Genomic DNA, 72,089 nt, shown 5'->3' on the forward strand with positions numbered 1-72,089 from the left:
GAACTTGATGCCCACCAAAGAGATTGTGGGTGCCCGCTCTGCCTTATCAAGGAATTTTAGACTGTGTCGCTTCTGTCAAGTACCATGCCTGGTACAAACTCTGGAGCACATTGTGGTGGTCTGTCCAGGCTTCTTAAATTTTAGGGAATTCACTTTGACCGGTATCTAAAAGATTACTGAACCATGTCCACCGAAGAATGATGGTGTATTTTGGTTACGGGTACTCAGAACTCTCTGTCATTAGCAATCATTAGATTTTTTAATATAGTATTTCCTAAAATCTTAGAAGATGGGAATAAATTATCAATGCCTGAGAATACCATAATTATGTCATGTAAAATGATTTTAACATTAACTGGTGGACTGTAGAAACCTTCTTCAAGTGTTTGTGCTGCTCATCTTGCCGTTAGTGGACATTAAATTTATAATTAGTGCCTTTCTTAAGTCTTTAGAAGATGTGAATTAATGACTAAACGATTAACTATTTTGTAAACACGTTATGTTAATCGGTTTTAAGAATATTAAGTTGATTATAGGAAAATGTTGTCTTATAGTATAGTGGGCCTCATTACAATAATGGTGGTCTGGAAATAAGGGTGCCGGTAAGCCTAACGGGACCGGTGTTTCCAGACAGCCACATTCTGAGTCTGCCTGCCGGGGCTGTTGTACCCGACGGATCTGACCCTGCTAGGCACAGCGGCCACGGTAGGCAGACCGGTCACAGAAGCACCGTCACCGTTAACACCGGTGCCAGTGCTTCCGTGTCCCTACTCCCATAGATTCCTATTGGACTCTATGGGAGTGGGGATTAACAAAATTACGGGTGCCGGACTTCCTGGTCACCAGACTTTTAATCTCCCAGTAGCACCAGGAAGTCAGGCGTCGGTCATTTTTTGCAGGTCCGGCAGCCACTCTTCAGTAGCACCGGCAGGGTTACCGCTGGACCCGTAATGAGTAAAGTGTCATCAGAAATATTTTGTGATGAATTTTATGGATTGATCTCCTACATTTTAAGTAGTAGTATGGAAATGTATATGTTGTGTGACTATCAATTTTATGCATTTTTGTATGCTATATGTGAAAGGTTCTTTAAGAGCCAAACACATTAACAAAAAACAAAAAAAAGAATCTCGCCACTGCTGTTTTCTGCCACACTTGTATTTTCTCTTCTCACAGTGTTTCAAGGGGTGGGTCTGCAGTTTTCAATCTCGACACTGCTGTGTTCTGCCACACTTGCACTTTCTCTTCCTACAGTGTTTCCAGGAGTTGGGTCACAGTTCTGAATCTCACCACTGCCGTGCTCTGCCACACTTGAATTTTTTTCTTCCCACAGTGTTGCCAGGGGTGGGATTGCAGTTCTGAATCTCGACACTACCGTGCTCTGCCACATTTGTATTTCCTCTTCCCACTGTTTTTCCAGGGTTGGGTCTGCAGTTCAGAATATCGCCACTGTCATGCTCTGTCACACATGTATGTTCTCTTCCTAGTGTTTCCAGGAGTGGGATCGCAGTTCTGAATCTCGCCACTGCAATGTTCTGCCACACCTACATTTTCTCTCCCCGCAGTGTTTTGGCCTGCGAGACATGCATTTTCTACTTCCAGCATGTTTTTAGGGGTGGGTTTGCTTTTCTGAATCGAGTTTGTGTTGGGCTTGCGGTTCCAGGGGTGGGATTTGTGAAGGTATCACAAAGTAAGACACAGACAACAGACTCAGTTTTCTAAATAAATGGTTTATTTTTCTTAAAGGTCAGGATGGATCAAGGCCTAATCTGCCCTATGCTATGGTAGCATTTCCCTACCTAAAGAAAACTAAGGATAGTCTGTGTTCATGAGTTCTACTCAAAAGGCTGTATGTGTCCAAAACATATACTTGCGCTCACAACTAAATATATACAATGTGTAGGGATGTCAGCAACCAAATGAAACAGTGTTCCAAATAAAGCTCTGAGCTTCTTCCAGCTCCTAGCTTATTTCCAGGGTCCCCTTGCACAAGTTCAAACAGTTCCAAAAGGCCTCAGGATTCACTTCCGCAAGAGTTCAGCACAATTCACAAAGTCTCAGTGTTCACTTCCCCAAGAGGTCAGCTCCTACAGCTTCAAAACTACAATCAGTTCAAATCTCCTGGCTATCAAAACAATTCCAGTTCAACTTCTTAATCATCCAAGCTTACCAATAGTTCACATCGATTGCTGTCTTTCTCATTCACGTCAGAAACTATTATAAAATATAGCTTCTTTATCGTTGCTTTCTTTGGCTCTTTTCCAGGGGGGGTTCTCTCTCTGAACCTGTGTCATTGGTCAACACTCATTTCTGATTCTCCTTGGCAGTCTCTTGGCTTTGCCACAATGTGTATTTCACACAACTCACTCTGTGCTGTTCACTCTTTTCCACCAACTTGCTTTCACATTATTCATAAGTGCTCATCACTTGTTTTTCACTTGTGCTGTATTTAAATATGTTCATCATATATTTCCTTTAGTTCGGTACTCAATAATACTTGTTGCACTTTTTAAAGTACTGGTAACACTTTGCAGTTCATTCAGCATTCAAAAATCCATAATTTGGTCTTCCATAATAATTGCAATAGTTTTCAGTTCATTCGGCATTCAGATATGCCTGCTTCCAGCCCTGGAGCGCCCCGGTATGAGTGTTTCCTTCTTTACACTCAGCGGTATGCCGTTGCTCTTCCGGGCGTCTCTCTTCTCCTTTCTGGCTTCCTTTTGCACCACTTCCGCCTCAAGAAAGCCCCAGTGAGCAGCGCTCGCCGTCCTCGAATCTTGCTGCGAGTAGCTCCACTCTTCCTTAGAGAAGCTACCATCGGCCTGCAACAATCAGGAGACTTGAGTGTCCCACAGCTCCTGCTGTGAACACAGGGCAATGAGGACTGCAGGTTTCTCCATCCTCTCATGGCCCGCTCTGGCCCTGGCGTCTCTGTCACCCTTCTGCTCAGCATGGCATCCTCCGAGCCAGTTCCTCTTCAGCCCGCTCCACTTCAGCAAGCTGTGTCCTTCTGTTCAGGTCGGTTTCTCCTCTCTGCTGGGCAGTCTCCCATTTTATGCACCTGGGGCTTGTTAAATGGTTTCAGGTGCAAGTACTTCACCTCAGTTGACTGACCATAGTTAAACCTATTAACTGGACATGCCTGGCTATTACTATGGAACAATGGAACTACTCCATAGCCTTCTTCCTCGGCTCAGTACTCAAGTGGTGTGAATGGGAGTGTGCATAGCTCCTAGTTGTGTATTCCTCATACCAGTCTTAAAGTGAAATGGCTGTGGGACATTTGGTGTGTCAAAGAGGCAAAGACTTACAATAGCCTACATAGGCAGGGGGAAGGTGGGGTTCATTTTGACTAGGGAAAGGGGGACCCCCAACTCTCAGCCCTGCAGACCTCTCTCCCCCCAGCACTCCAGAGAATCATCTGCTATTACCCTACCTCACCCCCATATGAGGAACACTAATCCTCATCCCCCCTGCATAGACTCTCGTCTCGCTCAAACACACTACCATCCGATAACCAGACATCCAACATCCAAGCCCTCATCTCTCATTCACTAAGAACACACAAGGTCTCTGTCTTCTCCCTTCCCCTGGAAACCACCTGCCATCCCAGAGAGAAACCTCACCTACAGACACTTCTCAAACCCATCACTGGCTCCCACCTTTCACCCTCTTCCACACCACAAGCAACCCACCCGACATCCCCTCCCAACCCTTCCCCGCGTCCATCCTCAGCATCAGCCTTCTCCCTCACCCCCTTCTGCATCAAGCATCCCTCTTCCATTGGGAACCACCTCCACCCCCCCTGCAGCCACCCAGGTTCTATTCCACCGACCCAAACAAACCACTATTCAGCCAACCAAAGTGTATTCTCATCAATGCATGATCCACTGCAAAAAATGGTCACAACATCTGCGACCTAATCTCATTGGAATGGCCCGACATCCTCTTCATCACAAAACCTGATTCTCCCAAGACTTCCTCCAGACTGCACATGAAGTCTGCCCCGGTATGCAAGCCGATAGTGCAGACCAGGGCTAGTAGGCCAGGTGGTATAGCCATCCTTCACAAATCATCCCTATCCGTCTCGCAGTCGGGTGAAGAAGCCTGCAACACAGACTGTGAATCCCTCCTGGTGTCATTCTTGTTCAGCCCCCCGAACACTCACAGCTTTCCACTCATGTATCACACCCGGGGATACAGTAGAAGCTTTGCGGGATCCCTTGGCAGCAATCATGATCTACCATCCCCACCTGACAGCACATGGGGATTTCAATATCTGGTTAGATATACAACACAACTCTACTGGACAACCTTAAAACCCAGCATCTTACACAGCTAGTCTTCGGTCCTACCCACCTCTGCTGGTCACACCCTAGATGCAATCTTCAGGTCTCCAGGCCTCAGACACCCACTTGTCTGGACTGAGCACTCTACTATCCTCTTCACCCACTGCTTTGGCTACTCTTCCCCCCCTTCGGCAGCTCTGGGGCCCTCAAACCCACTCCTGTCTCTGGCAGAAAGTCACAGCATCTCCTGACCTGGCATACTCCCTGACCTCCTCCCCACTCTACTCGGGTCATATCGCCATCCCCATCTTTGATCACTGGCTCTTCGAAGCTCTCAATCCACTCACTCCATCAGATATTTTTCTAATAGATAAGGTGTCTCACCCAGATGGTTCTCCTCAGTCCTCAAAAAACAAAAATGCCAAAACCTCATCCTAGAGCGCAGATGGCAGGCAGACCATCGTCCTCCAACAGACTGGCTACACTGCCCAGCTCAGAACATACTGGCAGAGATACGCAAAGCCAAAATATCTTACTACTGGAACAGAATCACCAGCGTCCTGCACCACTCAAAGGAACTCTTTGAGATTTTGTACATGTCGCCCGGTCCTGCCACGGGTGAAACCATTTTGGTCCTCGGTGGGTGCTGCACTGTCACCCATGCTTGGGACCACACAGCAGGATACCCCGGAACTTTGGCCGCTCGCCCTGATAGACACGGGCTCAAGGGGAGAAACTTGCAGGAATGTTATCGGCCACAGCTAGGACTGTCATAGCTAAGTCCTGGGGGAAAGCCGGAGCCCCAACACCCCGGGAATGGGTGGTCTACATGACTATGTGTAACTACAGGGAGACGCAGTATGCAGCCCCCCCCCCTACACCCTCCAGAACATAGTAGGCCACTGGACTATTGGTCTCCCTTTCAAGGCGATATGATTCGTGGCCCTCTCTCTCCTCGGCAGCGGGGGCCATGCCACCTGCAGCTTAGTACTCCATACACAAGCTGTGTCCATGTTAATGGTGAGAGCAAGTCGTGCTGAATACTCTTGCGTTTTAAATCTCATTGGCCCTCATTACGACCCTGGCGGAGGACCATGGTGCAATTTGCACCATGGTCCATGGCGCAAAGCTGCCAACTCCGCCATGGGGGTTGGCGGACTTACCGCCCCATTCCGACCTTGGCGGGGCGGTAAGTCCCCAATCCCCATTTACCCTTCCCCATTCCCATTTTTGCCCCATAGGGTATAATGGGAGTGGGGAAGGCATTAATTACGCCACCGTAAATTACGGTGGCGTAATTAACAACGAGTCCCGTAGCGCCATGGATTTTTCCGCCTGCAAAAAGCAGGCGTGAAAATCACCATGGCGCTACGGGAACTCGTAGTCTGGCGGAAAGGTACGCCATGCTTTACGCCGGCGTAAACCCCTTTCCGCCAGGGTCCTAATGAGGGCCATTGTGTGTATTGCCATGGAAGTGGGTGGATGGTTGGGGCAGGATTGGGTGGGTGGGGTGAATAGAAAATGTTACTTTGAAAATTATAATGAACAAAAAATGTGTCCTGTACCCTCGTCGTGGTCTGCTAATGTCCTTGAAATGCCACTTTTCTGTTATTCTCATTCCAGCAAGTCTGAAGAGGGTAAGTGGGCTGTGGGGGGGAGAGGGGGCGGCTGGGGTACCCACGCATAATATGACTGCTGCGGGGAGAAAGTCCAATATTGGCGTCCATCTCTGCGTCTACCAGCGCCATACCACCAATTTTTTAAAAGCACGTTTCCATAACCGGATAAGTACAAATGACTAGTGCGTGGCACGGCCTGGCTTTTGCCACAAAGAGTGAGTGACACGTCCGGGCACAAAGGCAGGCTGTGCGGGCGAGGGGCTTCGTTGGCCGGCCAGCATCCGCCCTGAAGCCGCGAGAGCGGAGAGGAGGGCCGGGCAAGGGGGGTGGTATTGGGGGTGGGGCCAAAAACAGCGGCGGCAGGTGGAGCGCGGCGCCGGGGATGCCCGTGCAGCATCAGTCTATGCGGTGTCCAACAGCGCCATCTAGCGGCCGCTAGGGCGGCTGCTACAAAGTCACAGCTTTCAGTGAGGGCCTAAGGATCTTTGCGCAGTGATCATCGGTGGACGGGGAGGTGGCTCAGAGTGGCCCCATGATGTCCGCTTATGCTCCGCAGGAGCTCAGTGACCTCCTCCCCTCCTAGGGGATGCTTGATGTTCTCTCCCACCTGGTTCTCGATATGGTTTATCCATGGAGTTCGGTCATGCTCGGAATGCGTGGCTCGCGTGCTTTCAGTCTCTGTGTCAGGGTCGCTCACGCATGCTACCTCCCCTCTGCCACTCTGCCTCATAGTTCTCATCCTCGTCGCCATGGTGCCCGTCCTTTTCTTGCTCACCCCTTCTTCTTCTTTGTGTTCTTGACTGGGCTGTCCCTCCCCTTTTCCTCACTTTTACACGTGTTCTTCCCCCCTTCTCTCGCGCTCTACTTGTCCCAGGTGGCCGTGTTCACCTGTTCCGTACCTCACTCGCTCTGTCTTAGCTTTCTATCCCCTGTCTATTTTCTTCCCATCTCTCTTCCTGGCTCTTCTCTTCAATTCTTTCCCTCTGTCTGGCCATTATCTGCGCGTGTTCTCCTCCTGCCACAACTCTCTTTTTTTCTGCTCGCATCTCCCTCCAGGCCTCTAACTCTCACCCTTATTCGTGTTCTCATTCCTTCCCCCATGCCTCTCTCGCGCTGCCTCTGTCTTTCTCGGTTCCCTACACTCTCCTCCGGTCCTTCACTTCCTACTCTCTGCAGTTCTCTCATGTTTCCCCTCCTCTCTCCCTACCCCCTGTGACTTTCCCTCTTACGTTCTCCCCATCTCGCCCGCGTATCCTGTCCCTCCCAATATTCACACGTTCCTAGGGTGACTAGATTTTCAATACGAAAAACAGGGACGGGCAACGACATAAAAGAAGGAATGCCTCCCACACAGCCCCCCCCCCCAACCCTGCATTCCCCCCTCCACCCCACAGTATTTCTTTACATGTTAGAGGCCTTGCTGCCCCTTGGTTTAGCAATCATTTAATGGGTAATGGCCCAAAATGTCACCCTCATAATTGCTATGTCGGAAATGTAAGACTTTTTTTAACACCCCCTTACACCACATATATATGTGGGGGGGTGGGGGGGTATGTGATATTATATTAATATGTAGGGGTGCGCATATCTAAGCAGTGTAAAGGGGGTTAAATAAAAAGGTGGCATTTTTTGGCCAGTGCGCAGCCTTAGGCTGATACTTGGGGGTTCAAACCCCTCCTGCCATGAACAAATCTGAATGTAGTTTGTTTATTTATTTATAGTGCGCTCCAAAACCGGAGCTACCTGGGCACATTCCAAGGATGTACATGTTCTTAGTTACACAATAGGCAATATACAATTAGGCAATACAAGAATGTACAGTTGTTTTTTTTATATACAAGGCAGTCTATGTTGCAGACGTATAATTACTTTAGATACAAGTAGTGGTATACATTGAAATGGTATAAAATAAAAATGTCAAATAGTATATTGTTAATTTACATTATAATTGTTGCCTACTCTCCCTTTCCCCAAACCAGGGTTTTTCAGTTTAAAAAAATCTCGGCACATGGGAGGGAGAGACAAATTCTGGGACTGTCCTGGCAAAACCGGGACGTCTGGTCCCCCTGCACATACCTCTTACATCTGAAGTGTGCTGTGTTCTTGTGTCCCACTCTGCCCTCTGTGCACTAACTGGGACGCATTCTTGCGCTGTTCCTTTACTGCCAGGTCTGACCCTCCCCCCACGCTCTCCTCTTCCTCCGCACGTCATAAAGTCTGTCTTAATCCCCCACCCCTTGCCCGATGGCCGGGACGGAAGGTGTGCGTTCATTCCACACCACTGCGGTCGCTGCATTTAAGCCCGTTTAGCATAAGACTGCTGCAGGCTGCCCTGAGTAATTGGGGGGGGGGGGGTCCACGGTGTTTGCATGTCCCTTAAGAGATGCGAATGCTGGGTGCTTAGCGAGGGGAGGGCGAGCGATGCTGCACGCTGGGGGGAACAATGGCGGAAAGTCAAGAAGCAGTTTCTTTCACTGTGTCTTTCAGTCTTGTTAGTACAGTGGTAAAACACAGGGTTGAGGGCGAGGGGGTGCCCTGGGAAGAGGCAGGACGCCAGGTAGGGGCTTTACATTAGGGTAGTTGGGCGGGGGCTGCTGGGGGTGCAGAGCTATAGTACTTTTTGAGACATGTTGGCCTTATCCATCATGCAGTTCTCGTGCCTAGTGTCGGTCTGTAATCCTGTAATATATTCGCCCCGTGTATGCGGTTGCAGCTTCTCTGCCCGTGTGGTGCTGGCGAGCTTCCTGGTGGCACGTGCATCTCGCCCTTTCTCTCTCTCTCTCCTTCGGGTTCATTTCTCTCGCCTATTTCCCACCCCTCTTCCCCACTCCCCCCTCTCCCAGCTTTCCCAGCAGCTGCTCCTGGGGCTACAGTGTCAGAAGGCAAAAAAAAAACACACACACACAGATCTAGGAAACACCTGTTTCCAACATGAAAAAGGTGGAAAAACAGCCCACAACAGACCTCAACCCCACCTCACGTAACCCCCCCTCCCCCCACCACACCACCCTCCCGCGCATTGTAAAATACGGCCATAAAACCCGCAGTGTCGTTTTACAAAAGACTGCCTGCACTTTCGACGCGTTCGGCTTTTATCCCCGACCAAAACCTGCTCTCCTTCCAGAGTCCTTCCCCAGGACAAAAAAAAAGTTAGTCTGGGCGTGCGTCTGACTCTGCAGCTGGGAAACCGCTGGGAACCTCTGGCATTAAAGGGCTGTCGTGACTGCTGGAGCCCCAGACTTTACTCGCGGTCCACAGCTGCCAAGGGGTCGCGGTTCGCCCAAGAACGCTTTGCATTCTGGGACTTGTAGTTTAGCTCGGATGCTGTTAGATGTTAGACAAGCCCTGGCATGCAAAGCGCTAAACAAAGGCCTGGCGCGAAAAGATGTGACACTTAACGTGGGAACACATGGCAGCCATGCTCTCACTCCACTGAGTGCGGGGAAGTCCTCACTGGGCACTGAGTGTGCTTGGGCCCCAGAGTTTTGATCTGTATTTAAATCATGTTTATTGACATAGTTGCCAACATGATCCATTCTAATCTGTAGGTGCTTATCCAAGCCTGTTTTTTTCTTGGCATTCTAGGACTTGTAGTCCACATTTTATAATGGAAAAAGTTAAACTACAACTTCCAGAAGGCAAAGAGAAAAATCAGGACTGGATAAGCACCTACAGATTGGAATGGGCCATGTTATCAACTATGAATTATTGAGTGCCAACAAGGCCCAAAGACTGTACAAGACAAGTTGCGGTTATAAGTACACATAAATTGAGTTTTAGCATATACAAAGGTTAATTAAATTTAGGTGACTGTTGGGGTGATCATATGGAGGTTAAATGCCAAAAGGGGAAGTGGGGAGGGTTAATGGCAGGGGTGAGGTTGGGTGCATGCCAGCAGGGAGGCCACGTAGAAAAGAAGGGGGGGGCGGAGATTGAAGACGCAGGTGAGCTTGCCGAAAGCCCTCACTTGATTAGAGGGTCGCTGTGTTAGGAGATGGGTGGGGAGGGGTCGCTGTTTTAGGAGATGGATGGGTCGGGGTGGAGAGCATGCTAGCAGTGAAGCCTGCGGCATGTGGAGTGGGAAAGGATGGGGAGAGGGAATTCGTGAAAAGTAGAGGCATACACGCCAACACTATCCACCTGACACTAGCCCAGTCAGGGTTTCAACTTTGCATTCTGGGACTTGTAGTCGTGGGTTTATAATGGGGAAACCAGCATGCAAAGGTAAAACCTGGACTGGAGCTGTGTTTCCCGAATTGAAATGGATAATGTTGTTATATACAGGGAGGAGAACAGGCCAGTGTAGGAGGCTTGTGCAGGAGGGGGATGGGAAGCGTTGTGGCTTCAGACTTCACTCTCTGATAGCTATCAACAGGGGCCGTGGCATTAGTGACATGTAGAGCCAGGCCCGGCTTTTCATCCAACATCACTATGCATTCTGGAGCTTGCTTTTTTTTAAAATCCTATTCTAGGCTGAAGAGGACAAGTCCTGACAAGAAAAGTGCTAAAACAGCAGGAGTGGGTAAACGGGTCACACACGACACGGTGCCAGCTGGCAGTTATTCTCTGGCACCTCTCAGCTGCTGGGAATTTCTCACCGGGTTTAAACTCTGGTGGGTGCTGGACCATATGTGACAGCGTATCCCTGGCTTTTGAGCCACATAAATGACAACATATCCATTCTATTCGGCCGATTCGGGAGCAGTAGACCAACCCATGTTCCATGTTCCAGGTTTTAACTATGCATTCTGGGAATTGTAATCCTGGGTTTATAATGGGATAATCCAAGACGATAAATCCTACAATGCAAAATTACAAACATGACTGGATTAGTGTCTCATGAAATGAAGGTATAATATTTGAACGTATGTGCACAAAATAGCTGTTTTAATTCTGGGACTTGCAGCTTCTATTGTTTGCCGTTACAAGTCTGTGCTCCAAGTCTTGGCTTCCAAATACCTCACGTTGCATTGGGTCCGTTTAGTGAGTAATGGAGTTTGGAGGCCAAGACGTCGGCCATTCATAGCTGTTAAGTGGTGGCCCTACGCTTTGCATTCTGGGACGTGTAGTTTTGTTTTGCCCCGTAATGAGATTACACGGAGCCACACGACTCCCAGGCCCTGAGCTGGTCCTCAGAGTGCACCATTTAGGTGGCTGCCTTGGCTGCTGGCGCCCAGACACTTCCCCCAGCTTTGGAGGAGGTGGGGCACCCTCCCCGGGGCATTAAGTGGCTGTAGTGAGTGCGTGGGCACAACTCACAGCCCTGCGCTACTACAGACCCCTTGAAGGACACCAGCTCTGCCAGCCTGCCCCTGTGCGCTCCAACGAAGTTCACCGCACAGCAATGTAACTACGTTACCCCTTGTAAGAAAGCCTGGCAATGCTGGTGCGCCTCCGTGAATCCTGCCCTTTCTTCATAATAGAAGTGGGAGTGAGGTGTGTTCCTCCTCTCCCCCCCGCCCCACCTCTCCTCCCTCTCTCTCTCTCTCTCTCTCTCTCTCTCTCTCTCCCCCGTTCCCACACACACAGGAATCCCAATGGATGAGAGGCGAGAGGCACCGCGCCAGGACCGTGCCAGCGAGGTGTGGCCAGTATTTAAATCTCTGATATGCCGCCTGCCTGTATATAAAGTGCCGTCTGCTGCCGGGGATGGCCAGACCCACGTCCAGACATGACAAGCCGGAGGAGAGCGACGCCTGCGAGTGCGAGGAGCCCGCCGAGGAACAGGGGGACCCCGGCCCCCTTTGCGCCGCTCTAGAGGAGGAGCAGGGCTTGCCAGTGGAGTTTCCGAGCCTCTCTTTTTGAGGGTGGACCAGGAGGGCGCCCGCGTCCGCGCACACGCTTCTCGCTTGTCGGGGTTCGTGGCTTCCGTGCCATGGCTGATGTCGGGGGGCTTCTGGGGGCCCTGGATTTGGATCTGCACGGGTTCTCGTCCTCCCTCGGGAACATGGCCCTAGCCGACTCCCCCGGCTTTCTGAACGAGCGGCTGGGGCAGATCGAGGGCCGGCTGCAGCGGGGCTCCCCCACCGACTTCGCCCATCTGAGGGGCATCCTGCGGCGGCGGCTCCTCTACTGCCGGACCGGCTTCCACCTGGAGATCTTTTCCAACGGCACCGTGCACGGCACCCGGCAGGACCACAGCAGGTTCGGTAAGCGTCCCCAGGTCCGACCACTCTGGGTGTAGGGGGCGGGGGTGGCACGGGGCGAGGCACGAACGTGGATGCACCATCTACAAGTGGCACCACTCGGGGTGGCAGGTGGCATAGGCGAGGCACGAAAGTGGATGCACCTTCTACAAGTAGCACCACCCAGGGTGGCAGGTGGCATGGGCGAGGCACGAAAGTGGATGCGCCTTCTACAAGTAGCACTACCCAGGGTGGCAGGTGGCATGGGCGAGGCACAAAGTGGATGCACCTTCTACAAGTAGCACCACCCCCCAGAGCGGCAGGTGGCATGGGCGAGGCACGAAAGTGGATGCACCTTCTACAAGTAGCACCACCCAGGGAGGCAGGTGGCATGGGCGAGGCACGAACGTGGATGCACCTTCTACAAGTAGCACCACCCAGGGAGGCAGGTGGCATGGGTGAGGCACGAACGTGGATGCACCTTCTACAAGTAGCACCTCCCAGGGTAGCAGATGGCATGGGCGAGGCAATAAAAAGTGGATGCACCTTCTACAAGTAGCATCTCCCAGGGTGGCAGGTGGCGTGGGAGAGGCACAAACGTGGATGCACCATCAACAAGTAGCACCACCCAGGGTGGCAGGTGGCATGGACGAGGCACAAAAGTGGATGCACCTTCTACAAGTAGCACCACCCAGGGTGGCAGGTGGCATGGACGAGCCACAAAAGTGGGTGCACCTTCTACAAGTAGCACCACCCAGGGTGGCAGGTGGCATGGGCGAGGCACGAAAGTGGGTGCACCTTCTACAAGTAGCACCACCCAGGGTGGCAGTTGGCATGGGCGAGGCAATAAAAAGTGGATGCACCTTCTACAAGTAGCACCACCCCCCAGAGAGGCAGGTGGCATGGGCGAGGCACGAAAGTGGATGCACCTTCTACAAGTAGCACCACCCAGGGTGGCAGGTGGCATGGGCGAGGCACGAACGTGGATGCACCTTCTACAAGTAGCATCTCCCAGGGTGGCAGGTGGCATGGGAGAGGCACAAACGTGGATGCACCATCAACAAGTAGCACCACCCAGGGTGGCAGGTGGCATGGGCGAGGCAATAAAAAGTGGATGCACCTTCTACAAGTAGCACCACTCAGGGTGGCAGGTGGCATGGGCGAGGCACGAAAGTGGATGCACCTTCTACAAGTAGCACCACACAGGTGGCGAGGCATGACCACCTAAAGCCCTTTCTACCTATAGAACCACCCAACGCCCAGAGTGGCAGAGGACAATGGCGTTAGGCATGACAGAGCCCCCACCGTCTACATGCAGCAGTACCCACGGTGGCAGGGGGCATACGGGTGGAGCACGATAGTGGATGCACTTTCCACAAGCAGCACCGGCCATTCAGTGGCAGAATGATCGAGAGCCACACGTGGCACGATTCCAGAGTGGCAAGTGACACTGGCAAGAGAAAGCGGTGGACGTGTCTTCTTCGCAGCGCACCACCTTAGGGGGCCCAAGGTGGCATGCATATGGGGGATATCAGGGCAAGACATGAACGTGCCACGCCTGGGTCCGGGGGTTATGTTATGCTATGTATGTAGTTGATATGTATAAAGCGCCGCTGCCATCGTCATGGCCTCCAGGCGCTCGGGGGGGGGGGGGGGGGCAAGCTACATAGCGTGTCGCTTCATGCAGCTCCAACGTAGAGTCCAGTGTGGGAAGGTGCACAGGGGCTCACAACTCCCCCCCGCCCACACACGGGCAACAGACGCTGGTGCATGTGTCTTGTTCACAGAGCACGCACCTGGTATCCAGGTGTGGTAGGGCACAGGGGCACGTCTAGGGGGCAGGCAAGGTGGTGGGTACACCTTTCAAGAGCTCCATATGTTAGATACCCCTTCAACAAGCGCTAGATGTTGGATACACCTTCAAAGAGTTCCAGATGTTGGATACCCCTTCAGCAAGCGCTAGATGTTGGATGCACCTTCAAAGAGTTCCAGATGTTGGATGCACCTTCAAAGAGCGCTAGATGGTGGATGCACCTTCAAAGAGTTCCAGATGTTGGATGCACCTTCAAAGAGCGCTAGATGGTGGATGCACCTTCAAAGAGTGCCAGATGTTGGATACCCCTTCAAAGAGCGCTAGATGCTGGATACACCTTCAAAGAGTTCCAGATGTTGGATGCACCTTCAAAGAGCGCTAGATGGTGGATGCACCTTCAAAGAGTTCCAGATGTTGGATGCACCTTCAAACAGCGCTAGATGGTGGACACATCTTCAAAGAGTGCCAGATGTTGGATACACCTTCAAATAGGGCCATATGGGGGATACACCTTAAAAGAGAGCTAGATGGGTACACCTTCAAAGAGCGCCAGAAGGTGGATACAACTTCAAATAGCACCAGATGGAGGATACACCTAAAAAGAGCACTAGATAGATACACCTTCAAAGAGGCTAGATGGTGGATACACCTTCAAAGAGGCTAGATGGTGGATACATCTTCAAATAGCACCAGATGATGGATACACTTTCAAGTGTGGTAGATATGCCTTCCAAAATGCTAGATTGAGGGTGCATCTTCAATTTCTGAAATCAAATTCGCCATCTCGCACATCTCGGGTGTCAAGCGGTCAAGGGAAGGAACCTGCTTGGCACGGCTTGGCGGTCCAGGGCTCTCGGGTGATATGAGAAGAAGACAGGGTGGTGTGGGCACTTTCTTCCCATCACACCCCACCGGGGGTATGGGGGCGGAATCTGTCCTGTGATTACTGGGGCCTTTTGCTGGTGTTTGGTGGGCTGCGATAGAGGGCAGCTGTGTCGAACGTGCGGCGCACACGGCAAAGGATGGCCCTTAGACCAGCCAGTGGACGGACGGATGGGATGTGTGGAGGAACGGGTCTGACGTGGGGAGGGTCGGGAGGGACTGGAGGGGTGGTCGTGTTTTCTAGTTTCTCTCACCTTAGGCCAAGTTAGGGAACTGTGTGTATATAGAGCGCCAAGAAGCTGCCAAAACGGCAGAAGCCATGCTATATAGGACCCGCATTACTGCCGTCACATTCTCCCGCATGGGTGTGTATTTGCGGGAGGCACGCGGTGCAGGCATCCCACCTTTCATTCCCTAGGCGTTCACGTTCGGCACTCAACTCACTGGCGCTTTATTGCACATGGCAGGCACTCTTGAATGGGCGGGAGCCGGTCCATCTGCACAGCCCCGCTTCCCAGCCACATTCCTTGGCGTCTGCCTTTTGGCTCTGAAGTGATCGCCAAACTATGGGCAGGGTGGCACGTAGCAGGCTACCCGCTGCACGAGCTGTCCCATAGGGATCTGGAAGTAGAGCGATTAAGGGTGCCAGAGCCATGTGTTGCTAAGGCTCCTGCAAATAGGGGCTTTGGGGGGACAGGGAGCTAGGTGTTGCTAGGGGTCCTGCAAATAGGGGCTTTGGGGGTCAGGGAGCTAGGTGTTGCTAGGGGTCAGGCAAATAGGGGCTTTGGGGGACAGGGAGCTAGGTGTTGCCAAGGGTCCTGCAAATAGGGGGCTTTGAGGGACAGGGACCCAGGTGTTGCTAAGGGTCTGTAGATAGGGGCTTTGAGGGACAGGAAGCTGGTGTTGCCTATAGGGGCTTTGAGGGACAGGGAGTTGGTGTTGCTAAGGTCCCTGCAAATAGGGGCTTTGATGGATTGGGTCCCAGGTGTTGCTAAGGGTCCTGCAAATAGGGGTGTTGTGGCACCGGGGGCTAGCTGTTGCTAAGGTTCCTGCAAATATGGGATTTGAGGGACAGGGAGCTAGGTGTTGCTAAGGGGGCTGCAAATAGGGGCTTTGAGGGACAGGGAGCTGATGCTGCTAAGGGTCCTGCAAATAGGGGTTTTGAGGGACCGGAGGCTAGCTGTTGCTAAGGGTCCTGCAAATATGGGCTTTGGGGGGACAGGGATCTAGGTGTTGCTAAGGGTCCTGCAAATAGGGGGTTTTGAGGGACCGGGGGCTAGCTGTTACTAAGGGTCCTGCAAATATGGGCTTTGAGGGACAGGGAGCTAGGTGTTGCTAAGGGTCCTGCAAATAGGGGTTTTGAGGGACCAGGAGCTAACTGTTGCTAAGGGTCCTGCAAATATGGGCTTTGAGGGACATGGAGCAGGTGTTGCTAAGGGTCATGCAAATAGGGGGTTTTGAGGGACCGGAAGCTAGCTGTTGCTAAGGGTCCTGCAAATATGGGCGTTGAGGGACAGGGAGCTAGGTGTTGCCGAGGGGCCTGCAAATAGGGGCTTTGAGGGACAGGGAGCTGGTGTTGCCAAGGGTCCTGCAAATAGGGGTTTGAGGGACCGGGGGCTAGCTGTTGCTAAGGGTTCTGCAAATAGAGGTTTTGATGGAGCGGGGGCTAGCTGTTGCTAAGGGTCCTGCAAATATGGGCTTTGAGGGACAGGGGTCTAGCTGTTGCTAAGGGTCAAGCAAATATGGGCTTTGAGGGACAGGGAGCTGGGTGTTGCTAAGGGGCCTGCAAATATGGGCTTTGGGGGACAGGGATCTAGGTGTTGCTAAGGGTCCTGCAAATAGGGGGTTTTGAGGGACCGGGGGCTAGCTGTTACTAAGGGTCCTGCAAATATGGGCTTTGAGGGACAGGGAGCTAGGTGTTGCTAAGGGTCCTGCAAATATGGGCTTTGAGGGACAGGGAGCTGGGTGTTGCTAAGGAGCCTGCAAATAGGGGCTTTGCGGGACAGGGAGCTAAGTGTTGCTAAGGGGCCTGCAAATGTGGGCTTTGAGGGACAGGGAGCTGGGTGTTGCTAAGGGGCCTGCAAATAGGGGCTTTGGGGGGACAGGGAGCTGAGTGTTGCTAAGGGGCCTGCAAATAGGGGCTTTGAGGGACAGGGAGCTGGTGTTGCTATGGAGCCTGCAAATAGGGGCTTTGCGGGACGGGGAGCTGGTTTTGCTAAGAGTCCTGCAAATAGGGGCTTTGAGGGACAGGGGGCTAACTGTTGCCTATAGGGGCTTTGAGTGAACGGGAGGCAGGTGGTTCTAAGGTCCCTTTGGTAGGAGTTATTGGGGTACTGGAGCTAGGGTGGGCAGATGTATAGTACTGGACTAATGGCTGCCGAGTGAGCTGGAGCTAGGCGGTTAGTTGGCATTGGGAACTGGGGCCCTTGGGATACTGGTACTGTGATAATGTGGGCACGCCAGCCCAGTGCGAGGGTACCAGAACTAATGGTTCTGAGGATCCTTGCGCTGGGGCCACAGATGGTACTAGAATGTGTTGGTGCTTGATGTCAGGGTGCTTGCAGAACTGGAACTTGAGATTTCGTGGCCACTGGAAATGAGGGCGTTGGTGTTACTGGGGGCAATCATTCTGTTGGTACCTGCACTGGAGGTGTTCAGAGTACGAGTCTTGGGTGTTCTGAAAGTCGGGTGAATGCAAACGCGTGCTATAAGGGATCCCTATACTGGAGCACGGGGTGATGAGGGTATTCCAGCACAGGGTTCTGAAGATTCGGTACCTAGGAGTTGGTGGGCACTGAATCTAGAGTTGTTGAGAGTATTGGCACTTGATGGGGGGGTTGGGGGGCAACAGGGCTGTTGCCAGGGGTTACTGGAACTAAACTGGCCCATATACTCAATGGGTTTTGAACATATACCAGGGAGCCGCGAGGGGTGTACTCAAAGTAGGGGGCCCCAGTGTGCTGGAACTTTAGGGGTGGGGGGTGCAGCGGAGAGAGGACTGGCCGATAGGGGGATGAATGGGTGAAGAAAGGAACTAGGGGTGGGCACAAGTGGAAGGAAACCATGTGGGGTTTAACAGACTTAGAACTATTTGCTTGCTTGGTCAGACGCTTCTACACCATACTTGCCACGCAGAGGGCATAACTACTGCCAGCGGGTGCAGACCCTTGTCATGGTGCCTTTTCAAAGGTCCAATGAGTATACCAGTGCAGGTGGGCCGGGAACGTGGGGGACAATGAGCTGGTGCCCAAGAAAGTGGACATGTGATGACAGTGAGACATGCATACACATACTGAACACTTTGGCCTTGGGCCAGTATTTGCGTGCACCACAGTGAGAGGTTTTGGAAGTAGGAGAACCGAGTCTATGGAAACTAAAGTCCCTTAGAGTAACTGAACTTACAGCCCGTAGGGTTTTAGAAATAGAGGTGCTGAGGGGACTGGAACTAGAGCTGCGTGCCAGTCCTACAGATAAAGGGTGTATCATATCAGCCACTTTTACTCCCTAAAATTAGGCAAATACTCCCAGAAAATCAAAATAGGGAGTAAAAATACTCCCCATAGAAATAGGACAACAGCCTGTCCCCCTGCTTTCATCCGCCCACCTCCCTGGATATGATTGGACTAGAAGCACACGTAGTGCCACTAGAGGAAACACTACTATTATCTGCCTACCTCATCTGGAGAGGTAAACATGTATATTTTAACGTGCATGACTCCAAAACATTTTTCTTTTATAGTTTAAACCTTTTTACCCGCTTATTAAATAAGCGCATTGGAATGGGACTTACGTTTTAACTCCCTACAAAAACATTTTACTCCCAACTTCAAAAAATAGGGAGTAAAATACTCCCACTTCAAAATGTTATCTGGAGCACTGCTGCTTGGAGTTCCTGAACTTGAAGCCCGGAGGGTTTCAGAAGTAGGGGTGCAGAGGGTACAGGAACTAGAGCTGCTTGGAGTTCCTGACCTTGGAAGCCAGGAGGGTTGGAAAGTAGGTGTGATATGGGTTCAGGAACTAGAGCTGCTTGGGGTAGTTGAACTTGTAGCCCTGGGGGTTCTGGAAGTAAGGGTACAGAGGGTGTTGGAAGTAGAGCTGCTTGGAGTACTGGAACGTATATGCCCGTGGGCTCTGGATGAAGGGGTACCAATACTACTGGAACTAGAGCTGCTGGGACTACCTAGACTTGTAGCCCTGAGGGTTATGGCAGTAGGAGTGGAAAGGGTACTCGGACCCTGGCTGTTTGGGGTGCCATAGGGTTTAGGAAGTAGAGGTGCTAAGAGTACAGTAAATTGAGCTGTTTTCTCTTACCCACCCGTCACCTGTGAAGGTAGGCGAGGGGCTGATCAGCAACTAACGAGTTCAGCTGCACTGGGTGTGCTTTGATTCCAGTTGCATAGGTGCCTGTCTGGCTTTTATTTCCCTGTTCATAGTCTGGAAGTTCTATGACTGGTGCTGAACTTGGAGCGCAGAGGGTTCTGGGAGTAGAGACCCAAGAGTACTGGAACTAAAGCTTTTGGGGGGTCAGGGGGTGGGCGCTCTACATGTGTAGCTCTGCGGGTTCTGGAAGTAGAGGTGCTAAGGGTGCAGGTTCTTGGCCTGTTTGGGGCACTGGGGCCCTTGGGGGGGTTCCTGAATCTGGGGTCGTGCTGGTTCTGGAAGTAGGGGTGCTAATGGTGCAGGATCGTGAGCTGCTTGGGGTTCCCGAATCTGGGGTCCTGCTGGTTCTGGAAGTAGAGGTGCTAAGGGTGCAGGATCTTGGCCTGCTTGGGGTTCCTGAATCTGGGGTCCTGCTGGTTCTGGAAGGAGGGGTGCTAAGGGTGCAGGATCGTGAGCTGCTTGGGGTTCCCGAAGCTGGGGTCCTGCTGGTTCTGGAAGTAGGGGTGCTAAGGGTGCAGGATCGTGAGCTGCTTGGGGTTCCTGAATCTGGGGTCCTGCTGGTTCCAGAAGTAGGGGTGCTGAGGGTGCAGGATTGTGAGCTGCTTGGGGTTCCTGAATCTGGGGTCCTGCTGGTTCTGGAAGTAGGGGTTCTGAAGGATATTGGCCTGCTTGTGATTCCTAAATCTGGGATCCTGCTCGTTCTGGAAGTAGGGGTGCTAAGGGTGCAGGATCTTGAGCTGCTTGGGGTTCCTGAATCTGGGGTCCTGCTGGTTCTGGAAGTAGGGGTGCTGAGAGTGCAGGATTGTGAGCTGCTTGGGGTTCCTGAATCTGGGTCTGCTGGTTCTGGAAGTAGGGGTTCTAAGGGTGCAGGATCGTGAACTGCTTGGGGTTCCTGAATCTGGGGTCCTGCTGGTTCTGGAAGTAGGGGTGCTAAGGGGACAGGGTCTTGAGCTGCTTGGGGTTCCTGAATCTGGGGTCCTGCGGGATCTGGTAGTAGGGGTGCTAAGGGTACAGGATCGTGAGCTACTTGGGGTTCCTGAATCTGGGGTCCTGCTGCTTCTGGAAGTAGGGTGCTAAGGGTACAGGATCTTGGCCTGCTTGGGGTTCCAGAATCTGGGGTCCTGCTGGTTCTGGAAGTAGGGGTGCTAAGGGGACAGGATCGTGAGCTGCTTGGGGTTCCTGAATCTGGAGTCCAGCGGGTTCTGGAAGTAGGGTGCTAAGGGTGCAGGATCTTGGCCTGCTTGGGGTTGCTGAATCTGGGGTCCTGTTGGTTCTGGAAGTAGGGTGCTAAGGGTACAGGATCTTGGCCTGCGTGGGGTTCCTGAATCTGCGGTCCAGCGGGTTCTGGAAGTAGGAGGGCTACGGGTGCAGGATCTTGGCCTGCGTGGGGTTCCTGAATCTGGGGTCCTGCTGGTTCTGGAAGTAGGGGTGCTATGGGTGCAGGATCTTGGCCTGCGTGGGGTTCCTGAATCTGGGGTCCAGCGGGTTCTGGAAGTAGGGGGGCTACGGGTGCAGGATCTTGGCCTGCGTGGGGTTCCTGAATCTGGGGTCCTCCTGGTTCTGGAAGTAGGGGGGCTACGAATGTAGGATCTTGGCCTGCGTTGGGTTCCTGAATCTGGGGTCCTGCTGGTTCTGGAAGTAGGGGGGCTACGGATGTAGGATCTTGGCCTGCTTGGGGTTCCTGAATCTGGGGTCCAGCGGGTTCTGGAAGTAGGGGGGCTACGGGTGCAGGATCTTGGCCTGCGTGGGGTTCCTGAATCTGGGGTCCTGCTGGTTCTGGAAGTAGGGGTGCTACGGGTGCAGGATCTTGGCCTGCTTGGGATTCCTGAATCTGGGGTCCTGCTGGTTTTGGAGGAGGGGTGTTGAGGGTACAGGATCTTGGCCAGCTTGGGGTTCCTGAATCTGGGGTCCAGCGGGTTCTGGAAGTAGGGGTGCTACGGGTGCAGGATCTTGGCCTGCGTGGGGTTCCTGAATCTGGGGTCCTGCTGGTTTTGGAGGAGGGGTGCTGAGAGTCTGGGAACTTGAGGAGGCGGTGGACAGCCACTATCTCATTATGAACACACCTGGAAGGCAGAGTATCCGAGGGCCAGGTTTCATGGGGATGCACTAACACCCGCATAGAAAAGAGTAACGCTTGTACACAGAGGCTGAGGTATGAAAGCCAGCAGGCCTTGAAGGATGCGACCCAGCCTTTTTTCAGTGCTAGTGGGAGTATGGTCCTAGGATTCAGCACGTCTACAGCCCTCGGACTTCCTTCAGCAACTCGTAGTCTTGTAACGTAACAAGGCATTTGTATAGTGCCTTTCCCCATTGTTATGGCCTCAAAGCGCTCTAAGTGAACGCCCTTGGAGTACTGAAGTCCGAGGCCTTTGGAATGCGCGTTATTTTAGCAGGTACGGAGTTAGGTAGAGGTGGCTCAGTCCCTGCTAGTTAAGTGTACTTTAGTTAAAAAGTAAAAATTGAAGGAACACACGCCTAAAAGTCCCGCAAGGCATTGCTTGATAACATTAAAAACATGCATGGGTGTGCAGTCAACATGGAGGCACGTGGTCACCCTTTCCACAATGCAGGCAGTTGCTACGCATTGCCATAACTTAATGCAACTATTAAAAAAAAAAACGATAATAAAAACAAATAACAAGTTGGCCAGAAGCCTGTTGCCTGAGCAGCAGCTTTGCCGTCAAAGGCCTTCCTTTACCAAACCTTTGGTGGCAGAGGTTTGAGTGCAATTTGCTCAGATTGACAGCGCATACCACAACTCCCAGAATGCATTGATTTGTGAAACGAAGACAAGGGGTGGACAAGTAGTAGCTTTAAGTTTACCGGCGGGGTTTCAGAGTGTTTGTCCGCGCGGTAAAGGAGGCCCACGTGCACGTGAGATTGGAGAGTGTCAGGATCTCCCAGGGCTGAACCGGCAAGCAAGTAGCCACAACACACAGGGTGTCAAAAGGGTTGCACTGTCCCTGGTCGGGCTTATGGAACCACGGATAGGCCGCAGAACACAATCTTGTAGACCCAGGTTCGTGATAGAAAAGCATGCAAAGTATTGTTACTTTAAAACCTTGAGCTGGATAAAGGTGATTGTGAGTGGACTCAACATTAACGCCCATGCCGTCCATAGACTTAAATAGGCCTGTCCACTCAAACCACAGTCATCTGATTTCAAACGCCCTGGCGAACCAAAAGGTTAAGCGATGTACAATTACAACGAAATAGCAACAGTGTTTATTCATTTCGGGACTGTCGTGGGGCCTTTAGAAACTTCGCAAATCGTATAGACACTGCGGAAAATGTGTACTGTGTAAACTGAGCTGTTATTAACAAGATCAGGCTGCGCCACAGATGCGCAGCGCAAACACGAACAGCTCCGCCTAGCCCTTGGTTGGTGTTCCTCCGCGCTCCTAGCGGCCTCCTTCCCCCTCCCTATGCCGGGCAGCGCTCCCCTCCCCTCTCCTCTCCTCCAGAAACAGGTGTCTCACCTCTGCCTGGAACACGCCCTCTCCCCCCTGCTTCCCCTCAGCGGCTGCTTCAAAGCTCTCCAGCCGCCCTGCGCCGCACGCAGCACACATTACACCCTGGGAAACAGAGACCGTACCCTCCCAAACACATGCGCTCAGCCCACAGCAATGTGGCCACTTTTTTTGGGGTCCAATTTCCTAGTCCTCCAATTTAAACTACAGGTGCGCTGCCAAAGTAAATCAAAGCTGTTTTGCTCTTTGCGTTTGTTCCGGGCTGGGCTGACTTGAGCACACCTTGATCTCGGTAGGAGGTTACAGACCTTTTGGAGCATGTCTGACTTGTGACTGACAATGGCCCATCCCACCTGACTATGATTTAGCACAGAAGCCTGCAAGGCCCGTCCTCAAAAGTGAAGCCCACTCCAGGTTTTCCAGTTCCATGAGCGAGAAAGCCTCTCGTCCCATTAAAAATGTACATTTCCATATTTAAATTTCCCCATATCAGTAGAAACACATTTGGCTAATTTTCCAATTGAAATTCATTATCTTGTACAGCACCCCACCCCTCTATGTTAAATGTGCCCTTTACATGGTTAAATATGAAATGACTAGTGTGTTTAGTAGCAGTCATGTTTGGTCTGTTTCACAACGCTTCCAATGTTGACAGATGAGGCACCCACCTGAACACCAGCAAGATACACTGACCTGCCCAGGATCAGAGGGTTTGCTCATAAAGGGAACCCCGAATTAGAACTGCAGCCACTAATTGCCCACACTTTGTATAAATGGATTCTTCCTGATCACAAACTCTACCCATTACCTACGGAGTCCTGCAAGGATCCATCCTGTCCCCTGAGATCTTCAATCTTTACATAGAACCGCTTGGAACGCTCTTCTCTCCACACAACATCCACCAAGGCGCATATGACACGCAGCTCTACCTCAAGATATATTCCATCGAAGACATCCACAGGCTTAAGGCGCGCTGCACATTGATCAAGTCCTGGACGCCCAATGCTTACCTGAAGCTCAACCCCTCCAAAACTGAATTCTTACTGGTGACCAACAACACCGAACACCCAGAGATCCAACCTGGCTCAAGGGCTTCATGCCCCCAGGTGACCACCTGTGCCAAGACCCTTGGGTTCAATATCGACAGAAAACTCACGTTCAAACAGCACATAGCAAGGAAGACACAAACGGCTTGGTTAAAAAAAATCAACTTCAGATCGGTCCAAGCCTTGGTCCTCTCCCACCTGGAGGGCATTGCCACGCCCTTTTGGAGGGCTTTCCGGTGACTACCCTTGCACCCCCGAGATGTGTCCTGCATGCAGCAACAAGACTCATAAAGGAGTCTGCACATTCAACCACATCACTCAACCCTCGCTGAACTGCACTGGCTCCCGCTGCACGCCCGTATCATCTTCAAATCCTGTTGCCTCATCTACAAGGCTGTCAACCTGAAGTCCCCAAACTACCGCACCGAGAAACCCAGCATCTCCGGAGGCCTGCGATCCACCAGAAGTAAGGAAATGTGCAGACTTAAACTCTGACGGTGCAGGAAGGATAGAACCAAACACTGGCCTTCAGACTCTGGAACCTCCGCCCCATCAACATCAGACTTGCCCCATCGCTTCTACAGTTCAGCAAAGAGCCCAAGACCATCCTCTTCAAGGAATGGCAACACCTAGGTCCACACCCTGCACGCCCCACCCTGCCTGAGACGCAGCAATCTGCTCCCCACTGTCTCCTCCCCTGGTTGCTTGTAGATCCCTTGCTGCCAATTACCCACCTTTGCCTTCTCCTGTTAGATCCCCGCTCCCCTTTTCTCTGCTTCCCTCACTGTGTTCTTCCCACTATGATTGCATGTTTTCGCGACGCTCTCTCTGCGCTCAGCAAATACCATAATAATGATCACAAACTGAGCCAGAAGACGGCACTTGGTTTGATGCATTATTTGTGGATGCATTTGTCTGTGTAAGGTTCAGGTAAGGCCATTCCAGGAGTTGGGGCCCTGTTCAATAGCTGTGACCAGAAAAATGCAGAATATATATTTAGTCATTTGCATGCGTTATAGGGGTTCTGTTTTTGAGGTCAAAACATGAGTGTTCGATCCTGCCACACGAGCACCCCCCCCCTTCCCCCAAGGCAGCCTGACATAAAAATCACACCGGATCACTGGGTCATGAGGGTCCTTTGCAGGAACGGAATTCTGCATAGTAGTTGCATAGTTAATATTGAGGGGAAAAGAAACTACAAGTCCCAGAATTAAAGGTTTGGTTGGTTGGCGAAATAGCTAGGACTGGCAGACGAGAATCCGTGTGACTTAAGGACAGTTGGCAGCTACTTGTCAGCAAAGTGCTGCTCAGAAGAGATATTTAAGTTATAGTTTATATCTCTTATTCATACTGTGATTACCAGATGACATAATATATTTCTAGGCCGGACCTTTATCATTGGCTGCTTGAAACTATGACGGGAGGATAGCTCAGGGGCAACGTGCTCGCCCTGGAAGCAAGACGACACGGAACCACACAGGTTCGATCCCGGGTCTGCACTAAGTAACCAAACAGCACCTTTAATCATTGTGTCCCTCCTCATATCCAATCTCCCTCCTAGCCGTACTCCAGTACAACAGTTCCGGCTCAGAGGAGACACTTTAGCGCTATCTAAAAGCCAAAACTAAAAAATAAATGGGCGCTATCTGGCTCCTGCTTGTAGGTCGGAGCCTCCTTAGATTAACGCCGTCTACCACCTGGAGTTACTGTGGACCCCTAGACAACTGATGGCGTACACAAATGCGCACATGTGTGGCATGGCACATGCGTAGGTCATATGGCGCTCTCAGAAATGTGCATGTTACTCTTCGTTCTATTTGAAATTGTTTTTAAACTATGCAAACGTATGCAAGTCACTGGGTGTGGAATTTAGAAATACTGAGCAAATACTCATTCATTCGCTTTCTTTTGACAGTGATTATTTAGTGATCATCCAGGGGGGTACTCAAAAATAAGGAATAAGGGGTCTAATAAACAATGGGTGTAGCTTGAAGCTTGGTTTCTTGTGCACTCACTATATGCACAGCTAGCGCCCACCTCAGAAATAGCTCCTACTCCTCAGGTGATGCCCTGTCCACAGGAGCGCCTGCTCATCACCTCTCTATTTCAATCCCAGTGCGTAGGTGGTGTTGCGTTCATGGCATAGCACACCCTCACTTCTGGACTTTTACTTTGAAGTTACCCAAAATCACACATTCCAGAATGAGTGCTATTGTCATGAGCAAGCTCAGAACTGGACGTGTTGTTCCAGTGACGTGAAGTCTTCTGGTCATCCTCTACAAAATGCACTCCAGTGCTAGGGCTGCAGAGAAAGAATGTATCCCTTAGGCAGGAGCACCCTCGGCGGGGGAGCCAGCCAATCAGTAGGCTTGCAATGCGGGCTGACACTGCTAGTGTCCTTCCCCCTGCCCACCATCTCCCCCTGACCCCCACAGCCACCTGCTGCATTTGCCTTTCTTTTCCCTCCCCCATCCCACATACCGGATTGCTGCGTCGAGGGGCCGACCGTCTGCAACTGCTTTCACTGTCCCGGAACTGTTCTTTGTCAAGTTAAAGCGCACTTCTCCCAAGTAACACCCAAAAGCAGTTACAGCTGAAGTGAAATGCGTTTGGCCGTACCTACACGTACACGCCTGGATGACTTCTCAGCCCGGGTGGACGGTAGCTGGCTTCATCTTAGCCAGGGAGAGAGGGCGGAGGCCCTGATAACAGTTCTCTCCTCGCACCCCATCTGCCTATGATTCTTGAAAAACATGTCAAATTGTTATCTCAGCTTAAAAGCTCGGGCAGTAGAGTTGATTATCCTCCAGGCTATTCACAGAGGTTACTCTTTTAGTATCAGGTGGGATGTTTCCCTTGGTATCTCTGGACACCTCAGCCCTGTAGCAGGGGTCATAGTGACTGTTCGCTGTTTTAGTTCCTTCCTAGGCTTGTTTATTATACTCGCGATTGCTACAATCGCCTCGGTTTCTGGATGCAAGGAAAGTGATCACGTGCCTGATGTGTCTTCCAGCAGAGGAGCGAATTCAGCGGAACACTCGGCGTCATCTTTAAAAGCATCCATCGGGCAGCTCCTTCCTGCCTCAAGGAGGACATCACACAATCTGCCCCGGGGTGCAACCTTGCTCACTGGAGGATCACAGAGCTTTCATCCTGAGGGCTCTTACAAACGCAGATTGAAGGCGGGTGAGACAGGCTTTAGAATACATGAACATTCTATTCATGACAGCACATGTTTCTGTAGTGTCGGGCCACTGTTGAAGGGGATATATACTAATTGACCTTTCCACAATTGACTTTGGGAGAATTGACCTGATTTAAAAGGTCAATTAGGACATATATGAGGGGGGGGAACTCCCCGCAACTCCCCACCCAATCCAAAACCCCCTTCAATCTCCCACCCAAACCCCTTATAATATTTATAATCCAAAACCAACCCAATACATATCTAAAATACCTAAAATATAAAGGTCAATTAGGACCACTATAATTAGGTCAATTAGGACAAAAGGTCAATTGTAAAAGGTCAATTTGGGTAATACCATCGAAGAAGCATCTGTTCAGGTAGGTGCTCAGTTTGTGTTCTAGCAGAGTTAAGATCAGCGAGTAGGAGCGACTGATCTCAGGAAAGGAGGTATATAAATATTCTGGTTGACAGACTGAAAAGAAAAAAGAAAATGACGGTGAGTTCTTCCTTCTGCTCATTCAACTCAATGGGTTGTGAACGGGTGCGGCTGCATCCCCCCCCCCCTTGCAGCGTGTTGCACGATGCTCCACTCCTTCATACCCTGGGTCCCTGTTCCACTACTGTTCTTGGGACGCTTCTACCCCTGTCCAGCGCCAGCTGTGGACTGGCCTGCGGGGGGATTCTGGAGATTTCCCAGCGGGCCTCTAGACCATTGGCCTCTTTTCAATGGGCATCCTGGTTTTCTGCTCTTCTCCCAGTCACTGCACACCCTTCCTTCCATCTGTCCTTATCCCCTGTATCCTTGTGTAGCAAAGAATTAGATATAAAACTTCCAGAAAGTTATTGCTCACCCAGCAAACACTTGTGTATAGGCGTGTTATAAATGCCATATCATATATCATGTCACCCTTTACAACAGTTTCATGTCAGCTCCTTTTTTATGTTTAATTACATTTGAATCCATATATAAGGACAAATGTGCTTTAAAAACCCATTATTTGGACCTATTTTTCCAAATGGTCTCGGGTGCAGAACCCCCAAACCTACTTGGATGGGTTTGGTTTGCTCGCTACATTTGCTCGCGCAGTGTAAAATGGGGCCTCTTGGAGAAACATTCCTTGGAGCCCTTTTGATTCCCAGCCCACTCCTGTCTAGCGTCAATGTTCACCAAGTCCCTGAAGGTCTACGAGTCTTTCTGGTGCCCTAGCGCGCGTCTTTGTGAAGCGTTCTTTCGTCCTGTGTCTCCGGCTTGACCTGATATCGCCTACTGGATGGTGAGGTGGCCCCCGAGCTGCTATCGCAGACCTTGTCACAGGGGGGTTCTGTTCCCTGCTGCATTGGGCAGGGCCAGTACATCACCCTCTTGCTATAGGGGTACTTTCTTGGCTTCTTGTGGATAAGTATTATCCCTCCCATGTAAGGAAGATCTCCTTGATATACTTCCGGTGCCTGGACTCTAGTGGCCAAACTCCAGTGGCTCCCAATTCGTAAATGGACTGCATTTAAGTCCCGATATTTCAGAGTGTGATTCGCAACATAGGTCGACCATTGGCCGGATGCATTCGTCCTTGCGTGCTTTGCTCTTCTTCTGAATCGCGGTCATGCTTAACCTATTTCGCTCTTTCGGTCGCTGGACCAGGGATCTGGGATGATCTCCTGCTTGCCGTTTGCATGCTTGTTAGTTTTCTTCTGCTTCCGGGTTAGTTGAAATCCTTTTGGTTTCCTCGCTAAATCTTGTTTCTCTTCCATTGATATTATTCACACCCAGCTAGCGCTGTGATGCCTTCCGGTGACCGTGCGCTTTATAAATAACTACCTATACCCATAACTCAGTGAGATCTGCAGGTGTCCCACGAAAAGTCCCCCAAAGCCAGTGCCTGTTAAACACTCCAGTGCCATCTCTGTTTTCGATCCAATGCCAATCTCATAAATTGGACAAAATACTAAGGCCCAATTTGCAAAGCCACTTTTCCCCCTTTGTGCATGAACAGATGCATATTAACTGTCTACCCTCTTCAGAAATGAGCATAAGCAGGTGTGCATTTTTAGTTTAAGGTTTCAGGGGTGCACTTGTATAAGCTGAAACTATTGCATTAGAGTACAGATAGGGAGAAATGGCGTATGTGGGGGGACACAAAGCCTGTAGGTCTTGTTTCATTATTTGCCCAACCATTGACTGCCCATGGCCATGCTAATCCCTATGGCCATTCCCACTGAGTTCCTTCCTCTACCCACCCAAAACACCCGATCATGAAACTCTTTGAGCTTGCTTTAGTCAAGCCTTATCATCAAACTTTGCAAAGCAGTCTTCTGACTCTGAGCTTTAATGACTTAATTGGAGCTTTAAACTCGATATGGATCCAATAAAAATGTTTTAGCCAGGTCTGCCTTCAACCTCTCAATTTATAAGCACTATTTGTGTGCTTCACTGAAGCCCTGTTAAAAACAAGCATTGAAAAAGCCAACAGTTTAATCTTGTGAGTTTGTTTTATGAATTTACCAGGCATTGCATTTAGATGCCCAGCTGCGCTCAACATTTTACACCTGGTACCATCAATGGGCAGTTAATACCACTACCAGTGCCTGGCAATTGTCTTTCCCAAACTCTTGGCAATGCCAATGCTTGTTGGCTATGTGTCTAAAGATGTGTGGTATGGGAAGGGTGGCCTCAAACCTGTGAGTACACCCTGTATTCACATACCAGTGCAAGAACGAGAGAAAGCTGGAGAAAAAGCCCAGGCTTTCCTGTGAGCCTGTTTGAAACAGTCATAGTCAAATGTGCAATGCACAGAAGGGTCTTGCCTGGATCTTTTCAGCATTGCAGTGGCTGTGAACAGTAGCGGAGCAAGCCTCTGCTGTCCTAAATACCTTTCATGCTGTGTACAAAGTATTACTGCCAGTGGGACAGTTCGAACCCACTATGCTGTGGCGGTGTTCTATCGGTGAGACAATGCACTTTACTGCAGCAGTGGTGCTGAACTTCTCTGCACTCACGGCACCTTTTCAATTGTATGTTTATTTGGGTTATTACTTGAGCGTGTACCTCGCTTCAGGAAATAGCGGAGCGCTGTACATCAGTAGTGGGTACAGGTAGGGCCGGCCTTAGCACTGCCAGCGCTCCGGGTGAGTCACCAAAATTTGGTGCCCCACTCCCCTCGAAGGGGTGGGTGGGACTCCAAATAAAATATTAAGTGATTAACTCCCCCCTCCAGCTGGAGAGTGAATCGCTTCAATAAAGTTGCAGCTGTCAAAGCAGCAGGGGGCTGCCTTTCAAAGGCTGTGCCCTAGTGTGAGAGCGGGACACATTTTGGTGCAATAGGGTGCCCGCCGCTCCTTCAAGGCAGCCCTTGAAAGACTCCTCCAAGATGGCGTGGTGGGGGGGCTAATGGCAGGGTGCCTCTGGCGATCGCCCGGGCGCCCCGCCCCAAGACTGGGCCTGGTTATGGGTATACATAAGATGGTCGGGGAGAGGGGTTCAGTTGCTATAACATTTAATTTATTTTCGGAATACCATTTAGGGAAGCAGGAAAGAGTTGACATTTCCAATTAGGGAGGCGTTTGTGCCTATCGAGGAGGAGGAGCTGAAATGGGCGGTGGGCATTAAGGCGCTTCAGCAAAGGGGGCACTGGTTGCTTAGGATATCCTGCCTGTGAAGCTTTTCCCAACTTTACAAGAACTTCCCTGCACTGGGTGCAAGAGTTCTGCCCCTCTTTAGCAGGCCTGCCAGGCCGTTGAAATGCGTGCACGATGCACACTGGTAAGGCGCCAAATCTCAAGGCAGGTATGCGGATTCTATGAGTCACTGAGACGCCAATTAGGGCACACACCTGCACTCTCCTAGCTGTCTATCCAGCTGTCTCTCGAGAACATCAGCCACAGCAGTGGGGTGTCAAACAGACCCCATTAGCACTGTGAAAGCCTTTAATTCGGGTCTCCCCACCCTTAATTGCTCTTTTCAGGAAGCACTGGTCCCTGGATCTGTCAGAGAGACCTGGATCCCTCCACTTTTAAAGAAAGAGGGCTTAGACCCTAATGAGCCTGCCAACTATCGACCTATAACCACTGTTCCCTTTCTGTTGAAAGTCATAGATAAAATTGCTTGTACACAATACAATGCCTATGTTGAAGAGAAGGGAAATTTTGGCCAGTGGTCAATCTGGCTTCAGGAAGAGACATGGAACCAAAACCGCATTGGTGGACGTTATATCCTGTCCCGCAGAAATTGTGAATCATAGTAGCGTGGCCATGCTTCTGCTGCTAGACCTGTCCGCCACCTTTTATTTAGTAAATCATGATATGATGGCGGACAGGCTGGCCAAGAATGGTATCTGCTCTAAGTTAGCAGTAAACTGGTTCAGAACTTTTTCGGGCCAAGGAAGGCCAAGGTGGTTAGAGGGGACTTTCAGTCACAGGACTCCTTACTTAGTTGCGAAGTACTGCATGGCTGCTGTGTCTCATCTCTGCTTTATAACATCTATTCCAAACCCTTATTTGATCTGCTCGATAGCCTGGGCGTTAAGTTCACTAATTATGCAGATGATACCCAGATCATTCCGATCCTATGAGGCAGATGCACTAAACATCGACAGGGTTTTCAGTGCTCTTTACGGTGTGGATGGTGGAGAATTGTCTTGCTCTTAATGACAAGAAAACAGACATCCTGATTGTTGGGAGGGCTGATGAGCTGAAAAATCTTGATGCCCAATATGAAGCCTTTACTATTGGGGGCAGTAAAATAACGGTCTCCAACCATGTGAAAACCCTCGGGGTCATCTTTGACCGCAACCAAACATGTGTCCTACCTGCGTTCCTGCTGTGCTTATGTGACGCAGCTACTCTGGCATCTATCGGAAGAAAATAGGGCTCTGATAGCAACATCAACAATACACTCTAGGTTGGACTATTGGAACGGGCTACTGATTGGCTCTTCGCAAACCAATATGAAGAGACTGCAAACTATTCAAAATGGTGGAGTTAGAGCCGTGTGTGACTGACGCACGAGATCATATCACTTTCGCTCGCAGGAAGGTACATTGGCTTCCTGTCCATCAGAGATTCTGCTTCAAAGCATCCTGTTTGGTGTAAGAATGTCTAGCAGGTGAAGCCCCAGGCTATCTCAGCTCATGTATTCAGAGGCTACCGTATAGAAGCACTCTCCGCTTAAACAACAAGGACCTGCTGATGCAGCCTAGATTCTCCTTTAAAACTTTTTGGATGCCTGGGCTTCAATGCCTGGGCTCCAAGGGTCTGGAATGGCCTTCTGCAGTCTCTAAAACAGCTGCCATCAATCGCCCAATTTAGAAAAGCATTGAAGTCTCATGGAGAAGGAGTCTAGGACCCCCCCACTCTTCCACCCCCTCTCTTCCTCTTACACTTCCTTTTACTGCTTTTTGTGTCTTTGTTGTTATTTTCGTCAAGTGAGCGCCCTGAGGCCTGCAGACCTGTTGGCGCTATACAAAAATTCTATAGAATAGAATAGAAAAGCCCCCTCCTTCTGAGGTCCTTCTGGGTGGCTTTGGCATGCCACGGGTGGGCTCTGTCACGCTAGGGCAGTGGTCTTCATAGTTTTGTGATGAGGAGCCACTGAACATCCCATGTGTACTAAATGTAGATGACTAAGGGGGATAATGACCAAGTGGTCGAAGGACCAGATGGAAAGATGGGGTGGGGTGCCACAGCACCGGCAAATTTACATGCTAAAAGCATTTTCGACTTTGGTGGCGGGCAAGTTAGTTTGGACGGAGGACATTTTTACTTTGGACTTCCTGACCACTGACGAGCACATCTACTTCCTTTTAGATAGGTAGGTTTTCCCTCTAGCAATAGGGAAAGTTGGGTCTTATTTTTATAATTTCACTAACGATCGTATAGAATGTCCTCCGCGTGTCCGACTCCTCCTTCATACGCGCCACGAAAGCTTAGTTGAACCGTTTTAGCATTCACTTCCTTTTCCATGCAATGTTAAAGTGAATCGTTTGTTCCTACACCCGAGTCCCTTTTCTTGCCCCATCACACTTTAACTCCTTTTTTGCCCCCTTCAGCCCCTTTTCTTGTGCCGGTCCCTTTATCCCCCCTTTTTTTTATCTCAACCACTTTGATCCATGTTTCCAGCCCACCTTTGGTTGACCCCAGACTCTTGCATCCCTTTTTCTTGCTCCCTTTAGCCGCAATCCCTTGTATCCACTTTTCTTGTCCCCAGTCGCTTTTCTTGCCCCCAGCGCCCTCCCCCGTTTAGCGTGGCCTTTCCCCCGCCTCGGCTCGTATTTGGCCATAAGAGCCAGGCCAGAGCCCTCAGCTCGGCCCTGGCTCAGCTCCACCCCTGAATTACCTGGCTCTTCCATGTCTAGTAGTTACTGACTGCATTCTGGACACCCTGATTGGCTAAAGAGAAGTCAATAACGGCCTCCATATGCTTATGGTAGTTATTTCCCCTGCCATGTAGCTGCACCCTTGTCTACGGCTCGGGTCCACAAGTTAAGTAAAGTTCGATAACTATCGTGAGCAATTCGAGGCCCCTTGGTGTCGAGACGGCCTGGTTTCCTTAAACGCCTGCTACGCTGTGCGCGAGGCATCCTAGCGCGAGGCCGACACTAGCGCTGCTGCGGATGGGCCTTTGTTCAAGGCCCAGCCTTTGCGCATGAGCGGGACAGCTGACCTCGCCCTGCTCCCGTGCAGCTTAGCACACTTGTGCATGGAGCAGGTGCTACCGTAAATGGAGCCTGGCCTGATACGCTGCTTAGGCGATGGCATGCACAAGTGAATGTGGGAAGGCTGGCTGGTGGGCTCTGGGGGCGCGGGTGGGGGAGAGCAGTGACCCTCCCCTCTCCAACAAGAATGAACCGTGCTGTAATAGGAGCGATGCATGAAATGCAAAGTACCGTGCACTACTCAAGCTTGCTTAACCTGGGTGCCTATACTCTCGTGTGTTGGTAGAGTCTCCCAGTTGTCCTCTTACAAATGAAACTTAACGCAAGAGAAACTCTGCGTCCCAATAAAAAAAAGAAAACTGCAGTTTTTAGATACAGCCGACATTGGCGAGTATGATCTCCATGGCAGTCCAATGAAGGAGCCATTGTCCACCCCGAGTAGGGTAGAAACCAAGTGAAATGTCTATTCGCTCGCACAAGCTGTATCACACTCTTTGCTGGGGCAATAAGGACGCGAAGGTCATTGTCCTAAGCAGTAATGCCCCCCTCTCGTGATCTATAATAGTCTTGTAACGTGAAAAATTGCATTCGTAAAGAGAAGCAGGGGGTCCCCCTGGCGGCTTTAAACTGTTATACACCGCGACATCCACTCACAGCCTCTCCAGAATGTACTTAGCTAGAGAGCTCTTCTCTCACTCTGGTGGCCCCTCTGTCCTTTTAAATAGGGGCCACCTGTAGATCAGGGCATTTTATTGTAGCTTATTCCCCCAACAAGTGAAAGTGGTACAGTTCATGCAGTGCTAAGTTATAAATATATATCATATATTAATATGACATTCATAACGAGCCTGTACACAAGTGTTTCTAGGTGCGAAATTCAGCAGATGTGGGAAGTTATGACCTGCTTAGCTCGGCGCGCTCCCGTTGATGTTAACTCGGCGCGCTCCCGTTGATGTCCCCATAATGCCATTGTGTATGTCATTGTGACTCCCTTCTCTTGTAAAGATTAGCATTGCGCTACATCAAGAGAGGATTGTGATGAATAACACGTGTCGCTTCCAAATAGCGATGCTACTAACCAACCCCACTAGACAATCTCTCCCCTCTGCATACACCGATCACACTCTACACAACCACACCTCCAAAGCACTACAAACCGCACGCACTTCACTACATCGCAACAACAAAACATAACACACATAGCCTCGCACAACACATGACGGCTACCAAACGAAAAGCACTTCTAATCTCAGCGAACTGTGTTCACTGAACAAGGCTACCAACAGCACATCACAGCTCTCTTGCTCTTTTCCCGCTCAAGGTGATAGTGCGCGGTATAAATATCCATAACATAATATGTATGTGCTCATGGGCTTTGCAACGGGAGCGTGCAAAGTTATACAGGTCATGACTTCCCACACTCACTGAATTTCAAGGGTTTTGTTGCTAGATCAGCACTGCACCTTAACTAAGGGTTGTTCAGTGAATCTCAATGGTTTTGTTATACTCTCCTTTTTTTTTTTTTAATATGGGCTACTGACCGTGGGCTTCGGCTGTGTCTATAGTTGATTTTTTTCAAATACGTTTCTTTTGCCTCCAAGAGGTGGCCATGCCCTCTCTGCCACACCAATACGTTTCGTTTGGGCACACTAGCTGTGGTCTTTGGTTATGGCCAGTGGCCCCGGCCATGTCCACTTTCCATTTTGCACTCCTTGACATGTTGCCCCAGTAGGTTTCGTTGGGGGGGCCACTAGCCATGGCCTTTGTACGTGTCCACTTTATATATTGCACCATTTGGTTCCTTAAAGTAACCCAGTACCCATATCCTTCAGCCACACCCATTACCCCCCACCTCCCGACACCTCACTGCAGCTGTAAAATTCTTTTTATTTTATGAATCTCAGTTTTTAACTCTTTTCACCATCACCATGGTTATATTTGAAATATACTACAAATAACCATGCTAGTCCGTAAATACCTGCAAATGAGTGCGTATTTTTTCACATAACGCACTTTAATTCCCGATCCCATCTTCTACTATAACCCTGGTTATCCCCAGTATAACCCCAGTTATGCGAAAAGGTTAGAGCTCTGAAATTGGTCCCTAGCCCCTCCCCAACTGCTCATTTTTTCTTTCCCCTCTCCCAGCCTCTGGCATTTTTGTAACTTTTTGTTTTCAGCTAACCTCGGTTATACACGTTTTAACCCTGGTTATCTCTCGCATTGAACAAAAAACAATGGCGTCTTTTTAAATTTCTAAAATGCCTCGCCAATGCATTGTGGGACACATATAGCTATAATTTTGAGAGATGGGGACACCCCCTTCTCTGTCAAATATTTTAACTATTGGATGGAATAACCCCAGACCCCTCCTGGAAAGGGAGTCAACGCTTCATGCCCAAGTTGCTTTGTACCTGGTCCCATTCCGTCCAGCGTTTTTTGCTGCACGCTGCACAGAAACGTTGACTTTTTCTCTATGGGGAAATTAATGGGAGAAGGCCCAAAATAGCAGGGTTTTTTTTGCTTTCTTAATAACTTTTTCATTGTTTGACAATTCTTTCGCAAAATGTCAAGTCTAGGGTGGCCGTGACAAACCTATCAGCCAACTCTGTCATGCAAGTCAAAATGTATTAGCAATTACATTTTCGGGTTCCCTATGGCACTTGATACTCAATTTAACTATAGTGTGGTGGTATTATATATACATATATATATATATATATATATATATATACACACAGTTGGGGTAACCAGGGGAGGGTAAAAAAGGTGAGGGAGAGTGTAGATAAGGAGGAGGGAGGAGTATATTGTGGGTCCCTTCCCATTAAGAAAAAAAGATCAAATTGCTGTGAAAGAACTTATTGCAACGAAGCTTACCACTTTCACATTTTTGGAGATGAAGCCACATAGAAGAAAATCAGGGCGAGGTGACCCAAAAAGGGAAGTAAGGGTTCTTCCTACACACCATTGTTCTAAATTAAACTAAGATATGCCGCTCCTAATGTGACACTGAAGCCGATATATCAGCACCAGGGTGTGTGTCTGAATTCTTAAAACCTTCATAATATATTTCGTGAGCTGGAGGCTGGTTTGTGTTTCGCACTCGACTGGATGGGATTCAGACCGATCAGGAAGGTGGAGCTGAAGCCGAATTGAATGATTGACAGAGATTCCCATTGAGATTCATCCTGGTGGGCGCAAGGTCTTTGGTGATTTTGCTTAAGTTTAAGCAAGAGGGTGGATGGCTACGCGGCTGGCCTTCAAACCAGAATTCCCACCAAAATGTGGGAATCGGCACCCAGAAGAAACAGTGGCTTTTTAAAGCCACCCTTGTTTGCTTTTCAATTCGAGGCCGGGATCTACCAGAAATCCCTGTGATTGTTTTCGAGTCCTTACAGGTGTATTTACCCGTTCGATCACTGAATGTTTTGAACTACAACTCCCATAATTCCTAGCCAGAAAATTCTACAGTGAGTGCACCTGGGAGTAGTAGTCTAAAATAACAGGAGCGCTGCAGATTTTGGAGCCTTTTCCTTCATAGACACCATCGCAGTAGATTACAGTTTGATTTTCAGATTTGGTCTTGATTATTCGTTTGTACATAGCCCAGTATCATAAGTATGACAATTTCACAATAGAAAAACTATGATCGCAGTTCGATGCCATCATGGCTGTTGTGACGTTTGCAAGAAAAAAAACGAAGAGGACCACAAACAACAATCTGGACGAAAAAAATGTCAATGTTTCATTAAATCAGAGCTAGGCTTGTCAACCCTACAAACATTTTTAAAAATCCAGTTAGGTTTTTCATATATCCGCAATGAGTATGTTCGTCTCGGGTCATAAGCTGGGAAAGGGCCATTATCCCAAGCAATAATGACCCCTCATGAGTTCTATAAGGCTATTAGCACATAGTGGTAGTAGCAATAATTGTGTTGGAGTTGTGGTGGCGAAGTAAAACACGTTAGTGTAATAGTAAATAGACAAACTGCGGTAGAAAATTAAATGTGGTTTTATTTTGCAATATTTAAAAGTTGTCTTCAAAAGTTAAGAATTCAATTGCAAACTTGGTTAAACTGGAGTGGATTTGACATAAACATGCATTAAGCATCATGTAAAAGTATACGGTTGCTCTCCAAGAAAGAGCAAGTATGGCAGTGTCTTGTTGAAAGAAAGCTTGCCTGGAAATTGTATTGTTTGCCTGTCTGCTTTTGAAATCAGAATGCAGTCAATCCCAGTAGTTATTGACTACACTCTGAACATTCTGATTGGCGAGGAGGTGGTCAACAACATCATTATTTGCTAATTAATTAAAATGACTTTTAATGGACATTACTGATATATATCATATTGATTTTAATGTTTGGTGGGTTGAAGAGCTCAGCCCTCCAGGAGTCTGTCCGAACAGGTATGTGGCAGTGTAGACATGTTGTCTATCAACTCAAGCAGGGCTCAAAATCTGTGATCGCCAGTAGCCATTTTCTAGAAATACTTGTCGCTTGGCTAGTAAGAAATGGTGTACTGTGTGTATCTGTAGAATTAAGGTGACAAGTAACTTTTCTTTGCAAACTTGCAGCTTGAAATGTGTACCCCCGAATGTACCCCCGAATCAAGAATTGAATAAGCAATTAAAGAATTAAAACATTTTAAATATCATAAAGAATTCAACCACACAAAAATAATCTCATGGATTCATTTTGTCTTTTTGTTTAAATATTGTATTGCAGCTGTGCGCTGCTTTTCTGATCCGTGATGGCCCAACATGGATGAGCCCATGAATACTAGGTCATTACAGTGCAGCGCCTTGCATGCGTCCATTCAGATGCTTGCTGCAAGTGTGCTGTGCAGCTGCTGGCGAGTGATGGCGGATGCTGTGGCCGCGCTTGACCCTGGTGCCAGTGACCCTTTGGGTATCTCAGAAGTTCCAAGTTGGGTGGAGATAATGGGCTGCAGCTAAGGTAGTGTCGGCCAAGGTGTGCTTGGACCCGTGTGCATTTGCGTACCTCGGATGCCACGGCTGGCAGGGCTCAAGTCGAAGGTACATGCGGGGGGACGGAGTCCACCCACTTATTTCAGAGGGTGGACTCAGTCCCCTCCCAGCTAAAATTAAAAATATTGAATGTTCTCTTTGAATTTATGCATTAAAGCCGACTACGGGGACCGAATCACAGTCATCAGGTTTGTAGGCCGGCCACTTCACCAATGCACTATATAACCTGATGAAAAATAACTAAAAGTAAAATGTCCCATATCTGTACTGAAAGTCCCGGTGAAAACATTTGTATTGGTTCTTGGAGTTTAAACATGCACACCTTTTAAAGTTTTCTAAAACACTATTAGAAGAAAATATCCGCTCCTGGTTGTGTGTGTGTGTTGTTTTTATGAAAGGCAAATGCCATTCGTCCTTTGCAATTTGGGTGGTTATGAAAAGCCAATTTAATGAAATGTGCATACTTCACCTTGATATGCTAATGTCTGGCGACGTCACATCCGATTGCATTTGTTGATGAGTCCCCCCACTTTAATTTTTAGGACTTGACCCCTGAAGGCTGGAGTTTGGGGGGGTAGTCCCAGTTATGATTGCTAGTTTATCAACCAAAGCCAAGGTGACCCTGCTTCTCTTCTATGTGATGAGAAGACTTTGGTTTTGCTTGAGCTGTGCTAGGCTTTCTGCTTGTCCTTTCCTTATGTTGCCTTCCTCTGGCCACCTCCCCTTTTTTGGTCTACTCCCATGTACGAATTCTCTTGTTCCTCATCACTGGAGCTTTACATGCAAAGCGCTAATTATTTACGCAAGGGTAGACATCGCAACTAGCCAGGCACAAAAAGTTGCTCTCCCCCTCAGTTCTCTAGAGGCGTGTAGCATGCCATATCTTACCCGCCAAAAGTCAGTTAACACAATTAACTGTGTCACATGCTAAAACTCCAGCTCTTTGGATTTCCCCTTACAATCGAATCCAAGATGGCAGAACTGGACACTTAGATGATGATGGATTAATAAACAGATATAATGATCTTTCTAAATAGCATATAAATAAATGACTTTGTTAGCCTAATTAAGGTATTGACTTGTTGTTTTCTTCTGGATCAATATATATATATAATTTTAAGATAAGAAGACATTTGGAAAGCTGTTCCTTTCCTTGTGGATCATGGTCTAACCCCAAAGCAGCGCGCCTCCTCTGCACAGGCACACACGCAACCACAGACCGCTTGGGGAATACGACAAGGCTTATGTACATAGTTGTCTTGGGAGGATAGCCCAGGGGCAACGTGCTCGTCTTGGAAGCAAGACGACACGGAGCAACTCAGGTTCGATCCCCAGGTCCGTGCTTAGAAACCTCTGGGTATTAAGCGCGTTATAAATTAACCTATCATGTCATATGTTTTAGGGCCCCCTATGCAATGGCTACAATGGCACTCTGGCCAGAGAAACTCACAATAGTTCTGATTAAGAGCTGCCCCTCTATCCCTTTTTAGTTTTGGCTTTTAAGTGGTGCATTAAGGCCACTTCTAAGCCTAAACTATTGCATTGGAGTCCAGATAGGAGGAATATAGAATGTGAGGAGGGACACTAAGCCTCTAAGCGTTCTTTGGTTATTTACCTTTGCATTGCCCGCCCATGATTGTGGTAACCGCTATTTCAATTTCCACCCACTAGCTTCAGTTCTCCGATAAAAACACACCCCTCTATGGCATCTGTTTGACCGAACTCTACTACAGAATAGCACAGCACTTTGGTTAAAGGACCTGCCATTGTTATTCCTAGACAGTCTGCTGAGAGGTAATGGCTTAGTGGCCACTATTGATGAGGTCTCAGTATATTAATAACATCTCAATCAAATGTGCCTTCAGTTACCTGAATTATAGACAATATGTGTTTTCCTGCATCTGTTCCTTGCCCTGAAACCCTGGTAAAAACATGCAACCGTTTAGGCTTGTGTGTAGATATTAGACACTTCTATTATCAAAACGGTTCAGAGTCACAGGTAGGGATAGACTTCTTGCTCTGTGAGCATACACTTTTTTTTATACAAAAACAAAGTCCGGTATTTCAACAGGTGTCACTGATTAGACACTTGCCAGGCACTGGCATCCTATGCTCTGGTACTCTCACCTTTCTCCAGCTGGTGCCATATTAAGGCCAGGTGCTACCGTCAGTGCCAATGCCCCCAGAGCGGGAGTGGTACACTTGCTGGGCCTATGGAATCAAGCTGCACCACTATGGGGAGGCCTGGCAAGGCGAGCACGTGTCCAGTGTTGTCCTGCTGGGCAGAGGGAACAGGGCCTCGCAGGTCAGACGGGGCGGTTCCGGTTGGGTACAGGGGCAATACTGTTTGCATACGCGTGGTCTCCTTCCAGGCCGCCATGGATGAGTTAAGAAAAAAAGGGTTTCCCAGCGGTTATGACTGTCTCGAAGATTTACATCCATGCCCTTTTGATGATTATAAAACTTGCCAGCGCCTGTTTTTCCATATTTGCTGCTTCCAATTAAAGCAGCATTTTCTTGTAAAATTCGTAATGAAAATCACTGCTTTCAACATGTCTCCACCAGGGGGCGCAAGGGCGGGTGGTGACATGTTGCTTTACAGAGAGGGGGAGCTCGTATAAGCGCCCCCACAGTGTGATGCTGCTGTTCACCTGCTCTGATCTTCCTGTTCTTAGTTTGGATGTCTTCTCTTTCATTCATTTTCAGGAATTCTGGAGTTTATTAGCCTGGCTGTGGGCCTCGTCTCTATCCGCGGGGTGGACTCGGGACTGTACCTGGGAATGAACGAGAGAGGGGAGCTGTACGGGTCGGTAAGTCTGTCTATTTATGTTTCTCTTTTCTTGTCACGTGTTGCAATGGTGGCCCCATCAGCCGGCGTGAGGACAGCTCGCGCAGACCTGCGGACATGCGCAGGACGAGTGCTGCCCATCACTGCGCCGCTGAGCCCAGAGCATTAACCATGAAAAGTCTATCAAGCCCCAGTAAATCCACCGACCCCCTGGGGACTTGTGCACGGCCATGTAGGGTGCAAATGTGTTCTCGAGAATGGGAGTACGACCCAGCAAACCATTGATGAAATCACACTGGTCTTGCACCAGCTTTTCCCAAATGTACTTACTCCCTTACCAGCCCGCTCACTCAACTCACCCATGCAACCCATCCGTCCTATCGCTCACTCACTCATTCCATTACCCGCCCACCCTTTCCATTCACCCGCTCACCCATGTGCCATCTCCCTCACTCCCCCGCCCACTCAATATCACTTGCACGCTCACTCAACTCACCCATCCGTCCTATCGCTCACTCACTCATTCCATTACCCACCCACCCTTTCCATTCACCCGCTCACCCATGCACCAGCTCACTCACTCCCCCGCCCACTCAATCTCACTTGCACGCTCACTCAACTCACCCATCCGTCCTATCGCTCACTCACTCATTCCATTACCCGCCCACCCTTTCCATTCACCCGCTCACCCATGCACCAGCTCACTCACTCCCCCGCCCACTCAATCTCACTTGCACGCTCACTCAACTCACCCATGCACCCATCCGTCCTATCGCTCACTCACTCATGCCATTAGCCACCCACCCTTTCCATTCACCCGCTCACCCATGCACCAGCTCACTCACTCCCCCGCCCACTCAATCTCACTTGCACGCTCACTCAACTCACCCATGCACCCATCCGTCCTATCGCTCACTCACTCATTCCATTACCCGCCCACCCTTTTCGTTCACCCATGCACCAGCTCACTCACTCCCCCGCCTACTCAATCTCACTTGCCCGCTCACTCAGCCCACCTACTCACCAACCCACCCTCTCACAAACACTCAACCACCCCTCTCATTTAACTCCCCCTCTCCCTAACGGACCCACTCGCTCGTTCAGTCACTCAATTCCAATGTTGTACACAACACAAGCCGTTTCAAAGTGCATTGTGTCCATAGACGCCACTGCGGCCTATTCTTGGATAGGCTCAACTCATACGCAGAGGTCGAAGTGAGCGGGAACGGTTGGGAGCAGAGTTTCATTACTTTTTGCATCTATTTTCACCATTCCGGAACTGCTCTTTGTGAAGATAAAGCACACTTCTCCACTTTATCAATAGCAGCTTAACTGAAATCTGTTTCAACTCAATTGTCTGTCAGGCAGCATGGCTGCAACCCTGGATACATGTGTTGCACGCTGCTCCCCTCCTGCCTATCCTGTCCCCCGCCGGGGTCACAGTTCCGCTACTATTTCTGGTGCACTTCTGCCACTGCTCATGCCACATATAATGCACCCACTTCCTTGTTAGTCTCATCTCATACCACCATTCTACATTCATGGCAAAGTTGACAAACTAAAGAGAACGTCGCCAGCTCACTTGTTGAGTTTTTTGTGTGCGTCAGTGCAGTAATAGCTCAAGCTTTAGCCCCCACCAAGGCAGTATTAACACTCTGCAGGTGTTCCCTGGTTTGATCAATTGTAGTCCTACCTCACTCCTCAAATCCCGGTACCCGACTCCGACCAGGCGCTGGGTGGGTACCACCAGGAGATTGCATTTTATGATGCAGTGGGCCAGGCTGCATGTGCGCATGATATGACGCAGTGCATGGAGGGACACGTGAGCAATCACATCCTGCATGCGGTATAATAAAAGCAATCTCCCCTGCATGTGGTAAAACGGCCTGCATTGATTGATTGATTGATATTTTATTTCTATCGCGCTCGTACACAAGTGTTTCAGAGCGCGACAAGGCAAGGGAGGGTAACAGGGGAGAACAAAACAGCGATCTTACTAGGCCCAGTGACATTGAGAACGCGCAAGTGCATGTGAGAGAGGGGAGGGGAAAAGTGCATGGAAGGGGGGAGAGGTGGAAAGTGCGAAGCAGAGGAGAAATAGATAAATAATAATAAATAAATAATTAAGGCAACAAACAGTGGTAATGCAGCCAGCAATTTGCAAGTGCCAGGTTTAAGGCAGCAGACAGGGTAGGTCTGATAAGTGCAGGAAGAAAAAAAAGGGGGGGCTGTATGGGTACAGATACAGACCCAAGTGCAAGGGGTGGCCCGAGGCAGTGCGGGAGGGTGGCAGGATGAGCAGATACCTGAGCCCAAAAGACGGAGGGTGGCCAGGTGCACGGTGCCAAGAGAGACCAGATCAGCAGGGGAGAGGGGGATTGAAGGCAGAAGAAGAGAGGAAGGTATTGAGGTGCTTCCGGAACCGGAGATGGTTCTCCTCAAGTTTTAGAGTGGCAGGGAGGCTGTTCCAGAGGGAGGCCCCAGCCGAAGAGAGAGATCTACCCCCAGCTCATTTCTTAGAAAAACGACTGACCCTCAAGTGGTAACTGCTTCCTTTTTGTTGTTGTGCTTCATGGTTAAACAGACGAGAACTGGGCCAAATGACGACTGTCTAATATCTGACTGTTTACACTAAACTCAGAACGTGGGTGGCACATGCTAAATGCACGAGTTCTAGAGAAGGTCGTATAGTGAGTGGCACACTCGTTGGCAGCAGCTTTGCTTCCGTTTTCTGTCACTTTTGCTTTACAGGCCTGCTTTGCCGTCTCGCTTGCTATGTAAACCTGCATTCCTATGTCTCTACATCTGTCTCTTTTGCTGTCCCAATAGTTGTCTCTAGTGATAGTGTTGTCTCAGTTTAAAGTGGCTGTTGACCTCCCTGTTCCCAGGGCTTTAAGTGGGCCAGGGCTAGCCAAGGCTCAGACCCGGTAGTTTCCAAATATTTCCCTTGAGCCGGGGCTCTACAGGGCTCTCCGAAAACACTTTCCCGGGCCATGGGCTTGATTCACAGTGCATTTTTCAATGGGATTGTGCCATTATAAAATCAGGCCCCATGTAGATACAAAGGTAGGTGACACTACTGCTCTTCGCCAGTAAATGTCATTATCAATCATGGTTATAATTTCAACTTCAGTTAAATACATTTTGAATTAAGTTGTTTTGAAACAGGTTTGATTATTGCAATACTTATTAAAGTATTGTCATTACAATGAGGTTCGTTAGTACATAAAAATCACAGATTTCTTTCAAACGATCAATGGAATTGCATGGTGCAGTGACCCGTTTTGATTTGAAGTTCTATTTTATATATGAAATATATTTATTTGTCTCAATATTTGCAAGCACATTTATCATATGTGATATATATTTTAAAGTAGACTCTACTACTCCCTTTCATTGAACGTATGAAAACCTGTTTTGGTCTTTCAGCTCACTCAACGTGGGCCAACCTCTGTTAAAGCCTTTGGCATTTGAGGGTCCGTCTGACCTTTTTAGGGCCCACCCCCAAAAATATGCATCACTTCTAGCTCCCCCTCGATTTCTTAACCAACTTAAAGCACTGCCTTTTCCCATCATCCGGTGCCTTTCTGGGCATTTGCGGTCCTGCTCCCGAGTTTGGCAGTAACAGCAAAACATGTGGTATTTGGGAATATCTCCTGTTGTATGGCTCTGCCAAATCCCAAGTTTCAAACCTGAAACTCTTCACTACCACCTTCCTTTGTGTGGAGGCCTTTACCACGACACAAAAACATGACCAGAGGAAATAGTACCGCATGCGGTAAAACAGCACGTGGTACTATGGTATTGCCCCAGATACGACTCCCAAATGGGGAAATGACTAAAGGGTGTGTACCCTTCAAACTTACTGCATGCTTACCGCAATCCGTAACGGTAATTCAGTTTGGAGGTATTTCCAGAGGAAAACACTGCCAAACTAGTAAACTGCGGTGTCTCCATTATCAGTCTCTCTCTTGTTAGTTTCTTAACGTTGTGATTAGCTACTAGTCTCGCTTTCCCTTTGGCTATGTGTAAGTCAGTCTGTCTCTCTCTGCATCTGGGTATTTCCTTGTGTTTCCTATCATCTGTAACTATGCCTTGTTTCTGGACCCCTGCTCTCTTACCACCGGTCCTACACTCGCTCATCACTTCGTCTGTCTTCAGGTCTGGCTTTCTATCTGTCTCTATCAAACCATCTTTGCTAGTAAGATAGCTCAGCTAGTTCAGCTCCCCTTTAGCGATCTGTGCAACGTGCAGTGAATGGTGCCGACTCCACAATGCCAACTCAGTCCTTCATCCATTTCAAGATATTAAATAGATTGGCATAAAATCTTTAAGAATAATGCTCGTCATTATAACGATTAGAAGCGGATAAAATTGGCTATGAAATCATGGGCGTAGATGTCATGTCCCCCAACATTTTCAGCAAAGTTACTCCACTGTGTGACAACGAATCTCTCTCACACTCACTCACTCTCACAAGGAAAATACCATGCGACAGAGGTAAAATAACAATGGAAGTTTTTTCCATTTGCATATCAAACCTTTATTTCCAATATCGTCGGCTCCTCAACACCCAGGGACGGACACACATGCATGGATCAAGCGAGTTGATAATCTCTTCCCATTGCGCCCCATTCTGCCAGGGCCGCATGCCGTAGCTACTAACCCGCAAGGGCATGCGGGTACAGAGCTACTAACTAACATGGCTGTGCCCCGGGCTGGGAACCCGCTGACTGGTCGCGCTGCACTGACCCGCAACTTGCCTGAAGAGGATTTTTTAAAATGTTTTTATTTATTGAACAGAAAGCATGCATTTTCTAATGCAAACGACTCATATAGCAGGGGGGCAGCGATAAAGGCAGTCCCTGGGTATGGTATTTTTACAATGGGGTGGATGGAAAACCAGTTGACGAAAGGGTAATCCCACCAAACGCGTTTACCGCTACTGCCACTCATTTTGATGGTAAATTCACCAAATTAGAAGTGGGGCGGGAGCAGTGTTCTTACCCATTATGGGCTCCATGTTGGTTCTGGGGGAATTATCACTGCACTAAATCCTCCCCTTTTCTGGAGGAAAAACCTTGAGCAAAGCGCTGGGGGATTTCCCCCCAACTCATACAGCGGTGCAGTAAAAGTGGCAGTAGATGAATTCGCACCACTTTTTACCGCCGCCAGAAAACACACAGTGGGGTCAATAGACCAGGGGCAGTTCCACAGATCAGGCACATACCCATTGGGTACAGTGCCCAGCAAAAGTGAAGACAACTGAAAATAAAGAGGTCAAAGGAGCTTGCACTGAAAAGAACTATGCTGAAAAGGAGGACAGCACAAATAACAGGAAATCAATCAAAGCAAAGGGAAAGGACTTCTGGCAGGGAGCAGGTGGTCGGGGTGGGCAAAGCCTGGAGGGGGGGGGGCTTGGACGCACATTTTGAAAGTATACCTTCACAGATGGCAAAATGTTTATGAAAAAGATGGGGCTCCCGAGTCGAGCTTGGGGTGGGGTATCCGGGGAGATCAGCAGTTTCACCATTTATTCGAAATCAAAAATGGATCCAAACACACGTTTAAAATAATGTCCATGTATTTGGATATCTTTTACTTTTTTTAATAGCAAAAACAAGTAAAACAATATCAATTTTTTAAAAACTTTGCGTAAAATGTATATATATATATATATATATATATACCACGTAGATACATTTCTGTGTAAATTTAGTTATTTGTACCTCCTCGTTTTTACGTCCAGTGTGAGTTCTTATTCCTGGGATATTACAGAGAACGGGTTCTACAACCTAGACAGTCTTTGGCCTCTGGTTATCTAACCCCGGTGTCCTGGTACCTTTAGAAGACCTGCCGCCATCTGCTGCTATCATTAAGAGGTAATTTACGACCGCCTTCTATAGTCTCTGGATGAGGAGCAGTACCTGCCGACCGGTAATGCCAAGTTCTCCGTCAACGAGTCGTGTCATTTCTCCACGTCGCATTTTTTCGATGGTACACAATATAATTAGAGTCATGGCTTTGCTACTAATTTAGAGCAAGACATGTTGCTGCTCCTTCAAGGAACACAAGGCAATGCTCTTTTGATCTTTTTTTTTTTTAAGAGATTTCATCTTTTGGAAGTATGATCTTTTTCTCCGGGGAAAGCTATGCGTGTGTAGATAACGTAAATCTCCCGGATCCACTGAGGATAGAAGTGTCAGCTCTGTACCCGTGGTGTCTTGCCCTTTTCTCAAGCAGACACCAGGAATGAAAAACTAAAAGGGATTTTGGACACTAAGAGGACACTTGGGAAGCATTATGGAGTATTGACTGTTCATCAGCAGCTGGGGAGGAGCAATCAATAGAGAGTCAACTCCCCCGGCCAGCGGGGCAGCAGATTCTCTGAGGCGGGTCTTCTACATCCTTGAACTGGACGCAACGTTGGCTGTCAGGCAACAAGCAGTCCTTTGTCAGTTTCGGTAACCCTTTGTCAGTTTCCATAATGGTTTATAGAAGGGCATGTTTCACTAGAGTAATGTGCAAAGCCTTGGCATCCTCTCGGGTGACACATTGTTACTGGAGATATAAAAACAGCAGCAACAAGATGTCTACTCGAACAGCAAAGATTGGTCAGAAGCCTGCAATGTTCCTTTTACACGAAGACTCCAGAAGCAATTCACTTGTCTTAGTTTAGGTTTAAATAACTATAGAAGTCTTTATATTTGCAGACTCAGTGTGGTCAGTGTACCACAAATGCTGGTCGATGGTCTGCGTGGTTATGTTTAGTGTGTGCTATGACTACGTCCCCAGTCTGACCCTTATGGTGGGTGTGGGGCTAGACCAGCGGGCCATGTGCTACCATCCGGGTATCCTCCACAAGCCACAGGTAGGAGGCAGAGGAGCACCACATGAGACCTGCAGCAGACTAAGTGATTTCCCGAAAGAATGGCCTGATGCCATGCAGGGAAAGTGTGACCAGGGCTTTAAGTGGGGTAAGAAATCGAGGGGGGGCCCTCATTTGGGGGCGTGGCTTGTGGGAGGGGCGTGGCCTAAAAAGTACGCAAATCGTAGGGTATACACACATATATATAAATGTTATATATTTGTGTGCGTATGGTTTGTGTACTATGCAAGCCATCTTTTCTAAACATAGAAATAAGTAACATATTTCTATGTTTATAAAAGATGGGTTGCATAGTACACACACCATAGTAAGGTACACACACCATAGTAAGGTACGCACACAAATATATAACATTGATATATATTTGGTGCATACCCTACGGTTTGCCTAGTTTTCAGGCCATCTTTTTTGAACATTTCAGGTTTATAAAAGATGGCTTTGAAAGTACACAATTCAAGCCGTCTTTTATAAAGCTTTGACTACGGACAAAATTGTCCGTCGGCAAAGCTTTATAAAAGATGGCTTGAAATGTGTACTTTCAAAGCCATCTTTTATAAACCTCGAAATATGGCGAGGAATCCCCAGGTTCGCCGAGGGTTAAAGACGCCTCCGCGACCTGGGGAAACAAAGGCACAGTAACTGCCTCTGGTGACCTCTCGCGCGAGGGGTCACCAGACGCAGTTACTATGACTGACGGAAGCGGAAGCCAGTCACAGCGTCGCTGTGGTTGGCTGCCACTTCTGTCAGATCGCCTGACTTCATGGCAGGCGCCTCTCCCGTCGCGGCTGCGGCCGCGACGGGATAATGCATCCTGCCAATGTTGCAGGCAGTGGGACGGGGCCCGGGCGGGGCCCCGGCAGGACCCCGGCTCAGCCCCACTTTTCGGAGACTGCCGGGGCCTGCCACGGCCCACTTTAAGCACTGAGTGTGACTTTAGCAACCAACCCTCCTGCGTACAAACCTTGAGTTAGAAAATGTGTTGTGGAAACATCTCTGTCAAAACACTGCTGGGTCCACGCAATTGGAGCAGATCACTCTGAATATCTCTGTCAGACCATCATTGGGTCCAGGCACTTTGAACAGATCACTCTGAATATCTCTGTCGGACCACCGCTAGGTCCACGCACTTAGAACAGATCACACTGAATATCTCTGTCGTAACACAGGTGGGTCCACACACTTGGAAGAGATCACTATGAATATCTATGTCGGACCACCGCTGGGTCCACACACTTGGAACAGATCACTCTGAATATCTCTGTCGGACCACCGCTAGGTCCACGCACTTAGAACAGATCACACTGAATATCTCTGTCGTAACACAGGTGGGTCCACACACTTGGAAGAGATCACTATGAATATCTATGTCGGACCACCGCTGGGTCCACACACTTGGAACAGATCACTCTGAATATCTCTGTCGGACCACCGCGAGGTCCACGCACTTAGAACAGATCACACTGAATATCTCTGTCGTAACACAGGTGGGTCCACACACTTGGAACAGATCACTATGAATATCTATGTCGGACCACCGCTGGGTCCACACACTTAGAACAGATCACACTGAATATCTCTGTCGTAACACAGGTGGGTCCACACACTTGGAAGAGATCACTATGAATATCTATGTCGGACCACCGCTGGGTCCACACACTTGGAACAGATAACTCTGAATATCTCTGTCGTAACACAGGTAGGTCCACACACTTGGAACAGATCACTCTGAATATCTCTGTCGGACCACCGCTGGGTCCACGCACTTAGAACAGATCACTCTGAATATCTCTGTCGGACCACCGCTAGGTCCACGCACTTAGAACAGATCACACTGAATATCTCTGTCGTAACACAGGTGGGTCCACACACTTGGAACAGATCACTATGAATATCTATGTCGGACCACCGCTAGGTCCACGCACTTAGAACAGATCACACTGAATATCTCTGTCGTAACACAGGTGGGTCCACACACTTGGAACAGATCACTATGAATATCTATGTGTGACCACCGCTGGGTCCACACACTTGGAACAGATAACTCTGAATATCTCTGTCGTTACACAGGTGGGTCCACACACTTGGAACAGATCACTCTGAATATCTATGTCGGACCACCGCTGGGTCCACACACTTGGAACAGATAACTCTGAATATCTCTGTCACACCACCGCTGTGTCCACTCACTTGGAACAGATCACTCTGAATATCTCTGTCGGACCACCACTGGGTCCAGGCACTTGGAACAGATCACTCTGAATATCTCTGTCGTAACACAGGTGGGTCCACACACTTGGAACAGATCACTCTGAATATCTATGTCGGACCACCGCTGGGTCCACACACTTGGAACAGATAACTCTGAATATCTCTGTCACACCACCGCTGTGTCCACGCACTTGGAACAGATCACTCTGAATATCTCTGTCGGACCAGAGCTGTGTCCACGCATTTGGAACAGATCACTGCGAATATCTGCAGAACTGAATCACAATCAGAGATATCAGATGCACCATACATAGACTCGCTCAGTGAGACACACAAGACCGGCACATCTCAAAAAGAGTCAAGTGACTTCCAACACAAACAAAATGGACTTAACCCTTGCAAATATCTCTAATTACACTTGAAAACCCTTGCGTGAAGCCCGGCTGAGGGCGAGGCATTAGACACGTTTAAAAGGGGAGTTCCGCATGATAATAGCTTTGGTTGTTGGAGGCGGAGACTTGGAGCAGTGCATCCGAGATTGAGACAGGTGGTTGTTGGAGAGACGAGAGAAAACGAGTAAAGGAGGAGGTGGCGTAAGTGGCAGAGAGGGGTCTGAAGTAAAGTTGGAGGGACATCAAGTCATGAGAGCAAAGGAGGAAGTTGTAGGGTTCCATGTGTTAATATCCCAGCAAAAAAATATTGCGATACAAAAATATCGCATATTTGCGGCGATATTGAGCCATGGACCCACCCTGCGGGGGACACACCTGCAAACCCTGCATTATTTTTAAATGTGCAGGGGCCACCCCCTCAACCCCCGCTCCCACAAATTATCCCCCCCAAAAAATATCACCTATGGTGAGACAAACGACCATATGTACGGTGATATGTTTGGTGGGGATAATATGTAGGAATACCAGTTGTAGAGAGAAGTAAAGAGAATGAACAGAGGAACAAGTAAAGGAGAAGATGATGAATAGATTTATAAAGAGGGAGTGGAGTAGGAGGGAGGGTTATTTTTTTTATCGGACGAGAGGTGGAAGATCAGTCGTGGGAAGGGGATTTGGTGATCCCAGAATCTCAAAGAGAGGTGCCTGGAAAGTGTCGGGGAGCTTTCAGGTAGTACATTGTCTTAACATGTGGGTCCGGGTCTCCCTTTTGGAAACATTGTGGTAGGTCGACAAACATACTCAGGCTGCAGCCGGGTTAGAAGATGAGCTGGAGAAGCCTTTAGGGGGGGGGCAGGAATGTGGAGTTGAGACTATATTGGTTGGCGGGGCCAATGATGTAGGCTTGTTTATTTCCGGTCGATTTACCTGGTTTGTACCTTCCCAAAACCTCTTCCCAAAAACATAACGAACACATTTCTCTTTTTGAAAGAGACTTCTGTTAGGCCGCGTTTTCCCCCTTATACTCCATGACAGTACCATGCTGTGCATTTCCGCAACTCCCAGCTGTCCCACTTCGGACCATCATTATTTCGATCCTCCCTCCATCAGTGTCTTTGACCGACCCACTTTCTGTTACAGTGCCCACATCGGTGTCCTGCCCCACACCTGCCACGATCACAACTTTGCTCTGCCCCGCTTCCCATTCCTCCTCTGACAGCCCAATGGTCCTCATTCCTCTGCCACCCCCATCGCTGTCCCACTCATGCTGTCTGTTACTACCCGTCCCTTGACCTGCTCCCCATCACGCTGCAGACCAACCCCCACTGGTCACCCTAAACAGGAGCTGCAATGCAGGTCACAAGTACTAATTTTCCAGCCACTGGCCAGTCTTCTGCAATGAAGTAGTGACCTAGTCCCCCTGCTCTCAAATTTCATCACAGTTGCATCAGAGACCTTGTATGTACTTTTATGGATGGTCTACCATGTAACCAATGCATTGCGTCCTACTGGCTCATTAGCCGCCATCCTCCCATATCTTCGTTCTTGATACCAGGCCCTCAAAAAGTCCTTGTCACTTGGCCTCAATAGAACAATTTCCGTTAAAGGGGGTCACCAATGTGATGCCTCTCTTTATTTCGGTTTTGTTACTTCCAAGGAAAGCACCCCTAAGTGAGAGATCCATCGACATACTGTGCTTTGAAGTTAATGTGGTGCTCTATTTCCTTATCTTGTTTAGTTGTCTTGTATTTTGTTACATTGGCAGTGTAGTGGTGGAGTGTCAGTTGCTCTGGTATGAATTCCAGTGGGCTATTTCCAAGAGGTTTCCACTGGATCCAATTGTTCACATATGTGTTTTATGCATTTTCCAAATTGTTGTCAAGAAAGTTTTATAAGGGGAATTTCCATTGTTTCTGCAGTGCTTAGGAAGATAGCCCCTATGTTATGATATGATATGATAGGTTATTTATAACGCGCTTAATACCCAGAGGTTTCTAAGCGCGGACCCAGGGATCAAACCTGTCTGGCTCTGTGTCGTCTTGCTTCCAAGGCAAGCACGTTGCCGCTGAGCTATCCTTCCGAGAAATGTTTTCCTCTGACATAGGGCCACCCGCACTCCACTAGCTGGCATCCCGCTGGGCTGGTAGGCGTTGATCCATCGAAATTGAGTACCATTTAGTTTGATAATAACAACTACTAGAGCACTTAGAAGAAAGAAGAATCTGGCATGAAGCACTATGTGCAAATCTAATATTTTATATGTTACATATTATATCACTCATTAATCTTATATATATTACAGGCTCAACTGTAGTTTTTTTTAATGTTTGATTGGTTAAACAGATTAAACCTTTAACATTTTCTCCAACGTCCATACTGTCACCTCAAATAGATGTCCATTGTTTATTGATAATTAGTGATCATTTCCTGTGTCGGTTTTAAGCGAGGGAGTGCGGTGTGCCCGCTGGAATTTCTTCCTCTTCAGATCCATCTTCCTCCAGGGTCAACTGTAGTTATGGTACAGTTGGTCTCCCCATAAGAAGAGCACTTTTTGAGACACTTATAACTGTTCAAGAAATCCTCAGAAATCTTCTCCCCAAAAAAAGAACTAAAATGGGGTCAGCAAAGTGGAGGTCAAAAGCATCGCTGGGGGTCCCAGAACCTGATGTTTCCGGACAATTTCCCAGGTGCTCATTTTTGCTCTTAATACAGACAAGACCGCTGGACAGATTAGTGCCAAACCTTGGACTCGCCCATGATCATTTTGTGGTTTGGTGTAAATATATCCTGCACTGTTTTAAATGTGGCCAAAAACCAGTTAGTGGTACTTGCCTCCAGGTGGATTATCCACAGACCCACATACCATATTTCCAGGGAGATAATAGGTCTTATGTGTCTGTGGACCGCACCAGGGTCTACAGATACTGCAAAAGGTAACTAGAATGGCTAGCCTAAAGACAGCCAATCAGGTACATTAAGAGAGGGGGTGTATTTTTTTGTTTGTTTTGTTTTTTAAAGGCAGCTATTGTGTTTGAATTGCTATTATGTGGGCCGTGGTCTTTTGGCGGGGTTCATGGATGCCCAAGCCCACCAGCAGAAGGAATATTGCATCATACTTTTGGGTGCCCACCCCCTATGGCGTGCGAGTGGCGTTTCGAGGATGGTGCACTTTCCCCCCATTTTTTTAAGCAAATGGCAGTTTTGGGTGGGAGGCCCATTGCCCACCAGCTGGGTGCGCAAGCTTAAGCCAAGTTTTGTGCTCAGCATGAAGCCCATTGGCACAGCTACACCTGGTGGTCACCAAGTGGCCCGGGACCTGCAATGAGGGATGGGAGCAAGTTGCCACTGGGCCTGGTCGCAGGCCAGAACCTGTGGCCACTTTGGGTGGCTGCCGGAACCATGCTGCAGGCACCTTTGCGGCTCACCAAATTAGGGGGGGGGTCACAAGTGGCCATGGTCATGTGCAACTTGAGGTGTCTTGGCAGGCAGGGTTGACAAACGTGCCCCAGGAACAAGGCCAATGGCCCATTTGGAGTCCAAAAGGGGGACAGCGGTCATTATAGGTCAATTTAAAGGGTCCTACGCATGGCCAAAAACCAAGACCCTGAAAACCTGACCACTGGCGATGGTCAGTCATAGGTCATGGTGAGTGGCCATTACAGGTGGCTTGGAGGGTCAAGACATGGTTGAAGGGCAATCCTGTATTCAAAGTGACCACTGGCTATGACCAAGGCCCACAACAGGTGGCTTGTGGGCCCGTGGTATGGCCATAAGAAATCCCCCAACAAAGTCACCACTGGTCATGACCGCAGGCCATGGCTAGTGGCCTCTAAGCATGGGTATGAGGAATCTAAAATATTCAGGGCTGAAGATATACCACATAACTTTAAAGCAATTATCATTTGAAGCAATGTTCATGTGTTCCAGTCCTTTTGAGAACAGGCACTGGTCTCCCCTTGCCATATCTTTTTGTAACCATGATAAAGTGTTTCTTCTATGTCCATGCGCCTGCTTAGTTGATAGCAGTGCTAATTAATCTCGGTGAATTGAAATCATAGGTCCTCTTCGAGGCAGAACGAGAAGGGAGTGATAGTATAAAAATGTGCAGTATTTCAGAAGGCGGGTACACTTTTAATCAAAGTAAGACACCACTTAAAAGTATAGACAAGACAAGGTTGTTGTGAATTCACATTTTGCTTTGAGGCTCATGAAAGATGTCTGAGGCGAGTGCTTAAATTGGAAGCTTTTGCAATACATTTAAGAGCAGATCAACCACCTCTTAACTGACCCTACTGTAAACCGAAACTTTCCATTTGATGATAAAAGAACAAGACTCGTATTGTAATCGCTTCTGTTATACCGTATTTATACAAACATGACCAAGAACTGTACATGTAGATTACATGGAAATCTTACAAGCAATGCATGTCTTAATTCAGTCCTTTTTTTGTTTCACAGAAGAAGTTAACAAGGGAGTGCGTTTTTCGCGAGCAGTTCGAAGAGAACTGGTACAACACGTACGCCTCCACCTTGTACAAGCATTCGGATTCGGAGAGACAGTACTACGTGGCCTTAAACAAAGATGGCTCCCCGCGCGAAGGATACAGGACTAAAAGACATCAGAAGTTTACTCACTTCTTACCCAGGCCTGTGGAAACCGCCAAAATCCCGGTCATGTACAGAGACCTCTTCCACTATAGGTGATGTTGCCTTCGGCCCTCCGAGCAGTGTACATACCGGAGTTGGGTCGCTCGTCTCCTCGCTGAAGCTCTTTTCATAGTCATTCCTATAAACTACTTAGGTACCCTAGAAAAGCACTTACGTGGACTTCAACACAATGCCGCTCCTCACCGTCCTAAACGTATATCATGGCTATCTTCATCGGGGAGGGAGTGGGTGCCAGAAGGCGAGATGCCCCCCCATGTACAATCCTTGCTCTTCACCAGAGTAGGTACCAGAAGCAAGGCATCTCTCCTTACAATCTTTTGGTCTTCACTTCCCGTACCGCAGTGGGTACTGCAAGACGTGGGGGCCCCTATGTAAAACCTTTGGTCTTCAATTTCCGTACCGATGGCTACTCGAAGGAAGAAAGTGGAATATCACATGTCATGGATGACACCCTAAAAGAAACAAGCCAACCCCTAAACCTATGGATGCACGAGGGAACGAAGCACCACAGAACTGACACAGATGCTGCTGATAAGCTTGGAATTGGTATATGCTAAGGAAATACGAACCAACCTTTGGATGGTACCCTAATGAAGAAGTGGTCTTTGGGTATAATGTGTGGGTTCATGGATTGATCCCGACGTGTGATGTTCCTGCTGTGGGGAACGTTATTAAGATACAAGCATGGATACTGTGCCTAAGGACAAAACCTATTTATGAAAATGTATATTCTATTTATTTTATATATTTATTTATTTCAAAATAATTTTATTTTTAATGAGAGATGTTATGACCAGGGTTTTTTTTCCAACAGGGATGGGGGGAAAAACAAGGTCCTACTGATACAAGAGACAAAATAATAATTTTGACTAAGAGCTTGCTGGCAATAAAATTGTCTTTATATTGTGGACTACTCTTCTAATTTGTTGTTGTTCATTGGCTTGCCGTGACCGGTGCGTTTGCAAATTTTGGTTGGGGTGTGGGTATAGGCTAAATGACATTGGCCATATAGGTCGTCAAGCATTCAACACTTTTTTTTCTCCAAAAATCAACTCTTTTCAGATTCCAGCTGACCTACTTTATCTATTTTCCATTGTTTCTTGAACCCTTACTAGGGGGACCAGACATCGCGGTTTTGCCAGGACCGTCCCGGTATTTGCCCATTTGTCCCCCGCCCCACTACTCCTTCCCTGAGGTTTTTTTTTTAAATTTAAAAACCACGTCCCGGCTTTTGACCATTTGTCCCCGCCTCCCCGTCCCAAAGGTTTTTTTTTTTACAAACCCATCCCAAATGTTTTTTAAATTTAAAAACCCCATTCCGGTTTTTAATAAAGGGAGGGCAAACACTGTCACAATTCCAGCTAAGTGCAGGGAATTATTAAATTGTTTACATTTTCACAATCGGAATAAATATAATGCGATAAAAGGTTTGCAGTACAATTTAAGAGATCTCTACGGGTTTGAACCTGCAACGTTGGGGATACCAGCCACAAACAAACTGATTGCACCACAGAGAACTCTTTGCAAACAAGCACATGGAAAAGGCCTCTAATATCTATCAGAGCAAAAACTCCTTTAGAATGAACATGATTTATTAACTGGGTTATATTTATAGAATAAATCCCACCATTGTTATCCAGGAGAGGTGCTGAAAATACTGTGGGATCCAGATTTGGGGAGGGGACAGGGTTTATTGATGGGTGTGTTTTTAGTCCTACCTCTATGTCTGTGGGTAGTCCAGATTTTGTTATTTTGAAAATCTTTTTACCCTACCTTACACACTACCACCAACCCACGCAATACTGACCCATGATTCCGTAAACACATTCATCACATCAAATTCCCAAAATTCCAATTTTTGTCGATTAAGATCACAGTCCGAAGATGATTTTCAAAGACCTACGAGAAGGTCCAGAGGAAGTAAAGGAACCCACCAGGATTTTCACAAGAAGATGTTTTACTCTCTCCTTGACCAAATCTGAAGCATCAACCTGGTAGGCATAGTGAGCAATCACTCTGGCCAAGATAGCTCAGTGAGTTGAATGCTTGTTGCTTTGATCAGCAGGTCCCCGGTCCAAATCCTAGCAAACTCGACTCAGCTGATCATCTTTCCCAAGATCGATAAAGTGAATACCAATTTCGATAGGGTAATAATAATGTATGTTCATATGTTCTATGTAAAGCACTTTGGATAAAAGTGCTTTATAAATAACAAGTTGTTGGGCCTCAGTAAAACTCCGGAGTAGCATTTTTTCCGGCACACGAAAATGGGCAAGAACCGGGTCAAGCCGAGCTTGGCAGACCCGGTAATTGCCCATTTTCGGGTGATGGAATCAAGGGCGTCCCGATCCCCATTCTGCCCATAGGGCTGAATGGGGATGGGGACGTCGGATGCACCGGCACACTCAGAGTTGTGCCGGTGCATCCAACGTGCTCTGCTCGCGGGTGCCGTTACACCCGCCAGGAAAAACCTGGCGGGTGAAACGGCACCCGCGAGCAGAGCACGTAGTATGGGGGTCCGGGAACTACGGTACCGGAATGCTTACCGGTACCGTAGATCCCGGACCGCCAGGGTCGTAATGAGGCCCATTATCTTGGCAATCACCCTACTAAAAAACTAATGTTTACGCATAGCTCTCTGTAATATTACCCATCTACGACAAATTCTGGAAGGGATATTCATGGCAAAGATGGCAATAGGAAGATGTTCATCACTCAGTTGGACTTGGATTTGGGCTGAGTGCAAAGCAAAACAGCCAGTCACTTTCTTGCTCCACTTTAGAAGACCATGTTCATGAGTGCCAGCAGTTCTAGGCAATTTCCCCCACTGAAAAACACTCCATATCCCAGTCGCAACACAAACCTCCCAGCTGCAATAATATCATCATGTCCTCCATATCTCTTTAGAAGACCTGGCTCCATCTGATACTATCATCAAGAGCTTCTTTACGACAGGGTTCAATTGTCTCCAGATGAAGAACGGTACCTGGCGGCCGGTAATGCAAAGGTCTCCATCAACGAGTCTTATCATTTCTCCACATCGCACTTTTTCGGTGACACACTATAGAAGTTATCGCTTGGTTACGAATTTAGAGCAGCAAATGTCAATGCCGCTCCTTCATGGAATACATCGCCACACTCTTTTGATATTATTTTAGACATTTTCTCTGTAGACCATTAGATTGACATAAAAAAGCAATTGGTCAAACCAGTCACCAAGCACGCAGCACCTACACTAGAACATTGGCATCCTAACTTAGGGCGTGATGGTGGAATCCACAATCAAGCATAAGCCACACAATCCAGCACTGGGTCAAGTGACAAGTCCTGGCATATTTGAGTCAAGTACAGTAAATTTGGGCCATTCTTTCCAGGTTCATGTTTTGGTAATGCAAGATTAAGTGCATATCCAGAGACTAGATTGGGGATAATTTATATATCGTGATGATAGTATCTGGAGGATTTTATGTTGCGATTTGGACTGGATGCCGCGATACAAGCTTAATCAGGGACCCAGCCTTAGTGTGGGGTTAGAGACCAGCTGACTTTATGAGACTGAATCAGGAATGACCAAATGATCAACAAGGGAGGTCTCTGGGGATCAAAATCAGAGGAAGATCATTAGAGAAATTCCCTGACAATCAGAAATAGCAAATGGCCATCAGGGAATTCAATGAGGATCAGAACTAGAGGGGATTGTCACCAGGGGAATTCACGAATATGCATAATTAGCGAATGACCATCAGAGAATTCCCTAAGAATCACAACTAGGGAATGATCAACACAAAACTTCCCTTACAATCATAATCCGAGAATGGCCATCAGGGAATTCTCTGTGGGACACAATTAGTGATTGGTTATCGGGGGAATTCCCCGACTATCACAATTCGTGAATGGCTGATCACAATAAGTAACATATTTTATAACTGTGTAGTGGAACCATTCAAATGACTTTCAAACACTGATGGCTGCTGTGCAATATTAGCTTACAAGCATAATTTAATGTAAGTGGTCTTGTATAGTGTCCTTCTGCCACTTTTGGTGGCCTCGGTAAGCGTGGCTCTGTAAGAAAAAAGGGACAAGAAGGTCCCTGGTGGAAGAGGTACATGGAAGCGTGTGGTCTTGATGTGTGAAGGTAAGAGTGGCCTGTTCCTAGGTGTTGGTCTGCTTTCTATGGGTTTGGCGGAGACACTTGGGAGTATGTTGTCCATATGGAAGAGCCTGACATCTGATAGACTTCAGCGTTTTCGCTCTGGTTACCTGCTGATGCTTGTGTCTGCAGTTCAAGGTGGCGGGAGCTCTTAGAGGGGAGACAGTGTGTTGGGGGATGAAGGGAGTAGGCCACCCAAGGCAAAGCAAAACTGAACCCTGCCCTCCTACTTACAATTGGCCTCTTGAAGGCAGGTCCCATTTCACAATCTCACATTGCCACTGTCAATATCTCTCTCTCAGTCCATCTCACGCTCTCTCTGTCAGAAACAGATACATCATACCCCATGTACAACAAAACAAGGCTCAGATAATTGGTAGGCGGTGCAATCTGGAAGCTCCACCCATTACATTACCGTGAGGTTTATGGGGGCAAGAACATTTCCTCCAAAGACAGGTCTGTTTGAAACTTGAGGACCAGAGGTGTCAGTTTAACCTTCCCTAATATGTTGATTGCCGAGCTGAGCAACAAGTCAAAGCTCACTGTAGCACGCTAAGGCGCTGTGCTCAGAGGTCTGCTAAGATATATGCCTGCCATGGCATCGCACGTCAGGGCAAGCATGAGGTGTTTATCGGAATCCTTGCTCGTTTCGCCTAGAGGTCTATCCGGCTGTCTCCCAAAAGCCTTAAACTCCTCTCACACAGTGCAGGCAACCACAGGCCAACAATGCAACCCCCTCCCGCCCACTTGCCACAACTCCCCATAAGGCAGCACCAGAACGTTGCTTTCAGAGTGATGCTGCACATGCCACTAAGGGTTCCTCACGCTGAAATGAAGGCATCCTCACAGGTCATGATAGCATCATACATGTCTAGTTCATGAGGTCTGTAGACTGGGCACATGTGTCTCCGTGTGAATTGTTAAAATGTGTGATTTGGGTCCTATCTAGCAATCTTATCCTTTGAGATCCTAATGATTGGTTTCGCCCTCCGCGTGCGACTATTGGCCTCTTGAAGGCAGGTCCCATTTCACAATCTCACATTGCCACTGTCAATATCTCTCTCTCAGTCCATCTCACGCTCTCTCTGTCAGAAACAGATACATCATACCCCATGTACAACAAAACAAGGCTCAGATAATTGGTAGGCGGTGCAATCTGGAAGCTCCACCCATTACATTACCGTGAGGTTTATGGGGGCAAGAACATTTCCTCCAAAGACAGGTCTGTTTGAAACTTGAGGACCAGAGGTGTCAGTTTAACCTTCCCTAATATGTTGATTGCCGAGCTGAGCAACAAGTCAAAGCTCACTGTAGCACGCTAAGGCGCTGTGCTCAGAGGTCTGCTAAGATATATGCCTGCCATGGCATCGCACGTCAGGGCAAGCATGAGGTGTTTATCGGAATCCTTGCTCGTTTCGCCTAGAGGTCTATCCGGCTGTCTCCCAAAAGCCTTAAACTCCTCTCACACAGTGCAGGCAACCACAGGCCAACAATGCAACCCCCTCCCGCCCACTTGCCACAACTCCCCATAAGGCAGCACCAGAACGTTGCTTTCAGAGTGATGCTGCACATGCCACTAAGGGTTCCTCACGCTGAAATGAAGGCATCCTCACAGGTCATGATAGCATCATACATGTCTAGTTCATGAGGTCTGTAGACTGGGCACATGTGTCTCCGTGTGAATTGTTAAAATGTGTGATTTGGGTCCTATCTAGCAATCTTATCCTTTGAGATCCTAATGATTGGTTTCGCCCTCCGCGTGCGACTGTGAATTGCCACAAGTGTTTATGTGGGAAGACTTTGCTTCAAGCTTTGGTTGCAGTGCAAGTTTATGAAGCAGACAATCAAAATGCACTGTGGTATTTCAGCGGGTCTGTGCATGCCGTAGCGGTGCTGTAAGGAACATATCAAGGAGGAGCAGCTCATTATGACAACATGTGAGAGGCGTGTGCATATTATTTTACATGCACAGCCAGGTATTTTGGATTCTCCGGTAAGTTGATGGCATCCGAGGAAGTGAGAAGCTGTCATTCCAGTGAAGGAAGAGTGCCCTTTCCCTTTACCTCTGGACAGTGCTCCAAGTGAGTGGGAGTGGTGTTCCACTACTTTTCTTTTTTTTCTATTTACCATTCCTCTACTTTTTACGACCATATTCACCATTCTATATAGAGGATTTGCCCATTCATGACCCTGTGGAAGTGTAAAGTTGTAATAGGAGCCATAGTTACTAGTCACTTAGACTATTGCAATGCCACTGCCACACGTTGCACTTATGCCTCCGCCTACCATCCCCCCTGCCGAGACCACAGTTCCACTACTGTTTTCGGTACACTTCCAGCACTGCCTATGGATCCACTTTCCTCAGCTATTTCACCTGCTGGAGTCCCTCAATCCCTCCAGGAAGACCATTGGGGCAAGCCTCCAGCATCGTACATCACCCGCATCTCAGACACACACACACAAATATATAGGATTTCTTTGGGATATTCATAAGGATGGGCCATGTTGGCAACGTAAAACAACCTAGATCAATCTTCCTTGGCGGCAACAAGTTGTTAGACCCACTGAACCAGTACCCTCATAAATGTTTCATAGACTCTGAGCCCATCCTTAGCAGTAGGTAGGCTTAGGTTGTTATGAGGGTCTGGCTCCGGAAATGCCTGCCCAAGCCGGAAAGGGAATCGCCCTTATATTTCTTACCCTGTGCGGTGCTGGATTCCTGAATGGCCGCGTGAATAAGTCCAACATCTTGGGAGACACAAGTGTTGATATTTGGTTGCTTCATGAAACCCACCCATGGTAGGGGAATGGAACGTTCATTAGAAAAGGATGTTGCAACAGTAAATATTGCAGAAACTGTAACTCCAGGGTCAGGTGGAGTGAGCATCCTATTGCATAAAAAGCTAAGTTGGGAAGTGTTGGAAATATTAAGATATGGGGAAGGAGGTTGTTCTGTTGTGCATCAAACTGGATGGGAGGATTTGGGAACCTGGACACCCAAAATATGGGTCTCGGTGCCTTTTTTTTTAAATTCCCTAACGAAAGACATAGAGAAGATGGCAACACATGAGGTGGTGCAAGAGGGGGGGGCTTTTAGCGTGGCACTTGAACAGGTACTAGATTGCGGACTCTGGACACTGTCATAATAAAGGACTCAGAAACCTCTGGAGCAGTTTGACTTGACAGACCCGTGGCGGTCAGTATAGCAAGGTGTGCACTCCAGCTACCCAAGAATGACTAACCTTGCTTGCCTTCTGGGGTAGGAAAGGCTCACATAGACAATATATACATTTCAGATCATCCAATGATTCTGGAAGACCGGATCCTCCCTGGGAGAGGACCTATCAAACAGAAACTAGAGACTACATAATTCCCTCCTACAAAGCAAGGGGACGACTACCAGCATTGGAACCGATATACAGCGCTTGTGCAACGAAACCTAAGGATCAGTGGGTGCCTTGGGCATGACCTCAGATGCTCTTAAAACATTGACTCCAGGTAAGATTATTAGATATAAGTGCATGAGTAAAAAAAAGAACATACAAAAGGGAAATGGCGAATGCCCTACATAGAAAGGAAAACAAATTCAGGAGCACCGGAAAGAGGAGGGGGGCCTGTGAGAAGTTGTAAGGAGTAGGGCGATGAAAAACACATTTTTCACGGAGAAGGCAGAACAACATATTGAAAGGACCAGACCGGACAATGCATTTGGAAGTACAGTGAGAAGGCATGTAGGCTCCTGTACCACGTATTGAAGTGGAATCCAGATTGATGACGGCGTTGGAAGATCACATGAGTGCAGTGTTTACTAGCAACTTAGGAAAATCTGGAGAGTTTAGGGATTTGGGGTTGTTGCACTGTGGATGAAACGTTCGCGACAGAAATGACTGCATGAGAAATGTATGTTATACAAAATTGTTCGTACATTTCCATTTCGTACATCAACGGTAAAACAACCCCAAATCTATAGAAACACTAACCCCACCCACACACCCACCACCCCTCCAGCCCCCTACTTACCTTTAATTGTGACGCGCTGTGTCCCCGCGACTCTGGTTCCCTTTGTGTCGTGATTGGAAACCGCTGCTGCAGGGTCCTTTCCTTTATTTTCTTTTCTTTGTGTTTGCAGGACAGCTGCGGGGGCCACCCCCGCAACCCCCACAGTCCCCACAGCCTTTTTTAAAGTTTTCTTTTTTTTGTTGGGACTGCGAGACAGCTGCAGGGGTGTCCCCCGCAACACCCTGCTCACAGTATTGTAAGCGGGGGTTAGTGGGACACCCCTGCAGCCATGCATCCCTAGACCAAATCCAAATGACCTACCCAACCAAAAGTCGAACTTTCGGTAGGTAGAACATTTGGTGGTACCGATTTTCGAACTTTGAGATGGGTAGGTCATTTGGATTCGGTCTTTTTGTCCAAAACCAGTTTAGGGACTTCTACCACTCACTTTACATGGAGAGGGATGGCACCTCTGATGGAAAAATCAATGAGTACCTAAATGGGATAGATCTGCGAAGTATAGATGTGTTTGAAGCTCATGAGTTGGAGAAGTTGGTCTCAGTTGAGGAGGTGAAATAGGTGAGAAATGAGTTGAAAATGTTGGCCACAGCCGTGCTCCTAGCGGAATTCTAGATTCACATTGCAGGAGCAGATAACTCCAGTATCATGTGCACTGGTCAATGACATTTTTGTCGAAGGGGCCAAGCCTGCTTCAGTGAAACCAGTACTGATCACTGTACTCCCAACGGAGAGTACAAATCAATGTAAGTGTGGGAACTATAGACTAGTTTCGCCCCAGAATTCTGACAAAGGTTACAGCCGACAGAAGGGCGGGACCGATGCCCAAACATCTGCACCAGACGCTCAAGCTGTGTTTGTCAAAGGATGTGATGATCTAGGAAATACCAGAGCAGTGACAGACTTGTTGGAGTTAAATACTAGTGAGTTTGTACAGAGAAAATGCCTTTGAGAAGGGTAGTTGATGTTTCCAAGGGCTTGTTCAGTTAAGACTGGGTTCCCTCTACAATTTGTGGATTTTGCATAGCAACGCTCAGGTACAGTAGTGTCAACAGGACTTCTTTTAGAGGAATTCAGACTTCAAAAGGACACGGGACATGGCTGCCTTCTGTCACGCTTGCTATTCGATTCGTGCTTGTAACTAATCCTGCAGACCATGACAGATGAAGAGGGAGGGTATTACATTCGGGATTAGGTTGTAAACTACTTGAATGAGCAGGTGTCATTCTGATATTGACTGAACCTGAGCAATCACTCTCAAAGGTACTTGGACAAATAGGTTCTTATGGGAAGGCATTCTGTTGTGAACTGAATGTTGGAAAGACAGAGGTGACGCCCAGCACAATGACGTGTCACAGCGGACATCTGGAAAGCAGTGGTTTCAGAGAGTGCAAGGTTGGAGTGAGATTCCTCGGAATGGATGTTGTGAGGGATGGGAAGTCAATGATGCAGTGCAACGTAGCCGAAGTGATGGAGGGTATGATGGATACGGTTGAAAGTTACATTATGGTAAAACTAGAGGGGTGATGGCTGGAAGGTTTAGAATAAATCTTGACCTCTGGCATTGCTCTGAGCAACCATCCAGACCATCGGTTTTCATCTGCCAAGCCATTACGAAAGGGGAAAGACCATATGCAAATCAGGCTTGGTCTGACCCCCAAAAGGTGCAGTTCAGCCCGAACTGCTTGGTCACATCCCTTCTACACGAGACCACAAGCGTCCCCAAACATGTTTCGGCCTTGTGGGGCCTCATCAGTGAGGAGTAGCTTGGGTCTTGTGACCAAGTGTGTGATATTTCTCTTAAGGGTGATAACCACTTTAAACTGTCACACAAATAAATGTGTGTCTGCACGTCTCCACATACATAAAACGGACTCGTGCTTTCATTCATAGGAGTCCATAAATGGTGTGCGAAATTCATAACCTGTTTGTAAAGAAAGCACGGTGAGCAATTGAATAAGCAAGTGCTGTCATTTTTTAGGTCAGTGTTTTAACTTTGATATATGTACCTCTACTTTAACGAGCAACTTATAACGTGATGAAAGTCTCAACGCTTTAAAATGAGACGATCAGACTCTTCCCATGTAGGTGCTCCCCTCTGAGGTCCAGAAAGTACAATCGAATTGATCCACCGTGCCCACATTTCTTCCTATCCAAAATAAGGTTAGTGGTTATCACCCTTAAGAAAAATATCACACGCTTGCATTGTGATTTCTATTCCGGAGCCTCCAATATCTTATTGAATTTTAATAATTTTTTATTATAGTGTGTCATTTTGAAAACAGCAAGAGTTATATCGATTTCCATCGCATATACAAAAAATACAGTCCTGAAGAAAACCCATCCAGTCCCTGTCAGAAACGTTGGAACAAACGTATTCAGATAAAAGGGCTGAAACACGTGTAGACAACAAGACAACTAGAATTTCAAGTTGTCTCTTTGTTCCTCTCTGGTGCCTAATGCATAATACATAGACGCTGTTCTCTTCTATTAGTTTTTTACTCAAAGTAAATAGAAAAATCAAAACTAGAAGTTACATTTTTTAAAAGGGAGATGTGCTAAAAAATAATTGAATCACATCGTATACTGACCCCAAGACGCAATGAGCATTTTACATGTATTGTTTTTTATATGTCTGTATACGTATTGTTAATATCGATATGAATTAATTATGGTATGAAATATTCATTTTTTGTGAATTGACTGTGTAAACATTATGAATATATTTATAAATTTATAACAAAAGTCTCTGGACTACACTACACAATGCTAAATTTAAATATAGCATTTGAAGAGTGGTAACGCTAATAGGTGTGAAATTAAGGGAGGGGTAACCATTTGTCACCCATTGAGCATTAAGGGTACGGATGACAGAAGTTACGTAAATATTGGATTTCTTGTGTATTGGGCGTTTTAGCTCGGGTCATGGATGATGGTATCCCCGTATATAGGGCTTAGCAATGGAGGCTAGCTCAAACAGGGGAAGGTCTTCTTCTGGTTAAGTCTTGCAGAGGCGTTTTATCTACAAGGTGACGCTGTAGGTACAGATTGAGCACGTGAAATATTGGTATCCCCCGTTAGGAGGCAGGACGATGGCCATGGCTATATGTTGGTTGCGTTTGTGAAAATGTCAGTATAATAGGACAATGTCGTTGTGAGCTTTGTTAGTGATTTCTATCATTCACTTACTTACTGAAGAGGTGACATCACCAAGGAGGTCTGTGTATAGGACCAGGAGGGCACAAGAAGGTGCAAAATTCATATTTGACAATCAAAGATTTACGGAGTAGGCTGTACTGTGGCGGTGCACGGAAGGCTCATGTGCAAGATTGGTGGGTATGCCTGAGGAGGCAGCGAGTTGCAGAAGCGGGTGCGTGGAACACGCCTGAGAAGTTGGTTGAGAGCCAGAGAGGCTTGTGATGTTGTGAGAAGAACTGATATCTGTAAAATTGAAGAAAAATAAGATAAACTGTATTTTTTGTGTATGAATAACAATGGAAGTGTCGAAAACCTCGACTTGACGTCAAGTAAATATTAAAAAACAATATAGTGTGGTAAAGGGCGGGAGCCTCTCCAAATATGTGCAGCAACCATTACACATACACATACACATAAAAGAGGTTCATAAGGGAAAAAAGTTGAGCAATCGTATGGCAATATTCGAGCTCTGCAAGATGTTCCAGGACGACGTAGGGAATGTGGCGCAGCCAACAGGAGACCCTGGACAAAAAGCCCTTAGATCCCACTTCCCCACCTCCTCCTGAACATGGGAATGAAGGTGCTACAGCAGGAGCGCAGGGAGTATACCCTACAAGAGAATTAAAAGCAGCGGAGGAGTACACAAATCCGATACATTCGCACCTTCACCATACACCAAGAAGGAGGGGCAAAAAGGGGTTGCGCCAGCAGGAGGGGAAGTGACGAGTGTCGAAGGTGGAAAAGGGGTGCGCAGCGAACGCAGACAAGCACAAGAGGATGTGAATTAGGAACAGTGGAAAGAAGGGAGGGGCTGAAAAATATAGTATCGAGCAAGTGGATGGGGACAAATATTACCAAAATTAGATGGGATGAAAGCAGAAGAAACAGGAAGGGCGAATAAGGAAGTAACAGGTTGCAAGGAGACTAGTGAAGCATGAGAATGGTAAGAGATAATGGAAGGGGTGGACAGACAAGAAAAACAGGAAAAGGAAGAATGTGAGAGAGTGCAAACAGAAACGCAAAAGGAAAAGAGTGGGAGCAACGGGAGATGAGGACAAGGGAACTCAAGGAGATGGAGAGGAGAAGGGCAGAAGAAGAGAAGGAAAAGCAGGTTTTGATAAAGAGGGAGAGGAGGAAGTGGGAAATAGAGCAGCTCGTAAGAGAACGCAGATGCACGGAGGAGGAGCTCGCAGGGAGGGACATAAGACTGAGATTGGGAATAGCAAATTCTAATGACACCAAGGGAAGAGATGAGCAAGTAGAGCGAGCATGCGGTAGAAAAAGTGATAGGGCTGGTACGCTGCCAGACAAACCAATACAGGGTCCTCTGTGAGGGGGGACTGCGAGAACTTAATTGACATAGAAGGGGAACCACAGGGAGGAGTGGTACTGCGGAGACTAAGCTTCCAGGACGATGTCAACAGTGACTTGGGAAACACTGAGTCTGATGATGACTTGGTAGAGAGTGAGGACGAGGGAGTAGGGCGACCTGTTCGTCGATCGACAGGGAAGCGCACCGATCGAAGTTTGACATGGGGAGCAGACAGAGACACAGAGGGATTGCGGGGTGACCAGGATGAAAGACCACGTTGATCCAGGGTTACATCGCACAGCACGGACAATGTAACTCTGTATACACAGAGGCTTAGGGACCTTCCAGCACGAGGAGAGATTCGGCAAGGGCGTTCACTGCCACCAAAGACACCAGGAGATTGGATGGGGATATTGGGTTAACACAGAGATTGGATAGGGAGATTGGGTTGACACAGTTCCCCTTACTGGAAAAGGGAGGGGGGGCGACCTCAATACATACCATGGAAACATATCGACAATGAAGATTTGAGGTGTAGGCTACCCTCGTTGACCGCAGGTGCAGGGAAATGGATATATGAAATGGAGAGGATGACAACAGGGCAGAAGTTAGCAGTAGGGGACATAAAAGGTTTATTAGTGGCGACCCTCGCAGAGGCTGCCGATGATGTATGGAAAAGGGCTGGATACCCAGGAGTAACCACCCAGAACACAGCACAAAATGGTTTAGCATTTGATATCTGCTGAGCAGCAATAAGGCAAGCTCTACAGGCTCAGTACCCAGACACATCAGATATTAGTGCAATTATGGCACGCAGAATGGGGGGAAGACAAAGACCCCATACAAAATATTCATGCTATTCAAGAGTTATGAAGACGACTGCGCATGCGCGAGCCGCACATGAGGAGCTAACTGCATCAGGCTCCCGGCGGCTGCAGAAAATATCCTGAAAAGGACTACGTTTTCCAAATCCACCCGACCTCTGAGAGCATCGTCTCGGTGGCGGACACACCCAGGCAACAACTGCTGCAACCTGGGGCACAATCGGACCCAGGGACGCGAGACGTGGTCCTGGGCCCGCCAGCGCAGGACTTGCCGCCATTGCTGTGCGACTGAGAGCGGCCGCTCTGCCCCTCCCCCCTGGGCTAACGTGGTGTGGGCACATCAGAGACGTCAGGCGACGGCGCTACACCGGCACCTGCAGGCTACCGCACAAAGCCCCTCACTCCCTGCTGACGAGCACCCGAATCGCGGCACGGCTGCTGCCGACGGCCTACGCCTGGGGCTGCTGCGACCCCATCCCCTGGGGAGGAACCGCAGCGGCCAGACACCTGCAACGCGGGACATCCACCCTACACTGCCAGACTGGGCAACACAAACTGGGACGAGGCCCGGGGCTGGAACCCCTCCACCCTCCGCCCTCCCCCCATCAACGAGACTGAGTCACCTGGGGGTTGAGTCGCGACGCAGACACAGGCAAAGCGGCGCCGCGCTCCCCCAACGACGCCAACAAGGTACGTGCAACCTTCCCCCCCTACCCTGCGAACTGCGGGACAGCGACCCGCACAAAGGAGGCGGCACACCCTCTCCCACAATATAGCGCAGGAACCACCCCGGCAGGGGGGGTCGGAACAGAACAGAACGATGGGGACCGAGAACGCTCTCCTCCACCACCAATATAAGCACCCTGCACCGGTGACAACGCCAGCAACTTCACCCCCACACTGAGTTCAAAGCCCAGAGGACTGGCCACAAGGTGGCATCTTCAGGAAACGGCCGTTGGGGGGGGGGGTCGAAGACCCTTGACGCAGGGCCCATAGCCCCACAAACATAAATCACTGGACACACACCCCACAAAGGGGGGATAACTCCAGGCGAGACCTCACAGGGTGGTACCCCCAAACTCTATTGGATCATCCCAGACCAGGGATCCGTGGAACCATTAACGCTAGGGGACTGCATCGCCACCCTGCAATCAAGGGTCTCAGGGGAGATACCACTCATACGGTGGTGCACACAGCGAGGGGTCGGTGACCATCATCGGGAGCTACGGCCCTCTGCACGTCACTACGAAAGATTGACGCCCGACAAGCCCACCCCAACTTGGTCCCCACGACAACCCCCTGAGGGGCATCAACACGGTCCACCTGGGCCTTAAGCCTCACACAAATTACTGACCCCGCCATGGGCAAGGACAAGGCCAAGAGGCAAACCCTGCAGCGCAATATGAACCTCTACGCAGTGGAGGCCCCCTCTCGCCAGTAGATACAAAACCTGGCGGAAGCGGGAAGCAGAGAAGAGACTCAGGACCCCCAACTCTCCCTGCACGAATTAATGAAGGCAATTGGGGACTCGAGAAAATCGTTGGAACTCAAAATAGGCGGATTCTCCACGGAGGTATCTCTCCTACGTCAAGATCTCCGCAACCTATCGTCCAGGGTCGGAAAAGCGGAACAAAGTGTCGGACACAAAAGATAACGTTCACCAGTTGGAACAACAACTTGCCATAATTGCCCAGAAAGTCACCCAACTTGAATACCGCGCCGAAGACAGCGAGGGCAGGGCACGTCGCAATAACCTTAGGATCCGTGGGATCCCGGAGAAGGAAGAAGGCCCCAGTGTCGAACTTTTTCTAGAAGACTGGCTGACTCATATCTTCGCCCCCAAAAAACTGTCGAAATTCTTCTCTAGCGAGAGAGCACATAGGGTACCCACCGGGCGACCCACCCCAGGAGCCCCGCCCAGAACAATAATTGCACGCCTCCTCAACTATCAGGATCCGGCCCCATCACATACAACGGCTATAGAGTGGGATTCTACCCAGACTATACCAAAGAGGTCCAAAAGGCCCGCCAATCGTTTGACTCTGTCAAGAAGAAACTTCAATCCTTGTCAATCAAATACGCTCTCTTCTTCCCGGCGATGCTCAAGGTCCACCACGAGGGCACGACCCACCTATTCCACAACCCCAAAGAAGCATGGGAATGGCTCGAAACACAGATCCTCAATGGGCCCGCGGCCCGACGCTCACCCTTCGGACCGTCCGCACGAAAACCCGGGCCCGGGCAACGCCCGCCACCCCTCACTCAGGTGGACCCGGAAACCGGATCGCCACAGCGCCCCACCATAAATACCACAGAGAACAGATGAGGTCTGTGCATCACAGAATCGAACTCGCTACGTGACAACACGGAAACTACACTCCTGCGGCCGCCGCTGTCCTGGCACCGCAGTCTGAAGCGCAGTCCAGGTGACCCCGCAGAAGTTACTACCCTAGTTCGGGTCATCCCGAGGAAGTTTTCTAAGTTGTAAGTTCAATGTTTGGGCGACACGTGCTCCGAGTTGGGGGGAGAGTAAAGGGTGGGGGGAGTTGCCACTATTAACATTGGTTAAATGCCTTGTTTCACAAATGTCTCACGGTCCGCTTTTGATACTGCCGTATTGCCTGCATCCGTTATATGCTTATGATTCATGTTTCATGTTTGATTTTACGATTGTTTTGTTTTAAACTTAATAAACAGATTTATAAAAAAAAAAAAAAAAGATGGCTAGAGTGGACAAACCAGGAGGAGGAAGAGATGACAAAGCTAGACGCATGGAACGACATATCGGAGGGAACTCGCACAACCTCCAGGCTATACAATCAATTGCTAAAAACAGTAAACACGCAGAAGTCACACACGAGGCAGCGCTGGGAGGAGGAACTTCAGAGGCCCTTTAGATCCCAAGAATGGGCCAGGGCACTAAAATACCCAAAAAAAGTGTCAAGGAATGCACGTTCAGACAGGCACAGTTATACATAACGCACAGAGCATATCTCACGCCCAAGAGGATGAAAAAGATGCGAATGGAAAACCAAAACAGGTTCCCCCGCTGCCCGGCTGATGGAGCCGACATGGTGCACATGTTCTGGACCTGCCCAGTGATACAGGCCTTCTGGGATAAGATCAGAACCAAAATAGCACAGAGTGGCCTCCAAATAAAAGCAGAGCATCCGGAAAAGTACTTACTGGGCCTCTTTC

General features: G+C 48.6%; 1 protein-coding gene across 2 annotated transcripts; it reads left to right on the top strand.

The window, feature by feature from the left end:
• Nucleotides 1-11,457: 11,457 nt before the first annotated feature.
• On the top strand, nt 11,458-56,312 carry FGF16 (fibroblast growth factor 16). Of its 2 annotated transcripts, none has more exons than XM_069612583.1 (3): nt 11,458-12,057; nt 41,155-41,258; nt 55,181-56,312. In XM_069612583.1, the coding sequence occupies exons 1-3, from the start codon at nt 11,784-11,786 to the stop codon at nt 55,424-55,426; spliced, it is 624 nt and encodes a 207-aa protein (XP_069468684.1). In that variant the 5' UTR covers nt 11,458-11,783; the 3' UTR covers nt 55,427-56,312. The 2 variants fall into 2 exon arrangements, with proteins under 2 accessions (XP_069468684.1, XP_069468685.1); XM_069612584.1 differs by having other exon boundaries at nt 55,184-56,312.
• Nucleotides 56,313-72,089: the final 15,777 nt, after the last annotated feature.

Source organism: Ambystoma mexicanum, chromosome 5p, assembly GCF_040938575.1.
Source record: "Ambystoma mexicanum isolate Mex_15411 chromosome 5p, UKY_AmexF1_1, whole genome shotgun sequence".
NCBI lineage: Eukaryota > Metazoa > Chordata > Amphibia > Caudata > Ambystomatidae > Ambystoma > Ambystoma mexicanum.

Coding starts and splice junctions, on each gene's coding strand:
- FGF16 (XM_069612583.1), top strand. CDS start 11,784: ATGGCTGATGTCGGGGGGCTTCTGGGGGCCCTGGATTTGGATCTGCAC. Junction 12,058..41,154: donor GCAGGACCACAGCAGGTTCG/GTAAGCGTCCCC, acceptor ATTCATTTTCAG/GAATTCTGGAGTTTATTAGC. Junction 41,259..55,180: donor GAGGGGAGCTGTACGGGTCG/GTAAGTCTGTCT, acceptor TTTGTTTCACAG/AAGAAGTTAACAAGGGAGTG.